This window comes from Helianthus annuus, chromosome 16 (genome assembly GCF_002127325.2).
Source record: "Helianthus annuus cultivar XRQ/B chromosome 16, HanXRQr2.0-SUNRISE, whole genome shotgun sequence".
In the NCBI taxonomy this organism is placed as follows: Eukaryota; Viridiplantae; Streptophyta; class Magnoliopsida; order Asterales; family Asteraceae; genus Helianthus; species Helianthus annuus.
Genome location: NC_035448.2, coordinates 190,003,042 through 190,073,617, shown reverse-complemented (window position 1 = coordinate 190,073,617; position 70,576 = coordinate 190,003,042). Strand labels below are relative to the sequence as shown.

The following is a 70,576-nucleotide window of genomic DNA, read 5'->3' as shown; positions in this document are numbered from 1 at the left end:
ATTAAAAACTTTTAGAAAAATAAACATAAAAAACCGAACACGAACGGACATAAACGAACGAACACGAACGAACATATTACCGAACGTTCACGAACGCAGTCGAACGAACGAGACCTTTGTTCGTGTTCGTTCGTTAAGCTTATCGAACGAAATTCTTTGTTCGTGTTCGTTCGTTAAGCTTATCGAACGAACATAAACGAACTTCCCGCCGAACGGTTCACGAACTGTTCGCTGAACATTCGGTTCGTTTACAACCCTAGCCCTATATATTGTATATACATGTATATTGTTTGCATTTAAAAGTAGCTATTCTTGCAGAAAACCGACTCAGTTCCAATACCAGAAGAGTATAACACAACGGGGCTTCGCAGGGTGGTGTTTGAATGTTTGGAAGGTTCGGAGAATGAAGTGTATTTGATAAAGTATTTGCTTCTGTGTTCTCCTTTCCTAGAAAAAGTTGTTATTCGTGGGGGGGAATGGTTTATGTCCCGCAAAAGGTTGAAGTTTGCTAGGAAGGTTTTGAAGCTACATCGAGCCTCTACTGTAGCTGAAATTGATTTTAAATAATTATAGTTGTTTTGAACTTCTGTTGAAGATATGTTTGTTAGTTTAGCATGAACTAAGGTGACGTTTGGTTTCTTACTTTGGAATCCCACAATACCTAGACTGTTTAAACCGGGAATGGTTAATGCAACCGGTTTGGTTTGATTGTGATGAAATAAAGTAGTTTTTTTTTTTGAACGATTAATTTCTTTAATCACTGTCGTCTGTGGGACTTGAACCCAAGACCTTCCCCTTCCCAACCTAGGTGTTTTAAAGGCTTTGCCTTTGCCAATAGACCACCACCCTATTGGTGATGAAATAAAGTAGTTGATCTTGAGTAAGCGGTTCAATTTAGGGCTTTATCGGTACTTGAATGGTAAACAGGTTATAATGTCTTATGATTGTGTATAATGGATTCAATCTCATATTGGTTTGCTTAATGTAGCTAAATGTTTCAACATCAACCTCCTTCCCAATTCAATATATGTAAATTTAAGGCAGTTATAATTAGGTAAAATGCTATAACTATCATTTTTTGAAAGTGGATATACTATTTAGGGAAAAGTTAAAATCAGGGGTGTTAAACTAATCAAATTTCGAATATTCAAATTGATTAAAACAAAGTATTCGAGTTTTATAATTTTAAAACTGGATTCGAAAATTGATCACTAAAATCGTATCGAATTCGAATCTAAGAATGCGAATTTGGAGTTTTTCAAATTTGATTCGAATATTAAAGCTCAATCGAGCCTCCCCCATAGTGGATATGGATTATACTAGTTTTAGGTAGTGTTTGGTATGCAGGAATGAGAGGTGGAATGAAATGGATGATTACGAGGGAATGAAGAAAAAGGTTGTTTGGTTGGTCAATGGAATGGAATCACCCATTCCAAAATGCATTCCATTCCCTCAAAATCATTCCTTCCACCCCTCATGTTTTTTTTTTCCATTTCATCCCCTCTTGCACCATCCATCAACAACACCACAACCCACCACCATTGCCACAACCCACCACCACCACCACCCACCACCGACGCCATTGCCGCCACCCGCCACCACCTCACCCCGACAGCCACCGCCGCCACCGCCACCCACTCGCCACCGTTATCACCCGCAGCTGCGATTAACCGCTAACTACACTCGTCGCCGCCACCGCCGCCCACCACCACCATCGTCAACGCCACCACCACCGCCACCACCAACCGCCGCTGCCGCCACCAACCGCCACCTCTACTGCCACCCACCACCAACGACCACCTTGCCACCACCACCACTCGTCGTCGCCGCCGCACCGCCACTCGCCGCCACCACCACCCATCGCCGCCGCCACCCACCACCGCCACCTATAACCACCCAAAATCATTACCACCGACCATCACCACCACCACCACCACCACTCACCGCTGATTTATTACTTCGTTTTTCTTGCCTACCGAACAATACACAATAATAACTCATTCCATTCACATATGGTAACCAAACAAGACATGGAATGGTAATGATCTATTGCATTCCCTCGTCCATTCCATTACCTCGTCCATTCCATTCGTTCGTCCATGCACGGAGTGTGAAGTTTAACTAAGCTCAACCTTTACACTGTGTTCCAGAGTTTAGTAATGGAAGGAAAGAAAAAGAAACAAAAAGAAAGTAAAAATATTATTGTGTTCCAGAGTTTCATTTAAGAAAGGAAAATAAAGGAAAATAAAACATGCCGTGTTCCCGAGTTTCATTTAAGGAAGGAAAGGAAAGGAAAGGAAAGGAAATGAAAGGAAAACTAGGCTACATTCTTTAATTTTTTTGTCCTTCCAATTTGGAAAGAAAATGGGGGGAGAAACATCTTTTTTTTTCCTTTCTCATTCTTTCCTTTCTCACTTTTATTTTTTTTTCTTTTCTTACGTTAAGTTAACTCGGGACCAGAGCGTTAATTTTCTTTTGTAATAGTTTTTATTAACCAAAGGCCCACGTAATAGAAGCCCAAGCATTGATAACCTAAATAATAAACCCACACGAGTCGAAAGACGAACTATATTCCCATTTGATCGGCCATTTTGATCATCCCTCCTTCGTAAGTTTTCACTTCTCTCGATGATTCTACTTTTTTATGCAGATTTCCATTACTATATTCATATGTATAATCAAATTCAAGGATGAAATTTATGGCTATCATTAAGCTTTTACCAAAAAAAAAAAAAAAAAAAAAAAAACTACAAGGGTGACATCAACATGATACAATTCATATATAAAACCCGAGACCAGTACAAGCTTAATTTTCAGTCTGATTGAGTGATTTGTGCATTATATTAAAATATGAATATCCAATACGATTACAAACTAATGGTAGGTAGACGAGCAACAAGCTGCGCCGCTACCCCTTTCTGAATAGCAAACCCTACTAGTGATTTCGACCAGGGCCGAGTTTGCTCGGCTAGTGAACAACCCTAATTAAATCCGTTTGGAGTTTTTTTTTTTTTTTTAATTTGATGACTTCAATTTTTCATCACTGATTTTAATGTGTGCGATCTTGGAGCCCGAGACCATCTCAGATGTCGATTACTGTCGAAGAGAACCAGCAATTATTCCACCTTTTATGCTAATTATATATTGTGTGATTCTAGCACCTCTGGTATTTCATTTGTAAAAGGACTTCTAAATCTTTTGTAGTTGTATTGTTATGCATCATTTGTTTCTGATCTTTAGAATTTTTTTAATAAAATAATAAATATGGAATTTATGGAAAGGAAATGTGTTTATGTATGTGCATATATATGGTTTATGCATGTCATGACTATTTATTCCATCCGTTTATGTAACGATTAATATATGTCTTCTTGTTAGAACAATGGCACGTCAAGCATCTGAGTTTACACCAGAAGATTTTATTAGCATTATGCCGGATAACGTGGTAACTAACATTCTAGATCGATTGCCATTACAAGTTGCGGTGAGGACTGGTATTTTGTCAAAACACTGGAGGTTTAAATGGACTATGCTTAGCCAACTTTCAATTGATGAGGAGTTCTTTAAGTATTTAATACTAGAAAAAGGCGTAAATAATTTTGGGGAAATAATAAGTAAGCTTATTTTTCATCTTAATGGTACCATAACAAAGTGTTTCCTTTTCCTCTACGAAATGGATGTTGAAGATATTAATCGCTGGATTTCAATCTTGTCCAAGAAAAAAGTTATCGATCTCGCTATTAAAAATTGGTCTAAAACACAACTTGACTTGTCTACACATCTTTTCTCTTGTTTAGAGTTGAAACATTTGAAACTTCACAAGTCTATTTTCAATCCTCCATCTAGATTTCATGGTTTTCCGAACCTATTGAGCTTAGAGTTGCGTATGGTACAGTTTGGAATTAGCGACTTTGGTGAGTTTTTTACTCGGTGTCCCTTACTTGAGATTTTGAACGTCGATCATTCTGTTTCTAAAGGTAACATAAAATTAGTAGAGATTGCAAAGCTTAAAAATCTCAAAGTATTATCTTTGTCATTGTGTGATCTTGACACTCCGACGATCATAAGTTCCCACAATATCTTTGAGCTTGTGGGCTTTCTTCCAAAACTTCAAGAGCTTGGTTTGGATTTTCAAGACTACAAGGTAACGCTAAGTTGCGTGTTTGAAGTTTACTTCACAAAACCAGTCTCATTTTTTTCATAATCTAATAACTAACGATTGTATACTATATATGTTTTTTTACCACTTTCGTACAGTTGGCAGACGGTGCTCTAATGGAGTTCCCCACCGCCTTTCCTCGCCTCAAGGCTCTTAAACTATCAAGAATATATTTAGGCAATGGTATTATGTTATCATGTGCTTTTGAAATGATCAAACACTTCCCAAATCTGCAGACCCTCGACCTTGAGAACACAGCAATTCAACGTGTATGTATGGATCATACTGTTTCTCTTATAATATCTTATTTACATAGTTTTGCATTTGAATACTAGTTATTCTTGCAGGATGCTGACCCAATTCCAGAGGTAGATTACCGCCACACATTGGGGCTTCGGGGTGTGGTGTTTAGATCCTTTGAAGGTTCAGAGAGTGAAGTGTGTTTGATAAATTATATACTCGCTTGTTCGCCTTTTCTAAAAGAGATTGCTATTCATCCCCGGGTGGATCTAGAACACACTAAACAGATGATGTTTGCTAGGAAGTTGTTGAAGCTCCCTCGAGCCTCCCCGTTAGCTGAAATCGATTTCTACCCTTTTTAGTTGTTTTGAACTTTTCTTTTAAACGGAGTGCATTCTCTTGGATTTAAATCGTCTTGTTCAGGTTTCTAGTTTTGTTAAGATCCACGGGTTGAAAATTTGATGGATATGGAAATGAATCAAACCAAGTTGGACCTTTCGTGTTTAGCCTAAAAGCGAATGAGTTCTATATCTAAACCCCGAACTTGCTCGTATGTTGGTTTACAAATTTGATATTTAGTTCTACTTGTTTATTATTTACTTATTGTAGTTTTCTTTATGTGTGTATATATAACCTTAGTTTAAAAAAGTGTGCCTAAGTCGCAAAGGGATGTGCTTCAGGTGAGGCACATTTTTTTGGCAAAAATTTGGCCTGGGGTGCCTTTTTCGTGCAGCAGGATGTTGGCTTTTTAAGTTGTACATGTAGGTAAACATAGAGCTTATTTGTAGCAATATTTTTGATAGGTGAATATATGATGCTAAAAACCTATGAAACATATAAAAAATGTTATATAATCACTTTGCGCCTTGCGTGTGAAAAGTGTACAGAGTTTGCGCTTTGCGGCTCTATTTTAGACCTTGTCGCCTCGGTGAGCTTCTCACTTTTTAAATTAATTTAATAAGAAAATTATTTTAAATAACAAATTAGAGGTGGGTAAAAATGATATTTAGAATGTATCTGGTACTTGAGCCTGGTAACTTGGGTCTTTGCTGTAGGTATTTTATGTAATGTAACAACACTATGGTGGTATTTAGGTCAGTTCTTGGACATGGTAGTTTTTTAGTGGTATTTTGGTCATGGTGTAGTCTGTCTAATCAATTTGGTTATTTGGTAACGATATTTGGAAATGTTTGGACATGGTAGTTTTAGTATGTTGAAATAATATGATAGGATACGATATGATATACCTTGTTAATCGATTTTTTCTTAATTTAGGTCAAACAAACCTAAGAAAATTTGAGGCTGGATATATACTCTTACCAAGAAATAAAATTGTCTCCTAGGGTTCGTAGCGAGTTGAGGTGGGCGAGCCGCAGGGACAAATCACCATTGCTGGAGCTTGGGATCAAAGTCTAGTAGTGTTGATCAGGTTGGTGTAGGAAATGATGTCATTTATTTCAAAAGGATTTGGGTTTAATATCCTAAAAAGAATGAAATGTCCTTCACGCGGGAGACACTTGGTTTATATCAGATGGTGAAAGATTGAAAGTGGATGGTGTTAAAGGCCATGATGATTTTGGCAAGATTTGGAAAGTACATATTGCCTCACCCAAAGTAGAAAAAATGTTCAAACTACCAATTTAAGGGTCGTATTATTGGCACACCTTGGGGATTAAATCGACACCCTCAATACGCATCGTATAGGTCTATACGATGCGTATTGAGGTGGGTTCAAACTTCTATGCCTGTCAAAGGCTGCCATTGTCCCCTACCAAAAAGTAATATGCATCGTATAGGCTTATACGATGCGTATTGAGGGTGTCGATTTCATTTTTTAATTTTTGCAAGGTAGCTTCCTGTCACGCGGTAGCTTTCCGTCACGCGAACGAAGAAGTAACACTTTGGACATTTGTTGGTCTTCAAACATCTAGGAAAACATTATTTGAGAATACCCCTTAATTTATCGAAGCTGACGAATGAGAATACCCCTTAATTTATCGAAGCTGACGAATGAGATCCTCCATTGTTGGGTTATCATCTTTCAACCCCATTTTCCCTAAATTTATCAATTATATTTTTCAACAGGGATGTAATGCAATGATTCCTCTCAATTGAATAGGCCGACACTTGCTTCATAGGACTCACTTGAATCGTCTCGGATGTAATAACAATATGTTTAGCATCCGTGCCTGCTTGAATTGTAGAAAGCAAAGGGTAACGAAGATGAACATTGTATTTATCACGAAAGTACTGAACAACCGAGATAACAGCTCCGATTTCATCAACTGCAATTGGAATTGATCTTGGAACAACATACTCTTGTTACCATCAATAATCTTGGAATTGATCTTGGAACAACATACTCTTGTTAACAACGGTTCTCCAATTCCAAATCAATAAAGGTTGCGGTTTGCAGATTCAATCTTCATTGCTTCATTAAAATTAACAAGGCGGTCTCTTTGCTTCGTCCACTAGAACTATTTGTGTATGCATTCTTAGGGTTTTTATTATTTGATCAATGGAAGTTGAAATCGGCTTTGAAACCGGACGGAATCTACGAAGAAACTGTTCGATTTCACGGTTTGTCTGAGAACCTGATTCAGATACACAACGGTCTCTTTGCTTCGTCCACTAGAACTATTTGTGTATGCATTCTTTTGGTAGTGAACAACGCTGATGGTACTGAACAACACCTCCGGTTTCATTTGCTTCGTCCACTAGAACTATTTGTGTATGCATTCTATTGGTACTGAACAACAAAATCAGGTTCTCAAAATAAGGATCATTCTAATAGATTAAAGAGAACTATTTCAGTTATTTCTGTTGATCCACAAATTACAACAAATTGTGTCTAATGCAAGGATCTTCGAATGTGGTGTGTACGTTAAATACCGTCCACCGCTTGTTTAGTTGCTTCTCCTGTTAAGTTTCTGAACCAACCGAAATCCACAAATTCAAACAGTTTCTCTGTCGCTAATTTCTCCACTCACCGTGAAATCGAACAGTTTCTTTGTAGATTCTGTCCGGTTTCAAAGCCGGTTGAGGATTACGAGTGATCTAGACTCGTTCAAGGCATGCAATGTTTCCTCTCAATTGAATAGACCGACACTTGCTTCATAGGACTCACTAGCAGAAGAACCCGACACGTCTTCTATGATGATTCAGAGGTCGGTCTCGGGTGGGCATAAGATCCGTGGGCCCAATACACGAGCTCACCCTTGTTATGGATGATTACTGGGAAGATTACAATTGTTTTGAGTTTTGTCAGATAATACTTCATTTGTCGAGAAACCATACTGTCAAGAAACTAACATCTTTTAATACTTCATTTGTCGAGAAACCATACTGTAAAGATCTCTACATAAACTCTTCTACATCTTTTAACCAATTGTCCATCACTTAAGACCTTGAAAGATTTGTTGAAATCGAATTTGTGTATCTGAATCAGGTTCTCTGCCTTAGATCGGTCATTCCTTGTGATACATGAACATTTGATTTGAATTTTGAAAGTGACAAATTGATGGATAACGCAACAAAGAGACCGCCTTGTTAATTTTAGAGTATTTTTATCTTTTGTTGATGGATAACGCAAACAAGTTCTCCACAGTTAGTTATTCAGATCTCTATTCGGTCATCTTTACAAACTGCAACACACGATAAGTTCTCCAAAAAGAATGTATACACAAATAGTTGGAGCATAAAGAAACGAAACCCTAACAACTGATTCAGATTTAAACAACTTATTTATGTATGCATTCTTTTGGTAGTTAATGATATCGATTGCTATAACAGGATGGATATGACACACACATATAGATAAGCTGTCACAGTTGTCAAGACTGTTTTTCGGGTTTCCAATGCTCACACAGGGTGATAAACAACGCTGATACGAACACATGTGTTTTGAAAATAGGCTTTGTTCTTGGCTTAATGAAGTTATACGTAACATCTAGTTATATTCATATTTAAACAATGCACGCCTCAATTGAGATAACGGACATCCATCAAGCTCAAAAAGAAAACTTGTGTTTCCCATAGTCACAAACGATTGCGGTTTGTATTTCGCATAGCCACCGTTTCTGTAGTCAAAAACAGTTGCGGTACTATTTGTTGAAATCGAATAAAAGAGTAAAAAAGATGAATTGAGGCGTACATTAGGAACAAGAAGTCCAACAATCCGTTCATTACCTGTTATTGTCTAAAATACGTTACAATACGTTAAAATACACTAAAATACGTTACAATACGTGAAAATACCCTAAAATACGTTAAAATATGCTAAAATACGTTAAACTACGCTAAAATACGTTAAAATACGCTAAAATACGTTAAAATACCCTAAAATACGCTAAAATACGATAAAATACACTAAAATACGTAAAAATACGATAAAATACGTTAAAATACTATTAAATACGCAACAATATGTTAGAATACGTCAAAATACGCAAAAATACGTCAAAGTACGTGACTAACGATATTTCCACACACGTATACATATAATATGGCACTATGGAGTTCAAGTGGATTTCAAACAAAACTGTACGTAATCATAGAATAAGATATTCGCACGCAACCGAACGGCACCGAAACGACTTATGTTTAAGGTATACGTAATAAAACGACAAAATATGCGAAAGTTCGGCAAAAAACGAGACGTATACGCGTCGAACCGAGGGAAACACGATAACACTAAATTTGAAATAATGCCATATACGATCGTATAGGCCTATGTTGTATCGTATATCCGCTTAATACGAATCGTATAGGCCTATACGATCCGTATTAAAGTTGGAATTTTCTCAAAAATACCCCTGAATTTATCAAAAAACCAGGGGTATTTCAGTAAAATCATCGATTAATACGCATCGTATAGGGCTATACGATGCGTATTGAAATATAAATTTCTCAAAAATGTTTTTTCAAATCAAGGGTTCCATCATTACAACCACTTGTTTTCAACGGAGAAGTAATGCAATGATTCATCTCAATTGAATAGACCAACACTTGCTTCATAAGACTCACTTGGATCGTCTCGGATGTAATAACAGTACGTTTAGCATCCGTGCCTACTTGAATTGCAGAAAGCAAAGGATAACGAAGATGAACATTGTATTTAGCACGAAAGTACTGAACAACCAAGATAACAACTCCGGTTTCATTTGCTTCGTCCACTAGAACTATTTGTGTATGCATTCTGTTGGTACTGAAAAACAGAATCAGGTTCTCAAAACAAGGATCGTTCTAATAGATTAAAGAGAACTATTTCAGTTATTTCTGTTGATCCACAAATTACAACAAATTGTGTCTAATGCAAGGATCTTCGAATGCGGTGTGTACGTTAAATACCGTTCACCGCTTTTTTTACTTGCTTCTCTTGTTAAGTTTCTGACCCAACCGAAATCCACAAATTCAAACAGTTTCTCCGTCGCTAATTTCTCGACTCACCGTGAAATCGAACAGTTTCTTCGTAGATTCCGTCCGGTTTCAAAGCCCGGTTGAGGATTACGAGTGTTCTAGACTCGTTCAAGACATGCAATGTTTCCTCTCAATTGAATAGACCGACACTGGTTTCATAGGACTCACTTGAATCGTCTCGGAAGTGGATTTAGGTTGGTTCATATCTCTTTGGGTACATTCGAAACCAACTAAAATACGTTGAAGTACTGAATCAACAGAAATAACTGAAATAACTTGAATCGTCTCGGAAGTACTGAACAACAGAAGGATGAGATATCGGCGGTTAGCTCGAAGAAGTTTCTCCCAAACAGGTGTTCCATTAGATTTCCCCTTTTATTATGTGTCATACGTTACGAGATTCTTCGAGAATTAGAAAAGGAGAAAATACGGAACGACAAGGGTAGTATGAGTCTGAGTCCATTGTGGTTCGTGTCAGGTTTGTATTTCCCATAGCCACCGTTTCTGTAGTAAAAAACGGTTGTGGTTTTGCACATTCAATCTTCATTGCTTCATTATAATTAATAACGCGGTCTCGATTGAAGATGTAATTGCAAGACTGTTTGTCGGATTATTGTACCAAGAAAGTCATAAGACTGCCGCAGATGAAGTCAAATGTGATCAAACTTGGACATCAGTCGTAAATCTTAAAGAAACGGAACATAATCCCAGATTGTCTAAAGAAGCGCTTTTATCATGTGTGATCCAGAGGTCGATCTCGGGTGGGCATAAGATCCGTGGGCCCTATTGTCGGATATGTGACTCAAGAAAGTCATTAGACTGCCGCAGATGAAGTCAAATGTGATCAAACTTGGACATCAGTCGTAAATCTTGAAGAAACGGAACATAATCCCAGATTGTTTAAAGAAGCGCTTTTATCATGTGTGATCCAGAGGTCGGTCTCAGGTGGGCATAAGATCCGTGGGCCCTATTGTCGGATATGTGACTCAAGAAAGTCATTGGACTGCCGCAGATGAAGTCAAATGTGATCAAACTTGGACATCAGACGTAAATCATGAAGAAACAGAACATAATCCCAGATTGTCTAAAGAAGTGCGTTTATCATGTGTGATCCAAAGAAGACGTATCGGGTGTGTTGTAGTTTGGAAAGATGACCGAATGCGGTGTGTACGTTAAATACCGTTCACCACTTTTTTAGTTGCTTCTCTTGTTAAGTTTCGGAACCAACCGAAATCCACAAATACAAACAGTTTCTCCGTCGCTAATTTCTCCACTCACCGTGAAATCGAACAGTTTCTTCGTAGATTTCAACAAAGTTAATATTCACTGTGGTGGATGCAACCATAAAGTTAGAAACCGGTGGTATTGAACCAACATTTCCTTCAAACATTCTAAACACTACAAGGATGTTGGGAATTAAACACATGTACGTGACAAAACAAAGATCGTTCTAATAGATTAAAAGAGAATAAACCAAGTACAAAATCATCTGCTTTCTGAATCTGAATCTGAATGTTAACTTTGACTCATAAACCCTTGAATCCCAACGCTTCTATGATGATATCAGCGTTGTTTATCACCTTGTGTGAGCATTGGAAGCCCGACCACTAGCAGAAGAACCCGACACGTCTTCTATGATGATTCAGAGGTCGGTCTTGGTGGGCATAAGATCCGTGGGCCCTATTGTCGGATATGTGACTCAAGAAAGTCATTGGACTGCCGTCGATGAAGTCAAATGTGATCAAACTTGGACATCAGACGTAAATCTTGAAGAAACAGAACATAATCCCAGATTGTCTAAAGAAGCGCTTTTATCATGTGTGATCCAAAGAAGATGTATCGGGTGAGTTGTGGTTGATTTATAGGAGGAGGTTATGAAACGAATATATGTTTATGCGAATTTAAAGAACAATACGGACAGAGGTGCTGGTCTTTTCTCTCACTGTGCAAACTTAAAAAAACTCACCATAACAGATCTAATATGACACATGATAAAAGTGCTTCTTTTATCAATCATATCATCGACCAACTGCTCGAAATCCCTTTCGTTTCTCGGGTTCGCATTCGACACAACACCACAAAAAATAAATTCAAAAAAACAGCGGCCTATACGATGCGTATCAGGCCCGCCGCCAGACATAACCTGCACATGTCAGTCTGCCATGTTTTTTACTTTAATTCAATACGCATCGTGCCTATACGATGCGTATTGAATTGAAAAAGTGTGTAGATAGACATAGGGGTGTGCCATTAGAAAATCCCTAATTTAAAGTAAAAGGTAAACCACACGCACTAAAAGTGAATTTACTTATAATATTACTCTTATTTAGGTTTATAACTTTTTTTTAATGGTAAATTTTGGATCACTGACGGATCATTGGTGACGGATTATTGGAGTATCATCGTGACATAAGCGGAACCACCCGATCATATCCATCTCCACTAGGCTATAATGCCTACACACTAATTTAGGAGGAAAGCCAATAAATTTGAGAAAAAGAACCCGCTGTGGAAATCAAACCCAAGATCTTATGGTTCCTAAACCTTATCCCACCCTAAGATGTCACTAGACTATAATATGATAGGTAAGTTTGTAACTTATAATGATGAAATCTTTAACCATGATCACAACTTCAATAAAATGACTGCAGTTGGCTACTAAAACCAAATATTGAAAGGCAAACGGCCGTCGTTTCTTCCAGTGTGGGTCAGGTCTCATAAATTCATAATCGTTCAGTTTTCTCGGATAGGCTGTTTTTGCGTTAAATGTGGACGTGAAGGGAATGAGAAATGGAGAATGTTGACTTGAACATTTTTGTCATGGGCTAATTTTTGTTGGGCTGGTGTGCCATTTGTTGGGCTAAACAATCGGCTCGTAATGCTATTCAAAAAGGGTAGCGGCGCAACTTGTTGCCCGTTTACCAACTATCTCGATGTAAATTATTTACAATTTAATTAAAGAAAAAATATAAAAAGGTCTTAATAAATTACAATTTACAAATACACAAAAGTAAATTTTGGGAAATGCTACTAAACAAGTGGGATTACGCTGCTTTGTTACGCATGTTACGCGAGAATTTGGTCGGTAGCAGTTTAGCTTATTAGGGTGCCGCATTTGTTAAAAAGTAAAAGAGAAAATCCAAGAAAAGGTTGTGATACGCTTAAAAGGATATCGACACGTATTTTACACGATTGAAAGCCAAAAAATGAATACCGGTTCCGATACTACCGATACCAATATCCATGTTGTTTAGTCGGAATTGTTTCACTTCATCATGACCAAAAAATACTTTATTTTGAATACAATTCCATTTTCAACAAAAGCTATATCAATACATTGAGAAAAAAATAAACACGGTTGTGTAATCAACGTTTTTTAAAATGTTAATGAACACAAATTACTAGGGAAAAATCAAAGTAAATTAGAAAATTTTGGGGACACTCGGGATTGGGATCATATATATAAAAAAAATCACAGGAGGCAGTTGCATTTGCACCCTATCCGTCCAACCTAGGTCTGCCTATAAACTCAATTTAAAGCTTATATAGCAGTTTTTAGTTAGCAACTGAGTTTTACTACAAAGTCCAAAGCCCTAATTTATAACTTCATGGCCCCTCTTTCTCCAAATCTGATTTTCGAATATCAGCTCCTATTTTCTGATGACCTGTTTTGAACCACCATCAGGCTTTTGGTCTACCAGTCCCCCAGGCCCAATGCATAGTCACATGATCAGCTCCATATTGCAAACTAAGGTTAAGCCCACTAGTTTTGATTTGAGTTAATTGCACATATAGCCTATGTGTTTTGATCATATTGCATGTTTGGCATCAGGAATGAAAATATTCAAACTTAGTCCAAACATTTGTGAGAGGGTTGCATGTTTTGCCCCAACATTGATGCCCGTCAAATTTAAAGAAAAATTACCTCATCTACCATGCATGCCCTTGAGGTTTATATATTTTAAATTTCATTAATGTTGTTTTATAGTAGCATGTACTTAGTTTTTAAATTTACTAGGGAGAATGCCCGTGCGATGCACGGCATGCATAATAGCTATTGTTTTTTCGTGGTAAGACGTCTGACACGGCCGGTGCATAACATGTAAGACAACACGCCTACAAAGGGGCGTGCTTAAACTTTATTAAACCATGGACCATAAGTTGTTTCCTTGGTAAAACTTGCCGGCCAAAAAGAAGTGAAAAAAGATGTCTTCCAAGAAAAAAAAATGAAACAGAAAAAGGAAAAACGCATAAACTCTCGCACGCCTTCCTATCTTATTGGATAACACATAGACCAAACTTTTGCTAACGCATGTCACCGTCATCCCCAATCCCATCACCAACCAACTGACTGCAGTGAAATAACGAAAATAAAACTATTAAAAATGGTATACTATGTTTACGTATATATGCATCGAAAAGTTGTAAAAAACTACCTTTATGTCAGTGATAATATAGTCGGTGCTCATGTACCTGCCGTTAACACTTGTCACGTCCCATTTGCTACAAACGATTATCATGATAGGTCCGGTGCTCCCTTCACGGAGTTCACTAAGGAACATATGACTGCTTGTACTACCGTCGGATGTTTGCAAACTAAGGGGGCTGGCCATGGCAATAGAGGAGGAAAGGGAACTATGAACCTACAAACATAACAAAACCAGCAATCTTATAGCATAACCAAAGACCGTTCAACTGTCCACAAATTAATCATATCCTAATGAATGATATTAAATGACAGGGATATTCAAAGAGGCACAATAAAACAATGCAATTTAATTAATTTTAAAGCGACTTTTAGTATCCTAGGTTGTAGTTAGAGTTTCTTGAATTGGTTTTTATATAATGTTAGACTTTATAAAATAGAACAATTTATTAAGAAATACTTAACACTTGTACACTATTAATTATGAATGTGATGGTTCATTTATATGGCTTTGGACACCACATGATTTATAAAAAGTTTAATTCTTTTAATTTGATTTAAATACATATTTTAGAGTTGTGTGGCTAACCTAAATATAGTATCATCAATGAACCTTAAAAAACCATTACCTATTTTTCCTCGTAACTAACAATTTAAAAAAGAACAAATTAATCAAATTTGCATGTGATATTGTGATTGAAAATTTCTTTTTAATTAAGAAGACTTCTCAGACTAAGCTATGATCGAAGCAACAAATATATCCGCAAAAATTAAATCAAGGTTAAAAAAGTTAATTTGTTTGAAAAGGGTAAAACCGTCATAAACTAAAAGTTCATTTAAAAGGGGTATATATGATATTTTAAGTTTATACTGGGTATATATCACATTCATGTCATAAAATAAAAAATTCATCAAAATTTTAGAAAAATGAGGAAAAAGAATAAATACCGAGATAGTCCTTGAGCTCAAGGTAACCAATATCCAATAAAGGAAACAGACGTGTTGCCCCTGAAATAAAAAAAAATAATCAAGTTAAAGTCTAATAAACATAAATAAAATCCACACATCCAAAAAAATATAAGACCACCGAGATGTTTAATTGTAAGCATTTAACATACCGAACGATATGATGGCAAACGAAATCAGAGTACCAACAACTCCAAATGAAGTAATGGTCGTAAAATTGCGGAAAAATTGCTTATTTTTCACTTGAAACCTATTGAAAAAATATAAATGTAATTATAAAATATTAAAAAATATTAAAAATCTATGAAGAGTGAAGAACTAACGCATATACGTGCTTCAAACTGTATGATCTATGCAGACTGTTTATGAAATAACACCAATACTCCATATATCTGCTTCCAAACTGTATGCTCTATGCAGAACTTCTGGTGCGACATAATATGCACTTCCAACTATATCATTAAGCCTTTCTTCAGCAATATTAAAATAATAATAATACTCAAAAGCCCTAGGATGAACATCTAATAACCAACAAACCTGAGCAGCAATAGTATGTGACCGAGTTAGAAAGAGGTTGCTGATGCAAGCAGTATTGAATCCAGGCTCAGATAGCCTATAGCAGCTCTAAGTCCAGCACATCCTGCCCCAACTACCACCGCATCATACGTATGATCAACAACAATATATCTAAAATCAAGGGACTTAATAGAAAGGAATTTTAGAAGTGTTAGGATGTCATATGTAATTTGGTTGGAAGTTCTAGTTGTGATAAGCAAGAGATATGAGCTCTTGAACCTGGAGGATTAACCAGTCACCAGATATCAGCGCATTGGCTCGCTGGCGCCTTGCTGATGGTAGGTCAAAGCGAGCATGATTTTGTCCAACTGCATCTGGTACATGACTCGAGCACCTGGTTTTAGAAAAGATACATAGCTTAAACCGATCCTAATACATTGCAACTTATTTAGTTTTGCATAAGGTAGAGAACAAAACTACAGATACGTATAAAGAAGTTAAAAACAAAGCATAAACGTGTTCTGTAACATAGGCATAAAGATTAATGGTTTTTAGGTTAGATTTGTGCAAATGAAAACAATCTATTGGTTTCGTTCCAAGTTTCCCAATCGCGATAGAAATCGTAGTTAAATTCAGTTTCCGAAGAACATAGTGAATGTACTGTGCAATTAATCTCTTCTGGTAGTTGTTTTGCTAGGGATTCATACACGAACACTCATTTTAGGTGTAAAAAGCTGTTTGTATTTTCGATTTTGGTTGTTGATGAAGTAGTTTCGTATCCAGTTATGTGAAATGCGGTTTTAATTTAACATCGCATTGATTAATTGTTTCGTTTCATGCCCTAGCTTTGCTTCAATTGAGAATTTGCAGATTAAACATTTAACATTCAAAAGTAATCTTTATTATATAGAGAGAGATCGATAACCTGTATTGAAGATTGAAGGTCGATTGAGAACAATGGACATCAATAACCTGTATTGAAGATTGCAAAACTTATCTTGGTAAGGATTTGTTGCCCCATCGATTGCCATAATAGAGAAGAAAGAAGACCGATTCGTGCTTCCATGGAGGGCCTGTTCAATTTCACGGACGAAAGGGAAGAACATTTTAGGGTGTGAGAAACAGGAAAGGGGGAATTAGAAACGGGTCAAATTTTGTTTATTTCTGGTCCCTTGTTAATAGGCAATTACAACTTGAAAGACACGAATGTATTTAAGAGGCTCAAAATGAAGGTTGTAATAGTCACCTGGTTTCGTGGCGGAACAGTGGTGGTAAGTGGTTACTAACCAAGTTGCGTCGAATGGTGATTCACGGCGGTGGCTGTTCTGGTTCATAGCGGTAGTTGGTTGGTGACAACGGCGAAGGTGTGACGCGGTGGGATTGATTCAGCATCGTATATTAGTGTTGTACGTGTGAAACTTGCAATACTATCTTGAACGGTTAAATAGTATCCGAGCAACAAATGTTGATCGGTTTAAGAATGTTAATTGTCTAAACCAATTAATGCTCAACGATTCCAATTACAATCCAAGAAAGGACTATATCAGTTTTAGAATGTTAATCATGTGATTCAATTTATGCTCAACTGTTCGTATTATTTTCTTTAATGTTTTATAGTTTATTAAATAATCATTTAATCCAATTTATGCTTAATCATTCCAATTTATGAACAACGGTTTCAATTATTTTCTTTAGTGTATTTATGTTGTTTATAATATATTAATATATTAATGTATTATAGATATTATGGTTATTACAATACATTTATTAGAGGATGGTGCCAAAAAGGCGATTTTACCCCTAAACTAACCTCATTTAGTATTGTAATGTAAGCATAAAAACTTGTATTTACTACAAATGTATTTAAGAGGCTCATAACGAAGGTTGTAAAAAAGTTGATATAACTAAATCGATGAAGATCTTCAATTAGGGAGAAGTTAATTATGGATTGGAGAGCATATATTGAGAGGCGAAGGATGAGTATCACGGACTCCAAAGTCCCCACAAACGCCAGTTAAACAACCCTTTCACTTCCGGAAGTCCTCTTCTCGCCGTTGCATCCGTCTCCGGCGACTCCTCCACTACCTCATGTTCTTCCTTTGCACATTCTTCAACTAATGAGATGTCGTACGGAGGCGAAACCGAAACCTCTGGCGGAGGATTTAAAGCTTTTCCGGCGAACCTCCGATGACTCGCCTTCTCTTTCTTCTGGTTAGGTTTACGGCCGCGACAGTTAACCTGTTCACTACTGGTAAAGTTTTCTTCAATAGCTTCAATTACTTGATGAATTAGCTCTCGGTTAACAGACGTGTCCCACCGGAACCAGTAGTTCGTGTAATAATCGAAGCAATCGCAGTCGAATACCGGAGATTTGTGTGCGGCCGGAGCTTTCTTCTTATTGTTATTATCAGATGATCTAGGGTTTGTGGAATTGTTTTTGTGGAATTATTTTTGACACAAATGATTAAAGTAATGTAACTTGTGATTATTAAACTGGAATTGTTTTTGACCCAAATGATTAAAGTAATGTAACTTGTGATTATTAAGTAAATTAAATGAAATTAATAGGATTCTTATAGGCTGGTGCATTTAAAAGGAATTTTTACATATATCCCCTTATTAAAAGCCCTTATTACATATTTGTCCAATCTTTAAAATCAATTACATATTTCCCCCTTTCTTTATGAAATTACCCTTTTACCCTTTTTCTTAATTTCTTATCTCTTAACTTCAAAATCAATCTAGTCAATACTCTATATGTTGTAATAAAATCTTTAAAATATTTCTTTGAAAAAAAAACATGACTCGAGCACCTGGTTTTAGAAAAGATACATAGCTTAAACCGATCCTAATACATTGCAACTTATTTAGTTTTGCATAAGGTAGAGAACAAAACTACAGATACGTATAAAGAAGTTAAAAACAAAGCATAAACGTGTTTTGTAACATAGGCATAAAGATTAATGGTTTTTAGGTTAGATTTGTGCAAATGAAAACAATCTATTGGTTTCGTTCCAAGTTTCCCAATCGCGATAGAAATCGTAGTTAAATTCAGTTTCCGAAGAACATAGTGAATGTACTGTGCAATTAATCTCTTCTGGTAGTTGTTTTGCTAGGGATTCATACACGAACACTCATTTTAGGTGTAAAAAGCTGTTTGTATTTTCGATTTTGGTTGTTGATGAAGTAGTTTCGTATCCAGTTATGTGAAATGCGGTTTTAATTTAACATCGCATTGATTAATTGTTTCGTTTCATGCCCTAGCTTTGCTTCAATTGAGAATTTGCAGATTAAACATTTAACATTCAAAAGTAATCTTTATTATATAGAGAGAGATCGATAACCTGTATTGAAGATTGAAGGTCGATTGAGAACAATGGTGTAACGCCCTGCGTTTTCAAACATCCTACATTTAGAAACCTTACGTGAAATTCTATCTTTGGAAATCTTGTGTTCTTATAACCATTCTTTCATCGTAATCGTTGTAAAATACGGAACTTGCTTCGTAAATAAAACTTGTACATTACACTTTTTACCTAGTTAAATCATGTTTTATTTCATATTTCACCTTGTTACAAGTTAGGGGAAACATTGTTGCATATTATTACACAACTTAACTAATAAAATTACTCATTATAATGTTTTAAAAAAATAAAAAACTAAAGAAACATGGCAGCCCAAATTCAGCAAAATTCAGCCCCATATAGTTGGGTTTTGTGGGCTAGTTTCAAGGTGTAACCCCTTCTAAACACTTCCAAAGCCCAACCCATTGAAACCCTAATCCTTCCCCCTATAAATACCACTTATAACCAGCCTCCCTACCACTTTTGCAACACTAAAAACTCTCAAAACATCCTCCAAACCGTAGCTGAAAGCAAAGGTTCGAGTAGATTGACACCCCTTCACGAAAATGAGCATAACTCACTCAATTCTTATCCGATTCACTCGATTCTTTTTCCTACTTGCTTGTATAATCATGGGGTTCGATTCCTAGACTTCTCCTTGGAGAAATTAGACCTGGAAATGCCCCGAAATAGTCCATAAACTTTCTGTTTGTTTTTATGTTCATCAAAAACTTGTTTAAATCTATGCAACTTGTGTCCAACACATCTCATACCTATGTCCTAATGCTTACAACTTATCCCATGGTTGGTTAAGCTTAAAAACAAGGTTGAGACATCTAAATCAGAGGTTAAAACCTCATAAACTTTCTGTTTTTAATTAGGGTTTTACCCACAAGTAATGTTCAAGTGTGAAACTTGTTGAATGTGTGATGGTTGGATTAGCTTGGGCTATCCTTCATAAGAATCCACTCATTACTTGATGTTTTGCTATAGATTAGTTGTTGTTAATACCTTGATACTTGTATGTTCATGACCCTCCTTGTTGTTTATAACAACAAGTGTAGTGGTGAACAATAGAGGTGCCTAAATGGAAGCTTGTTCTTCCTACCTCATGTATGTATTCTATGACACAAAGAGGTACCTAAATGGAGACATTAATCTCCTACCTCATGCTTGAATCATAAGACTTGTAAACTATATAATATCTAAGTTATTCTATATGTATACATCTAAGTAACTAAGACTTGATGATGACTTAATAGTTATTTGTTAAGTGGACGTTACATCATCTATGACCATGCCCTTGTTACGACTCTAATGGATCTTAGAATCCATGAAATCATACCAACTCTTTTGAGTTTCAATAGTGTCAAGAACAAGAGTTATGCGTACAAGATGATTATTTTCACCTATGTTACTTTCTATATATTAAAAACTCCGAATCTATAATCTTCCGTTATACGCCAAACTCACACACCTACGTTTCCTTGTGTAGAAGGACAAGGTGCTCCGAACTAATTCATCTACAAACTTGCTCTCGGAATTTCAAGTCACCACTTGTAAACCGTGAGTATACTCGTATTTCCCCCTTTTTACTTTTACCACTTTTGGGGTGTAACATGTTTACCTATTAACTTACACATGAACACTTTGTTAAACACATGAACGTTCCTATAACATGCTTGTATACGTGATGACTTGATACTTTAAACTTGGGTTATTCTTATGTGTTGAACTTATCATTAACTTCGTACGAGCCAAACCTTGACATATGTAGCGCTATAGGATTAACGACCCGCCCGTAAACTTGAGGTTATGTCTTGAGCATATTGCGTTTTCTTGGTTTGATATGTTAGACACATGCCATATTTAAGGTTTATCTTGAATCATATGCTTGCCATGAGGAATTGATCACACTTTTTAACTTATGCTATGTACGTACCAAACTTGTATACTCGCCTTTGCTTTTGCATTGAATTGTATTTTTAAACATGTTACAGGTTGATGATGATGAAATGAAAACGGATAGCAAAGATGCCTAAATACTCACTTAGACGTTTAGGTTTAAAGTGTTGTATCAATTTTGTTTATGTTATGTTGAACAATGTTGTTATTTGCTTTTCTTGTAATGTTTTGACATTTATTTTGGAAATGAAATTTGGATTATTAAATTATTGTCACAAATAGCGTTATGATGTCTCGAGCAATCTTCACACTTCGTCTCATCCCGATGTTTCCGCCATTGGTTGGGGTGTGACAGATTGGTATCAGAGCCATAACTATAGGGAATTAGGAAAAGTAGGAATGCTTTAGCCTAGTCTATAGTTTTAGAACCTTATTCGTATGCTTTGCTTGGACTACTACATGATACTTTATTTGTTACTTATTTATGCTCTTTTAAACATGTATGTTACTCATGTGTAATATTCGACATGTTATTCTTACGCATTAATGCTTGTTTTATTATGTGTTAACACTTGTTTCGTTGTTCGATTCTTTATGTGTTATTCTTGACATATTTCTCTATGTGTTAATACTTGTTTTATTTCATTATTTAAGTATCATCCTTGATATGCTTTCTTATGTGTTTATACTTGTTTGTGTATCTCCTTCGACATACACTTCCCTCATGCATTTTACTCGATTATTCTAAATCCGACAACACTCATATTGTACAAATGAGACGAATTCACCAAAATAGGCGTGAAACCCACAATTTGGTGAACGACTCTCAATCTACCCATTCTTTTTTTTTTACACGAGATATCGCGATTAAGCTAGGAGTGAAATCCACATCTTAATGGTAAATCTCAAATTTCAAGTTCTAGTGGACCCTCGTCAACACGTCGAAATTAAGTTTTGACCCGACGAGTACCAACCACACTTAGGATACGAAATCGTCAAGTTAGGGGTGAAACCCGCACCTTGTCGACTAGTTCCACTCCTTGGCATTTTTTCATAAATCCCGCCAAGTCTCGAAATTTCGATTGATTTGGGACATGTAGTAACTGGAAGGGTAAATACCGTTAACCGACTTGTCGGCGAGAGTATTTTACCTATTAGGCCAAAACATGCTCCTCAAATTCAAAAGACTTTTCGACCACTTTGGTTAGTCAAAGTTCCGTTTTGGAACACTCCAAACTTTGGTCAAACATGTGTTTCTATTGTTCATTTTATACGATGCAATCTTTCAACCTCGAGTTTACCTTTGATTTCTCTTTTCACACGCACAACATATCGAACCTTTTCGATACACTTATATACGCATGATTTTCATATAATTTAAATTCATATTCCTTGTAACAACTAGTGGAGATGTATCATCGAGATTGGAGTGACTTCCTTACCTTGACGATTGACTCCACCCCTCTTCCCTTAAAACGACTTCACCAACGAGTTAGGGGTGATTCCCTTACTTAGGTGACCGTTACCCAAAACTTATCTTTCAAAATATTTTATTATGCAAACCCGATCATGTTTTATACCTAAATCATTTATCATTATTCAAAATACCTACTTATACCGATTTCAAAATACATTGTTTATCAAACGTACTTCTTATTCTACCATCCATTTTCACTCAAATCATATACACGAGATTCTTAATCATGTCTTTACCGTTTTACTACACGAATTTCCAAACCTTACGAAATGCTACCTATCAATTTAATCGGTCTAATGAATCTCTTGCCCATGAACTTCACATCTGATTTATTAACTGAAACACGTTCACATTATATCATCATACTAGAGACTTCCACTCTTAATCGAAATCAAACTAACCTTTCTCAATTACTTATAAGACCTCATAGATGTTATATGACCGTTTACCAAATACCCTTTCCAACATCAATAAATCCTTTGTTAAAATTATTTTTAAACAATCACTAAGTTCTTTTACTAAATTTCTTTTCTAAGGGTCGACGTTTTCACAAGAACTTTCAAAGTCCAAATTTTCATGTTTTGATGCAAATGAAACAAACCCGTTATTTAAAAAAAAAAAAAAAAAAACCTTCTCTACAACGCTTAACTCGTCATCCAAATTTCAAAACACGTGGGCTAGAAGACTTCATGGGGACCGACAATTTTTAACATACGTGAACTCCTTTTTTTTAAACAAAAGTAGCATTTCAATCATTACAAAATACGTTAAGCATGACCAATGAGTACTTTATGTTCCTTTACATATACAAACTATATTCTACCTTTCAAACCAAGCTCAATCTAATTTTGATTCGACAAACTCAACGTTTTGTTTAAACAACTATACATGCACATCATCATACACATTTTAGTCGATATCTCGCGATAACATCATTTATATCGTTCGTATCTACATACTTAACCTTTTTTTTTCTCTACAATGTCTCAACGTACACCATATACGTAATATTTATTTTTCATACCTACACCTATGTTCATACGTTTTATGCTTGTACTCATACACATACTACTTATACGTTTTACGCTTCTGCTTGTACACATACTACTTACACGTTTTATGTTTATGCTCATACATACATGCGTATTCATACTTAAACTTATGCTCATACTTTCATCCTTACTCATGATTCGTACATTCGTACCTATACGCGAGCGTAATCCGAGGGATTCGCTTACGTGGGTCCCATACATGCTTAAACATAAACATGCTTACATACGACATTCTTCTACGTACACATTCTTATTTTCAAATTCATGTATACCTTGATTCATACATAACTAGTACAAGCTATGTGGATCATGCGACAATCAGTATAATCGCGGGTGCACACGGGATTATAGTGATAGGCGTATGAGAACCATAGAGTGTACTACTGTGTATGGTAAGACACGGAACGTAACATGACCCCAAGTAACGAAACGGACGTAATGTGGTTAAAACATGGTGGATACGCCGCTGGTACTTCCTATATATAAGTGTTTTCACCATGTTACCAAACTTTCGTAAAACGTGCCATGAGAAATTCAGTGTGTTGCAGACCTTTTGGACCTAATACAACTTCAGGCAACTCACAAACGCATTATATCCGATTATTCATGACGAGACTTCATCCTTAACACACTACGTTCATCTATCCAACACTTATGCTATTCACATACTTGTACTCTTTAAGAGTCATTCGTTCATTCTATAGTCGTATTATTTTATACAAAACTCGTTCGCAATCCAGCTTGTTTAAACATTTGAGTCCTAACTTACCTCGTTACCTATAAAATAGCCTCCCTATTCTTGATTCTTGTGAAACTATACTTAGTATACCTCTATTGCTTTATTTAAAGTAACAAACCTTTTCGTTCCTCTCAATAAACAGGTTTTACGAAAGTATGATTTTTTTTATACTATCCTTAAAAACTTCCCCTTGCAAATCTACCTTGACGTTCTCCAAAATTTGGTACTTTTCAAAACTTTCAAACTTCCCAAGTTTCAATTCTTAATGATCACCTTTATGCCAAAAACTCTTTCAAGCCTTCCTCTTGAATAAATTTCGGGACGAAATTTCCTAAAGGAGGGGAGACTGTAACGCCCTGCGTTTTCAAACATCCTACATTTAGAAACCTTACGTGAAATTCTATCTTTGGAAATCTTGTGTTCTTATAACCATTCTTTCATCGTAATCGTTGTAAAATACGGAACTTGCTTCGTAAATAAAACTTGTACATTACACTTTTTACCTAGTTAAATCATGTTTTATTTCATATTTCACCTTGTTACAAGTTAGGGGAAACATTGTTGCATATTATTACACAACTTAACTAATAAAATTACTCATTATAATGTTTTAAAAAAATAAAAAACTAAAGAAACATGGCAGCCCAAATTCAGCAAAATTCAGCCCCATATAGTTGGGTTTTGTGGGCTAGTTTCAAGGTGTAACCCCTTCTAAACACTTCCAAAGCCCAACCCATTGAAACCCTAATCCTTCCCCCTATAAATACCACTTATAACCAGCCTCCCTACCACTTTTGCAACACTAAAAACTCTCAAAACATCCTCCAAACCGTAGCTGAAAGCAAAGGTTCAAGTAGATTGACACCCCTTCACGAAAATGAGCATAACTCACTCAATTCTTATCCGATTCACTCGATTCTTTTTCCTACTTGCTTGTATAATCATGGGGTTCGATTCCTAGACTTCTCCTTGGAGAAATTAGACCTGGAAATGCCCCGAAATAGTCCATAAACTTTCTGTTTGTTTTTATGTTCATCAAAAACTTGTTTAAATCTATGCAACTTGTGTCCAACACATCTCATACCTATGTCCTAATGCTTACAACTTATCCCATGGTTGGTTAAGCTTAAAAACAAGGTTGAGACATCTAAATCAGAGGTTAAAACCTCATAAACTTTCTGTTTTTAATTAGGGTTTTACCCACAAGTAATGTTCAAGTGTGAAACTTGTTGAATGTGTGATGGTTGGATTAGCTTGGGCTATCCTTCATAAGAATCCACTCATTACTTGATGTTTTGCTATAGATTAGTTGTTGTTAATACCTTGATACTTGTATGTTCATGACCCTCCTTGTTGTTTATAACAACAAGTGTAGTGGTGAACAATAGAGGTGCCTAAATGGAAGCTTGTTCTTCCTACCTCATGTATGTATTCTATGACACAAAGAGGTACCTAAATGGAGACATTAATCTCCTACCTCATGCTTGAATCATAAGACTTGTAAACTATATAATATCTAAGTTATTCTATATGTATACATCTAAGTAACTAAGACTTGATGATGACTTAATAGTTATTTGTTAAGTGGACGTTACATCATCTATGACCATGCCCTTGTTACGACTCTAATGGATCTTAGAATCCATGAAATCATACCAACTCTTTTGAGTTTCAATAGTGTCAAGAACAAGAGTTATGCGTACAAGATGATTATTTTCACCTATGTTACTTTCTATATATTAAAAACTCCGAATCTATAATCTTCCGTTATACGCCAAACTCACACACCTACGTTTCCTTGTGTAGAAGGACAAGGTGCTCCGAACTAATTCATCTACAAACTTGCTCTCGGAATTTCAAGTCACCACTTGTAAACCGTGAGTATACTCGTATTTCCCCCTTTTTACTTTTACCACTTTTGGGGTGTAACATGTTTACCTATTAACTTACACATGAACACTTTGTTAAACACATGAACGTTCCTATAACATGCTTGTATACGTGATGACTTGATACTTTAAACTTGGGTTATTCTTATGTGTTGAACTTATCATTAACTTCGTACGAGCCAAACCTTGACATATGTAGCGCTATAGGATTAACGACCCGCCCGTAAACTTGAGGTTATGTCTTGAGCATATTGCGTTTTCTTGGTTTGATATGTTAGACACATGCCATATTTAAGGTTTATCTTGAATCATATGCTTGCCATGAGGAATTGATCACACTTTTTAACTTATGCTATGTACGTACCAAACTTGTATACTCGCCTTTGCTTTTGCATTGAATTGTATTTTTAAACATGTTACAGGTTGATGATGATGAAATGAAAACGGATAGCAAAGATGCCTAAATACTCACTTAGACGTTTAGGTTTAAAGTGTTGTATCAATTTTGTTTATGTTATGTTGAACAATGTTGTTAATTGCTTTTCTTGTAATGTTTTGACATTTATTTTGGAAATGAAATTTGGATTATTAAATTATTGTCACAAATAGCGTTATGATGTCTCGAGCAATCTTCACACTTCGTCTCATCCCGATGTTTCCGCCATTGGTTGGGGTGTGACAAATGGACATCAATAACCTGTATTGAAGATTGCAAAACTTATCTTGGTAAGGATTTGTTGCCCCATCGATTGCCATAATAGAGAAGAAAGAAGACCGATTCGTGCTTCCATGGAGGGCCTGTTCAATTTCACGGACGAAAGGGAAGAACATTTTAGGGTGTGAGAAACAGGAAAGGGGGAATTAGAAACGGGTCAAATTTTGTTTATTTCTGGTCCCTTGTTAATAGGCAATTACAACTTGAAAGACACGAATGTATTTAAGAGGCTCAAAATGAAGGTTGTAATAGTCACCTGGTTTCGTGGCGGAACAGTGGTGGTAAGTGGTTACTAACCAAGTTGCGTCGAATGGTGATTCACGGCGGTGGCTGTTCTGGTTCATAGCGGTAGTTGATTGGTGACAACGGCGAAGGTGTGACGCGGTGGGATTGATTCAGTGATGTGTGTAAAATGCAACATATAAATCACATCAATTAAGGCATAAAACTAACCCTTTTTAAGTACTAATGTTGGAAAAAGAGTGTTTTTGTCTTCCTTTTGTATTTTCAGGATGAAATGAGCTCAAAATCACAAAAGAAGCAAAAAGACAGCTAATTCTACCATAAATACAAGAAAAGGAACAAAAGTGAACTGCCCGGACCTTCAACGGCATCTCCCAAGGCAAAAGAGAAGAAACAGAGTCTGAACACGCCCCGTGTCCAGCGAACACGGGGGCGTGCCCAGGAAGCAGCAGAAAAGACAAACCAGTAGAAGCTTCCATTGCCCACCACGGGGCCGTGTCCAGCGAGCACGGGGGCGTGGTGAAAGTACAGCAGGCGCATTAATTGTAATTTGCAATTACAATTAATGAGGAGAGAGAGTGTCAGGCGGGCACGGGGCCGTGTCCAGCGGACACGGGGCCGTGTCCAGCCTTCTGTTCAGCCTATAAATAGAGGAGCTTGGCTTCATTCTCTCTCATCCCTTGGCACACCACCTCTCTCACACCTCATCCACCACCCACCACCACCATAACACCATCATCCACCACCATCATCCATTGTCTATCGTAGAGTGTGTGAGTCGTCTCGGGATCCAAGATTGATCGTAAGAGTTCTTGACAATCAAGGCCATGTTTGCCTAAGTCTCTTACATCACTTGGTGAAGACAAGTGTTTAGTATAATACTTTTTATTTTTAATCTTTTGCACTTTTTATTTGGTTTTGTATTAATGACTTTAATAACTAGTTACTTATGTTGAAGGTGATCTTTCCTTATCGTTTGTCCGTGGTGTCTTGGCGTTATTTTACTGTCTATATAAAATAAAAGATTTTCACCATTCATATCTCCACGGTCTATATGGAGGTATGTTGGCTACCTGGTCGGGGGTTAAGGGAACGGTTTGGTAAGGGTCTTGCCCTTGTTCAGCGTTTAGAGGTCCTGCTTGGGACCTGGGTCAAATTTAGTAGGATCTCCTTCAATGCCCATAGGTATTGGATGGCGGGGATCCAAACTCTTTGACCCCCTCATAAGTTAACTACTATTAATACTATAACCCGGCTATTTAGGACTGTATCCCTGCTGACTCAGACTACTTAGCCGAGGGTAACGTCACCGCCAAAAGCGGGGCCTACCATAATTTGCATTAATAACTTAATTCATTATCTTTCAATAATCCGACCCTTTAGGATTGTATCCTTGCTGACTCAAACTACTGGGTTGAGGGTAACGTCGCCTTCAAAAGAGGGGCCTACTACAATAACTAAGATAATCTCTTAAACAAGTGCAAAAGTGCGAAAATAATCAAAGGTTATACTAATACACGTGTCGGATCCAAGTGATTCATCTTGTCTATCTGTTTTTACTTTATTTTTATTTTCAGCATTTAGTTAGTTTTTATTTTTCTTAGTTTAAAACATTTTTCTAACCTTTTTGATTTGATTAGACGTTGAGGATAAACCGGTATTAAAAGCTCTTGTGTCCTTGGACGACCTCGGTATCTTACCAACACTATACTACGTCCACGATGGGTGCACTTGCCCATATGTGTGTTTAGTGTTAGTGAATATCGTGTTTTATAAATTTAAAACTTGGCTAAAAGTGTAAAAAGGGCTTAAATATATATCTAAAAATATATACACACTCACGCACATCATTCAGCATCGTATATAAGTGTTGTACGTGTGAAACTTGCAATACTATCTTGAACGGTTAAATAGTATCCGAGCAACAAATGTTGATCGGTTTAAGAATGTTAATGGTCTAAACCAATTAATGCTCAACGATTCCAATTACAATCCAAGAAAGGACTATATCAGTTTTAGAATGTTAATCATGTGATTCAATTTATGCTCAACTGTTCGTATTATTTTCTTTAATGTTTTATAGTTTATTAAATAATCATTTAATCCAATTTATGCTTAATCATTCCAATTTATGAACAACGGTTTCAATTATTTTCTTTAGTGTATTTATGTTGTTTATAATATATTAATATATTAATGTATTATAGATATTATGGTTATTACAATACATTTATTAGAGGATGGTGCCAAAAATGCGATTTTACCCCTAAACTAACCTCATTTAGTATTGTAATGTAAGCATAAAAACTTGTATTTACTACAAATGTATTTAAGAGGCTCATAACGAAGGTTGTAAAAAAGTTGATATAACTAAATTTTTAAGTATATATAGATATAGATAATTTAATGGTATACATTTATTAACACACAAGTAGATATACGCATTTATATAGTATTGTAATCAGATGGTCTATGTGGTCTATTAAAACTTTGGTTTTGGTCCCTAATGGTTCCGAACCATGCAATAACGTGTTCACCCCTTTGCGTATATAAATTTAAGTGGGGCCCACCACTACTGTTTAAGTATAAAATTAACCCTCTTCCATTTCTTCTTCTATTTTCCAAACCACTGTCGACCACCTCCTTCCACCATCGATCCATCACCACCACCTTCTGCCACCTCCAACCTCTGTAATCACCCTCCACCATTTGTCTATCTGTTTAAAACCATAAAAACCATATTATCTATCTTACAAACCCTAAAAACAAACCCATTATTCTCTTTGCCTCCTCTTGTCTCCCACTCACCACCACCCGAAAAACCGCCGAAAATCACAGTCACCTAAAACCAGCTAGCCAACCGTAGTCACTTGATCTAATAATCTTCATCCTCAATCACAACCAAGTCAGTGCTTAAGAAATACCTCCGCACAACATGGATAACACGAACAACACCAGACCACCACTCGCTATCATGATAATGCTCAAGAAGTGCCTCCAAAATTGTCAACGCCTAACTGGCTGTTGATTGCAACGTTCGTTTTTTCTAGAGATAACTGTGTCTCATATTTGTAGCAGCGTCTCATATTTTTAAATGATTAATTAACTTTTAAGTGTTTTTTAATAGTAAGGGTAATTTAGCCATTTCACACCAAATTAACTGAAAAACTAACACACATCTAGTCAGGAGACTATCGAGTAGCAACTAAGCAAACCATAGAACATTGATGTAATTTAAAAAAAAGTAGAGATTAAGGGCATGTTTGGCTAAGCTTTTCAAAACAACTTATTGGCTTATTGACTTATCAAAAAGCCAATAAGTTGTTTTTGTGTTTGGCTAAGCCAAAAGTCCTTTTAGAAATGACTTTTTACAAAGAAGAAAAAGGAGGTTTCAAGAAGTCACAATATTGTGACTTTTTGGCCAGCTTTTAACTTTTCAAACTATAAATTACCAATATACCCCTTCTTTACCCCCTTATATCTAAAAGAATACCCATTTTAGTCATTTTACATCAATAAGTTAATTCAAACACTTTTTTTAAAAAATTCCTTTTCAAAAAGTCTTTTTCGCAAAAGTACTTTTCCAAAAGTTCTTTTTAACTATAATAAACTTAGCCAAACATCCCTAAAAGTGAAATATTGATCAACCAAATGGGCTATCTAAGCATTTTACTCTCTAAAATAAATCCAAAATATATGGTAAATAGTCTAGAAAAATATAAAAAGGATTTGGGGTTAAGAGCGGTAAAAAGAAAAGGTTAGGGTTTGGCTTCTTCTCAACCACCGCACCCTCCGTGATTTTCCGGCAACGTCAAATTGGCCACCTAACAACGCCGGAACCGATCGGTGACATCAACCACCATCAGGTAACCGAAACCCCTTAAAGTACTTCCATATAAAATATGTTGTATTGATAGTTCTGCTGCACAAAATCCAAATATATTATTAGGTTAAACATACCAACTAATTCTCATTCGTTTGTTTGTTTTTTAATATCATCAGTAGTTTATAAATGCCCTGTAGATTAAAGAATATAATCATATTGAAGGGTTGTTTTAGAAAAGAATAACTGCCATTGATTGTCAAAAACTAGGGCTGGCATATCGTGTATACCCGTACACGACACGATACACGAACACGACACGATATAAACGAAAATTACCTGTTAATACCTGTTAACACGACTGTTCGACTGCTATACACGAAAATCACCTCTTAATACCTGTTAACACGAACAAAATTACGAACATGACATGCTATATGAAAGTTACAGAGGGAGTTTAGGGTTTTATTTTTATTTTTTGAATTGAATGAGGAATGAAAATAGAAAGGAATTAAGGAACCCACACGCACATGGCTGATGAATTTTATTTAATTTAATTTCTTATCGTGTACTAACGGGTATTAACAGGTAAACAGGTATTTAACCTTTTTATACACGAAAATCAACAGGTAATCTCGTGTCTACCTGTTTGGTACACGATACCTGTTAAGGCCATACACGATATCTGTTAACTTCGTGTAGGTTCGTGTCGTGTATTCGTGTAAAATTGCCAGCCCAACAAAAACATTTGAATAAATGATTGCTAAATATTAGATAAATGATTGATATCTTTCTTTTTGATAGACCAATGGAACTAATTACACATAAAGCATCCAACTTTGCACCACAAGATGTTATCAGCAAGATGCCAGATAATGTGGTAACTCATATTCTCGATCGATTGCCGTTACAAGATGCGGTGAGGACTAGTATCTTGTCGAGAAACTGGAGGCTTAAGTGGACTACGCTTAGCCAGCTCGTATTCGATAAGAACTTCTTTGAGTATTTATTAAAAACGAAAAGCGAAAACAACTATGAGAAAATTATAAGTAGGATTCTTCTTAATATTAGAGGTGTCATTACAAAGTTTGTCCTCTACATAGAAGAGCAAAGTTACGCCATATTGGATGATGAAGACGTTAACCATTGGATGTTGTGCTTGTCTAGAAAAGGAGTTAAAGATATCAGTCTTTGTAAGGAGAATGGACCACGGCTTTGGTTGCCTACCCATCTTTTCTCTTGTTTGGAGTTGAAACATTTGAAGCTTAATTACTGTGATTTTGATCCTCCTTCGAGTTTTAATGGTTTTCCAAATTTACTGAGCTTAGAGTTGCATATCGTACGGTTTGAAAGTGGGAAATTTGTGGAGTTTTTTACTCAATGTCCCGTACTTGAGACTTTGACTATGGGTTTTAGTATAGCCAGCAATGTGAAACTAGCTGAGATTGCAAAACTTGCAAATCTCAAAAAGTTATCGTTTTGTTTTGGTAATTTAGACAAAAGGTTGATAATAAGTTCCGGTGTTGTCTTTGAGCTCGTGGGCAGTCTTCCAAAACTTGAAGAGCTAGAAATGGAATTTCTATGGTGCGAGGTAAGGCTAAGGTTGGCCTTTGAAGTTTTTATTATGTTTACGGATATAAAGATTATTTTTTTAGAGTAAAAACAAACCTTTGGACGAAAGTCGAAAACTAGCCAAACCTCGGGGGAGGGGCAAAAATGACATTTTACTTTTTTATTCTATAATATGATATAATTTAAAAGAGTAAATTACAAAAGTCGTCCTTTATGTATGTCACTTATTGCAAACTGTGTCCTTTGTCTTTAATAATTACAGAAAACGTACTCGATGTTTGCAAAACCTTGCAATTTCTAACTCAGTTAACTTTTGTGGTTAAATCTGACCAAATGGACCCCACATGAGGGTATTATTGTGGTAAATCTGACCAAATGGACCCCACATGAGAGTAAAATGACCAAAATACCCTCATGTGGGGTCCATTTGGTCAGATTTAACCAAAAAAAAATAACTGAGTTAGGGCTAAAGGACATAACTTGCAAGGATTTGCAAACATCGAGTACGTTTTCTGTAATTATTGAAGATAAAGGACACAGTTTGCAATTGCAATAAGTGACATACATAAAGGACGATTTTTGTAATTTACTCAATTTAAAATTATTGTCGTGAAACTTTATGGCTATTTTACTGCAACATATTCATTATATTGTAACAAGGCTTTATGAATTCTCTAACCACTCTTCATACAGTTCATAAAAGACGATGCTAAAAAGAGGTGCCCTACCACGTTTCCGTGCCTCAAAACTCTTGAAATATCAACAATGGATTTAGAAAACGGTGGTATGCTATCATGTGCTTTTGAAATCATTAGGAGCTCACCGAATCTGCAGACTCTTAAGATCATACCAAGTTTTGGGGTATGCGTCATACTGCTCGTCTTATAATCTCATATATGGTTTTGCATTTAAATTCTAGTGATTCTTGCAGGATGAGGGTATCCCGACACCTTCTGTTTGTTCTCTAGAAGACTACAAAACGACGAGGCTGTTGCAGCTTCGAAGTGTGGAGTTTACACATTCGTGTACAGAGAACGAACTACGTTTGATTGAGTATTTACTTGCGTGTTCTCCTTTCCTTGAAAAGATTGTTATTCATCCCTTTTGCGCTTTACAGCCGGATGATGAGTTGAGGTTTGCTACGGAGTTGTTAAAGCTTCATCGAGCCTCCCCTGTTGTTGACATCGATCTAAACTAGTTTTATTTTATTTGAACTGTTTTTTTTTTTTTCTTTTCCCCTGCATATTTGTTTGAATTTATGGCCTTGTGTAACATTTGGTGACGGTCTTGTTTAAATTTGTATATGATCTTGGTACAACTCTTAGCTTTTACTTATGTAATCTAAGTGGTAAGTTAAGAAATGGTTATTTGCATTAATACTTTGTATTCTTTGCATTAAATTTTTATCCGCTTTAACCCACAATCAACAGGCTTATCTCTTTTTTTTTAACGGTAAATTTGGACCACTAACGGAACACTGGAGTATCATCGTGCTATCATTGAAACCACCTGATCATATCCATCTTCACTAGTGCATAATGCCTATACACCAATTCATAAGAAAACCCAATAAATATGTAAAAAAAAAACCCTTGTGGGAGTCGAACCCAGGAGCTATTGGTCCCAAAGCCTTATCCCACACACAAGAGGTCACTAGGCTATAAAGCCATGGGCAACAGGCTTATCTGATCATAATAAAACCAAAACGGTTGCATAAGTCATTCCCGGTTTAAACAGTTTGGGTTTGAAAAAGACAAATGAAAGGTTTGTCCAGGTTGGGCCACTTGATCTGTTTACAAAGTTGGTTACCCCAGTACAAGTGAGGAGGCAAACATGTCAAAACCGATACAACTTGCTCCGGTATTCTCAAAACCTGACAATTAGGGGCGGATCCAGCTCACAAATGTGGGTTTCCAGAAACCTAATGCATTTGGAAAAAAATAGTGAGAGCCCTATAGAATTTAGAAAAAAAAATAGTAAGAAATAAAGACAATTTACTAAAAGAAACCCATTCGAATAAGATCATAATCCGCAACTACTGACAATTTAGTTTAAGCGGTCAATTTGCTCATAGCTAAACCACCAACGAGCAAGACAGTGTGGTTTTAGAAAATTGTAACACCTTTGCTCCCTAAAAATCTACAATTAGTAATACATATTTATAAGAGTAGGTTTGGTTCGTGACACGTTCGTTTAACTCATTTAAATTGAAGTACAAATTATACACATACACATGTATACATATATATATTATATTATACTATATATACATTTCCAAGTTGAGGGAATAGTGCCAGGCAGCTTGTCTGACACTTCCCTATTATACCAACCCATTTTTAATTAAATTTTATTCCTAGTTTAAAATTACGATTTCGTCCTTTGTTTAAAATTATGTTTTCGCCCCTAATTCAAAATAAAATTATATTTTTGCCCTGGCTCAAAATTTACGCTTTTGCCCTCCGTTCAAAAACCCACTTCTAATTCTATTCCCAGTTTAAATTTACGGTTTTGCCCTCCTTCTAAAATTATGCTTTTTGCCCCCCCCCCTTTCAAAATAAAAATATGTTTTTGCCCCTAGTTCAAAATTATGATTTTGCCTCCAACTCAAATTTACGTTTTTGCCCACAATTCAAAATAAAATTATGTTTTTCCCCATAGCTCAAAATTATGATTTTGCCATCAGTTTAAAATTATGATTATGTCCCATTTAAAAAATTACGATTTCTCCCCCAGTTAAAAATTATGATCTTGCCATCGTTTTACTTTTTTTTTCTTACAAAACAATAGTACTGTTTTATTTTGTTTGGTTGACTCAATGTAACTTTTATTGTGTTAAGCAGTTGTCTAACACTTGCTCATTTGTCCTGACAAATTAGTATATTACCCCCAGCTCAAAATTACAGACCTGTTATTGTTTTAATTTTTTTAGCAAAACTATGGTAGTATTTTAGTTTAATTGGTTGCGTCGATGTATTTTTTTAGATCGTGTTATAAGTAGTATGTACAAGTAACCTAAATACATGCATATATGTTATGAAACTAAGAAATATTTGATTTAACGGCCCGCAACGCGGGCAGGCATAGATGTAATTTTTATTCGTCCAGGCATGTCTGGTACATGCTCATTTGTCCTGAAAAATTGTAATTTTGCTCCCGATTTAAAATTATAGTCTTTCCATCGTTTTAGTTTTTTTTTGTAAAAGTATGGTTGTGTTTTTGTTTTAATTGGTTGACTCGATGTAATTTTTTTAGATCATGTTATAAGTAGTATGTACACGTAACCGAAACACATAGATACATGTAATGAGAGGGAAATATTCGGTTTATTGCCCCGCAACGCGGGCGGGGCAAAAAAGTAGTTATATATAAAATCTAAAATTCCAATATATTTTTTAGTAATGGTTTTAAGCTACTTGCGCTACACACTAGAGTGTCTCTTGGGGGGATAACTGATAAGTCCAGGACGTTCCCAGCAAATAGGAGGTATTTGGTGTATTTTCTTGAGGAAAGATTAGCCATTCAAAAAAAATTATGATTTTAATTAGTAAATATTGTTCTAGACTTCTAGTAGCCTAAATTTGGTTTTACTTTTTTTATTTTATGGGGGTATATATATCAGTTTGTTATAAAAATATAAAAATTATATATTTTTTTATCAGGCCCGAGCCTAACATTTCAGTTTGTTAAAAAAACCAGGTTGGCTGAGTTTTTAAATAAAGTGAGCCCTAACCCACCCTAACTTGACTTGACTCGTTTACAATCCTTTACAAATTTAAATTTAAAGATTAAAAAAAGGATAAAGATAAAAAGGAAAATAAAGAGGGCCCCTCGTCAAATTGATTCATCCCCAACGTGAGAGTTAACCACAGAAGTTCAAACATATTCCGTCGTGAGCAACTAGGGTTTCTACAAATTTGCATCTTTACTCGATACCGAATCGTTAGGTTTGTGATTCTAGGGTTTTATTTCATTAATTTGCTTCTTCACTATATGTTAACATCTGTATATGAATGTCATGGCTATTTCTTTCATTAATTTAGGATCAATATGTACCTTTTTGTTAGAATAATGGGACTGATTCAGGGGACACACAAAGCACCCAAGCTTGCACCACAAGATTTTATTAGCAGCATGCCTGATATTGTCATAAATAATATTCTGGACCGATTGCCGTTTCGAAATGCTGTGAGGACCAGTGTCTTGTCGAGTAACTGGAGGTTTAAGTGGACTATGCTTACCCAACTCGTATTGGATGTCGACTTCTTTGATTCATTAGAAGCAGTTGACGAAGACGAAGAAGACGAAGAAGAAGATGAAGACGAAGAAGACGAAGAAGAAGATGAAGACGAAGAAGATGAAGAAGAAGTTGATGATGACGAAAGTAATAATGAGAGCATTGTAAGTAAGCTTCTTCTTCAACTTAGAGGTCCCATTACAAAGTTTGAACTCTCCGTGGATGATATATCGGATGCTGATGATATGGATAACTGGATTTTGTTCTTGTCTAGAAGAGGACTTAAGGACCTCACTCTTAACAATTGGGGTCCAACACCACTTAACTTGCCTACCCATCTTTTCTCTTGTGTAGAGTTGAAACATTTGAAACTTCGTAACTGTTCTTTCAGTCTTCCACCTACTTTTCATGGTTTTCCAAACCTGTTGAGCTTATACTTGCGTGTGGAGTTTGAAGATAATATTCAACTTGGGGAATTTTTTACTCGGTGTCCCTTGCTTGAGAAGTTGACCATGGATGACCTATTTGAAATGGACAAAGTAAATATAGTTGAGATTGCAAAACAAGAAAATCTCAAAATATTATCTTTGAAATTTCATGATTCTCATGACGAGACGACAACCGCAAGCTCTAGTAATATCTTTGAGCTTGTGGGTTCTCTTCCGAAACTTCAAGAGCTTCATTTGGATTTTGAAGAGTGTCGGGTAAGGCTAAGTTGTGTGTTTGAAGTTTACTTTACAAAGGCATAGTCTCATTTTCCATAACCTAATAACTTATAAGTAATAATATTTAGCATAATAACAAGACTTTATGATTTTTCTAACCAGTAACCCGCTTATTTTGTAGTTGATAGAAGGTGGTGGTAAAAAGAGTTTCTTTACTGTCTTTCCCTGCCTCAAGGTTCTTAAATTATCAGATATATGTTTAGACAATGGTATTATGTTTTCATTTGCTTTTGAATTGATAAGAAGCTCCCCGAATCTGCAGACTCTTGAAATCACACCAAGTAACTGGGTATGTATCATGCTGCTTATCTTATATAGCTCATGTATAATTTACCATTTGAATACTAGTGTATGTGTATATTCTTGCAGAGTGCTAATTCGCCTCCACAAGTAGACTGCAGTACAACGAGACTGTTGCAGCTTCAAAGTGTGATGTTTGACTGTTTGAAAGGTTCGGAGAATGAAATACGGTTGATAAAGTATTTACTTGCGTGTTCCCCTTCCCTAAAAAGGATGCATATTTTTTCCTGTCATTTCTCATCGTCTGAACAAAAGTTGGTGTTTGTTAGGAAGTTGTTGAAGCTCTATCGAGCCTCCCCTGTAGTTGAACTCGAACTCTTTTGGCATTAGTTGTTTTGAACTTCTCTTATATTTGATCCATATTTATTTGCGTGGATTTATGGCCTCGTGTAATACGCTACAGGGGTATTCTTCGGGTTTATAAATCGGATAGAGCGGGTCGGGCTATTTAGGTTTGTAGTGTTTCATAGTTTAACCAATAACTGACCTGTATGTTTGTTGGGTAGATTGTGACCTTAAGGTCACAAAATGAGTAGCAGTTTTTTAAGAACAGATACACAGATGTAATGCAACAGAAAGCAAAAACAATCCATAAAAAGGTATAACACACACTGAATGAGAAACTGATCTTGTTCCAGTTGATTGGTATAACATATTATTATATATATCAAATACTATAGCATGTTTGCTACAGTATCTTTTTTTCCTTTGCTTTTCTTTTAATTTATTGTCCTTTTGTTTGTTTTTTTTTTTAATTTTAATCACACTTTTATATTTCAAATCACTTGTGTTCATTTACTTTATAAATTCTTGGTATTGTAAAGGTAACGAAATGAATCGCATCGATACCGACTGAACAACATCGGTACTTGTATTTGGTTTTTATTGTTTCCGATGATGTAAAACATGCGTCGAAATCCTTCTGCTCATATCACAAGTTCAGTACGGTCGATGTATTCATTTTTATTGTTCTCGATAAAAGTAAAACACGTGTCGATATCCTTTTAGTAATATAATGACTTTATCTTTTGCCTCTTTTTTGGCTGTTATAACAAGTTTTGATACCATAACAAACCGAACAAATAGTGATTGGATTCACACCATTCACGTTATCATTGCGTCTATGTTTCTAATTAAAATTTGTTAAAAGTCGAGTCGCCCTGCCGCGGAGCGCGGGTGCAACCAACTGCTAGTTAAAACCAAAAAGGAACCGCAATCGAACACGTTGGATATAGCAAACCTTTGAATGACTCTTGAGCGGTGAGCAAACGTTAGACGGCAATAAGAGAAGGGTTAGACGGCAAAAAACACCTTTTTTGTAAATATTTTTCAAATAACCCATTTTGGTAAATAAGTTTTCCACCTACGTTAGTTTAGGAAAAAAACTCGGAATCAGCTCTACTTGGACAACAATGATGATGATTCAAAAATTGACCTTGGTGGGTGGGGGTTGGATTCTTTTATTGATTTTATTCAAGTTAAAAAATAGTTATTTGCATTAATACTTTGTATTCTTTGCATCAATTTTTTATCCGCTTTAACCCACAATCAAGGGGCTTATCTTTTTTTTTTTCTAGAATGACAAATTTAGATCAGTAACGAACCACTGGAGTATAATCGTGCCATCAGCAGAACCACCTGATCATATCTATCTCCACTAGACGTAATGCCTAGACACCAATTATGAGAAAAACCCACCTTGTGGGAATCGAACCCAGACCTATTGGTCCTGAAGACTTATCTCACCCCAAGATGACACTAGACTATAAAGTCATGGGCAACAGGCTTATCTGATCATAATAAAACCAAAACGGTTGCATCAGCCATTTCCGGATTAAACAATTTGGGTTTGAAACTTGGCTAGCCCGATACAAGTGAGGAGGCAAACATGTCAAAACCCATACAACTTGCTCCGGTATTCTCAAAAGCTGACAATCAAGGGCGGATCCAGCTCACAAATGTGAGTTTCCAGAAACTCTGTACGTTTGGAAAAAATGTAAAAAAAATTAGTGAGAACCTTATAGAATTTAGAAAAAAATGGTGAGAATTAAAGAGAATTTACCAAAATGACAATTTAGTTTGACCGGTCATGATTCGAATAAAATCATGATCCGCAACTACTGACAATTTAGTTTTACCGGTTAATTTGCTCATAGCTAAACCACCAACTAGCAAGACAGAGCGGTTTTAGAAAATTGTAACACCTTTAGTCCTTAAAAATATACAATTATTAATGCATATTTATAAGAGTAGCTTTGGTTCATGGCACGCTTGTTTGACTTGTTTAAATTAAAGTACAAATTATACAGATGCACACATTATATATAAAATCTAAAATTCTAATTTATTTTTAAGTAATGGTTTTAAGCCACTTGCGCTACACACTAGAGTGTCTCTTGGGGGATAAGTCCAGGATCACTCCCAGCCAAAAAGGAGGTATTTGGTGTATTTTCTTGAGGAAATATTAGCCGTTCAAAAAAAGTTATGGTTTTAAATTAGTAAATACTAAGTTAGAACCCCGTGTATTACACGAGTTAAATAAATGTAATTTTATATAATAAATAATAAAAAGTTATATCTTTAGGAAACTCGTATATTGTACGGGTTAAATAAATGTAATTTTATATATCAAATAATAAAAAAATATATCTTTAAAAATCATGTGTATTACACAGACTAAATAAATGTGATTTTGTATACTAAATACTAAAAACGTCGTATCGTTAAAAAACCCGTGTATAATCGGGTTAATAAATCTACCAAATGATAAAAAATTACACCCTTAAAAACCCCGTATATTACATGTGTTGAATAGATCTAAAAAAGAGTTATATCTTTAAAAACCATGTGTATTCACAGATTAAATAAATGTAATTTTGTATATTAAATACTAAAAACGTCGTATCTTTAAAAAATCCGTGTATAGTCGAGTTGAAAAATCTACCAAATAATTAAAAAAATATATATCCTTAAAAACCTCGTGTATTACACGTGTTGAATAAATCTAATTTTACATAACAAATGATAAAAAGTTATATTTTTAATAAACTTCGTGTATTACACGGGTTATATAAATGTAACTTTGTATAGTAAATAATAACAAAAAGTTAAATTTTTAAAACTCCGCGTTTTACACGAGCTGAATAAATAAAAATTTTGTATTCAAATAATAAAAAAAGTTATATTTTTAATAAATTAGGATACGAGTTGAATAAATAAAATTTTGTATACCAAATAATAAAAAGTTATATTTTTAATAAATTAGGATAACATTTAATATTAATTTATCATTTATATATTTAATATAAGATAAGTAGGAAAGAGAGTATTTGTTTAAAAAATATATTAAATTAACAATTTAGATTTGAGGATAATATTTTATTAAAGTATGATAAAATTTAATATTAATTTATTATTTATTTATTTAGTTAATATAAGATGAATATATATTTGAGGATGTCTTTAATGAATGACACGTGTCCAAAATTTGGTTTCTTTTATTATAGTAGATAGATATAAGATAAGTAGATAAGAGAGGTATTTGTTTTAAAAATATATTAAATTAACAATTTAGATTTAAGGATAATATTTTATTATAGTATGATAAGATTTAATATTAATTTATTATTTATTTATTTAGATAAATATAAATTTGAGGATATCTTGAATGAATGACACGTGTCCAATAGTTGTTTTCTTTTATTATAGTAGTTAGATTAGATTGTTCTAGGAGCCTAAATTTGTTTTTACTTTTTTTAGGGGATGTATCTATATCATTATGTGTAAAAATTATAAAAATATATATTTTTAAATAAATGAGTTGGCTCAGACTTTTAACGAGTCAAGCCCGAGCCTAACATTTCAGTTTGTTAAACGAGCTAGCTTGGCTGAGTATTTAAATAAGCCAAGCCCGAACCCACCCTAGCTTGGCTTGACTCGTTTACAAGCCTTTAAATTTAAAGATAAAGGGTATGTTGCAAAAGGAGCTGGTGGCTGGAAGTTAGTAGCTGGTAGTTGTAGCTGGTAGGTAGTAGTTGTAGCTTTTTAGATATATTTGGTGTTTGGTAGAGTAGCTGGAGCTTTTAATAAAATGATCAAAATGAAGATAACTAAAAATTTAAAAAGTTTGTGGATTAAAAAGTTTATTATCTTTAGAGGTTAACGATAATGAACTTTTCTGGCGACTCCTTTGTGTCAGAACCACCGAGCTTTTTAGGCTTGTTACGTATCAAATTATTGAGCGAATTATAGAGAAGAAGAAGACCAAAAGAGAGGAGGAAGTTATCTCAAATCATCGCTGCCCTTCTCATTCATCTACTGATTACTTAAGTACAACTAGACATGTTCACAATAACCCCCTATACTACTCTACAATTACACTTCAAGTCCCTCTATTATTTAACACCTAACAATACTCCCCCCATAAAAGATTTTTGTCCCCAAAAATCAAAAAGAAAAAAAATTGCTAATCGAAGCTATCAAAACCAAACTTGAAAAATTCTTCATCTGCATGAAAATAAGCAACAAGGTTGGAGCATGTTGATTTTGTTGATCTGGCACTGCTTAATAGAAATGCATGAAGCTTTTGAGCAAATTCAAAGGATGTTGCAGCCTTTTTGACACAATTAAAACAATCTTTAATATGTGATTCTTGTTGTAGCTGAGAAATCGATATATCAAGATCACCAAAAGCAACACCAGTAGCAACAAACACAATAAACTTTCCTTGTCTAAATCCATTCAATGTTGTATCCCTTTGATGTTGAGATATGTCACCATGTAATGCCTCAGTTACATCTCTTTTTATCTTCCTCTTGGTTGATCTTTGTTGTCCATCTTTAACATGATTCAGCAAAGTCCCAACATACCCGTCCAACCAGCCCAACTTTTGGCCAGAAGCACTCGAACTAGAAACACTAGCTTGATTAGAAGAAACATTCTTGACCACTATGCTCTTTTTACCGACAACTTGAAAACAATCATCATTTATTAATATGCCACAAGCACCATATTTATTATATTTATTTGAATCTTCTTTAATTTTCTTCCATTTAACTAAACAGAGATGCCAACCTGGTTTCCATTCAAAATTTTTAACCATCAATTCCTTGCCAATTTCCCTTAGTCTTGATCACGCCAATTTCTTTATCTTTTCTAACAATTTGTAGCACAATTTCATGGTCTCTAGTCAGATTATATCCATAACAACCTTGATACCCTTGAACATTAGCATACCATTGATATTGAGACCACATATCCCAGGCTGTCATAATAGGCAAATAATAGTTGTTTGGACAACACACATGAAAACAATAGCACGACAAACTTTGTAAAGTGCCTTTTGAAGTTATTTTGGACCACCATAATTTGAATTTCCATTTATGCCATACACGATCCACTTCCACATTTACTTCACTTTTAACTTTGTCAGAAAATGCAAACTCAACTTCAGAAATTCCTTCAGGCATTTCACCAAATACCTTAAGGGCATACTCATCTTTTACAAAATTTAGAGAACCAATTTCATTTTGTGCCGTAAGTCCTATGTTTTCATCATAAGGTATCATAGGGACTGTTGTGTTGTTGTCCATATTAACCCTTTCAAATTCAACACTCACATCTCTCTTTAAAGACTCACTACCATGTAAATCCTTAGAAAAATCAGTTCCGAAAAACTCATTATCACCCAGTTCTTGGACGGAAATAATAGACTCATCACAAATCTCCTTATCTTTACAGCTTTTATGAACAAAAAAAGTAGATTCATCAATTACTTTTTCGACAATCGTTTCTTGAACAATATCAACTTCTTGAATCTTCCCATTCTCAAAACATTCATTACCTTCCATTAATTCCCAAAGACTTTTCTTAAAATCGAACTCTAATCCTTCCATGTAAAAAGAAGATTCGGGGTCGAATGGAGAGAAAGAATCATTCAGATTATTGATATCTATTTTCAAAGCCAAAGATATGACATCTTCCACTTTAAAACAACTATATTGATGCCATTTGACAAAGATGCTCCTAATTCTTGGTTTTAAACCACATATAAACAGGTAGATAGCATAGAAATCGGTCAATTCTTCACAATTTCTAACCTGATTGAACAAGAACATGAATGAATCACAATAATCTTGGACAGTACCTTCTTGTGTACAAGCCATAATCTGCTCCTTTGCAAATTCCATGTCGATTTGCTGCTGACTTTGAAACCCCCAACTGATTTATACTCCAATAGTAGTTTCTGCTGTTATGAACGTGACTCTAAAATCAAACTCAAATGCGAACTCCGAAGCCGATTGTCTGGTTAACCGATTGTTGTTGTTGGTTGTTGCTTGCAAAAATTCTTCAAAACACTCGATTGTTGCCCTAATTCGAAGTCACCCACATCTGATCGTTGAACCCTAATTCGATTGCTGCAGTAGAACACCGTTGTTACCCTAATCTTAACCCACGGTCGAGAGGAAAGATTGCTCTGATACCATTGTTACGTATCAAATTATTGAGCGAATTATAGAGAAGAAGAAGACCAAAAGAGAGGAGGAAGTTATCTCAAATCATCGCTGCCCTTCTCATTCATCTACTGATTACTTAAGTACAACTAGACATGTTCACAATAACCCCCTATACTACTCTACAATTACACTTCAAGTCCCTCTATTATTTAACACCTAACAAGGCTTCACGCTCACAGAGGCTCCCTTGCTTCAGATCCGGCGAGTTCACGTCGACGACCTCCCTTACTTCACAACCAGGGAGCTCTTACCGCCCTTGCTTTCAGATCTTCGGTAACAGGAGCTTTCCGGCAACGTTACGCGACATATATCCAGGTGCACTTGATTCAATATATAACTATACATATACCTACTTTACATATACATATATTGAAAGGATAAGCCATCTAATTATTATATTGATCTCCACAGTATTCAAGACATATATTTCCGAAACACAAGCAAAGTGGATATTATATGAATGTACACATAACAGATTATTAAATACACATATCTAGTTAGTGCAAATTTTTATTATATAGAAAACATACTTGAAAGGAGAAAAAATATAAGATATATCTTTTGATATAAAGTAAATGCAAATTTAGAGAAAGAAGCTAGCCGGACATACAACATTGTTATTTAAAGCAAGTTTATTCCTGTTACACATCTACTTAAGATACATCTTTTCATATAGAGTTTATTACTGATCCTTAAATTAACACAATCCTTAAAGACTATTGGGTGTACACAGTGTGGGTTAATAGATAATTAGATATACCTTAAAGACTATTGGGTGCTTCTTGTTAATCTGTGTACGTGTTGGATTGTGATTGCGTGTTAGAGATGTTTTTAGGGCTCGTGTGTTTCATTTCTCTTTCAGGTGAGTTGTTACAATCATAGACAATAGGAGTCATTACTTTTCCTTGAGATCGTGTCCAAGGACGAGAGGTGCAAGCAAGGGAAAGGATAGGGGTTATACTTTGTGTGTTGCCTCTTGGAATGTAGGAACTCTTAGTAGTAAATTGTTGGAGGTGGTAGATGCACTTAAAAGACGTAGGATAGGGATAGCATGCCTTCAAGAGACTAGGTGGAAGGGGCACAAAGGGGAGGTGAGAAATGGGTACAAGTTATTGTACTCAGGGACGAATGGGGCAAAGAATGGGGCAGGTTTTCTAGTGGCTTTGGAACTGTACAAAAATTTGGTTGAGGTGATACGACACAACGATAGGATTATGGTGTTGAGGTTAGTACTAGGAGGAGAGGTAGTGGCAGTGGTTTGTGCTTACGCACCACAAGTTGGACTAGGGGTCCAGGAGAAGATGGACTTTTGGGATAGTTTAGATGCAGTTGTGAGGGTCATACCAAGGGGTGAAAGATTATGTATAGGATGCGATGTTAATGGTCACATTGGTAAAGGTAGTGATGGCTTCCAGTCAGTGCATGAGGGTTTTGGTTTTGGTGATAGGAACGACCCTGGTAGGGATCTTCAAGACTTTGCAGTAGCTCACGACCTAGGTATTATAAACTCATTTTTTAAGAAGCGAGATTCGCATTTGATTACTTATAGTAGTGGAGGACGTAACACACAGATTGACTATCTTTTAATGAGGCGATGTGATCTACGATGGTGCAGGGATTGCAAGGTTATACCAGGGGAGACAGTGGTGGCTCAACACCGTTTACTTGTCGCTGATATAGTCATGAGAGAAATTTTGACTAAGGGGAAGGGGAATACGCGACCTAGGATACGATGGGGTAATTTGAAAGGCGACAAGATTGCACTGTTCAGAGATAAGGTCATCTCAACAGCATCGGCCCGCCTGGATGGGGACTCAAACCGGGTGTGGGAGGCTATGGCGACCACCATTACTTATGTGGCAAAGGAGACTCTAGGGGTAACAATAGGAAAGACAGATGGGCGTAAGGAGTCTTGGTGGTGGACTGATGAAGTACAAACCAAAATAAAGGATAAGCAAGAGAGCATTAAGGATCTTTTGAGATGTACGGATGACGTTGAGCGTGTGAGATTGAGGGAGAGATACACAAAGGCTAAAAGGGATGCGAAAAAAGCAGTGACTGAAGCAAAGAACACAGCCTATAAGAAGATGTATGAACGCCTAGAAACAAAGGAGGGGGAAAATGACATGTTCAAGATTGCCAAAGCTAGGGAGCGCAGGAGGCAAGATCTAGGGGTAGTTAAGTTTATAAAGGGAGAGGATGGGCGTGTGTTAATCAAGGAACACGACATAAATTTGAGATGGCAAACTTACTTCCACAAGCTTTTCAACGGCGATGGGGCTTACCAACAACAAAGCGACAACTCGATTACACAGAGACAACAACGAAATAACTGCTATTGTAGGCGTATCACACAGGGAGAGGTGATGACAGCACTTAAAAAGATGGGAAGGGCTAAGGCAGTGGGTCCGGACAACATACCAATTGAGGTGTGGAAGTGCTTGGGACATGCTGGAGTTCAGTGGCTAACTAATTTGTTCAATCTCATTTTCAGATCTGGAAGAATGCCAGACCAGTGGAGTCTGATTCAGCAAAGGAAAGAAGCCTTGATCCCAAGACTAGCTGCGTCTAGTGCCTTTATATAAGAACAAAGGAGACGCCCAATGTTGTGGTAGTTCTAGAGGGATTAAGTTGCTAAGCCATACTATAAAGTTATGGGAGAGGGTGATTGAGACTAGACTTAGAAGAGAAGCCCAGGTTACGGTAAACCAATTTGGTTTCATGCCAGGGCGGTCAACTACAAAAGCGATACACATTTTAAGGAGATTGATGGAAAAATATGGAGAGAAAAATCGTGATCTACATATGGTGTTCATTGATTTAGAAAAAGGCGTATGACAGTGTGCCACGTGGATTGATATGGGACAGTTTAGAGGATAGAGGGGTACCTAGTAAGTATATAGACTTAATTAAGGATATGTATGTTAAGACTAACACTAGTGTTCGTGCACCGGTAGGGGATACTGATTTCTTTCCTGTGAAAGTAGGACTCCACCAAGGGTTAGCGTTGAGCCCTTTTCTATTTGCGATTGTCCTAGATGAGTTGTCAAAGTCGATTCAGGAGTCAGTTCCGTGGTGCTTGCTTTTTGCAGACGATATTATGTTGATTGAAGAAAGTAAACAGAGCTTGAATGCGAGGTTAGAAGATTGGCGGGTAGCCTTATAATGCAAAGGTTTGAGGATAAGTCGCTCTAAGTCTGAATACCTTTACTGTAATTTTAGTGGAGCAGGCAACGAGCAAGACACCCAGATCACCATTGAGGGCCAGGTGGTTCCACAGGCAACTAAGTTCAAGTATCTAGGATCGTTTGTTCAGAGCAATGGAGAGATAGACAGTGACGTAGCTCACCGTATCCAGGCTGGATGGTGTAGGTGGAGAGCAGCCACATGGGTGTTGTGCGACAAGAGGTTCCCTGTTAAATTAAAAGGGAAATTTTATAGGGTTGCAATTAGACCCTCTATGTTATACGGAACAGATTGTTGGGCCATCAAGAAAATTCATGCTCGAAAGCTAGAGGTAGCAGAGATGAGGATGCTAAGAAGGATGTGTGGGCACACTAGGTTGGACAAGATAAGAAATGAGGTTTTTAGAGAAAGATTAGGAGTTGCAAGTATTTCAGACAAGATAAGGGAGGGGAGACTGAGATGGTTTGGGCATGTCAGGAGGAGGCAGACGACAGACCCGGTTAGAATAGTTGAAACACTCGCGGTAGATGGAAGGAGGAGTAGAGGCAGACCGAAAATGACGTGGGATGAGCGGATTAGACAAGATTTGCTAGATTTGCACCTCTTTGAGGACATGGTCGAGGACAGATCTTCGTGGAGACGTAGGATTAAGGTTAAAGATTTTTAGGAGTTTGGCATGGTTTTTTAGCTTAGGTTCCTATCTTATGAGTTTATTTTTTCAGTTTCTATGAGGTGTGATATATATATATATATATATATATATATATATATATAGGACAAAGATCCGTTAGGAACCACCCTTTATTGCGAGAACCGCGAGAACTAGTGTGAACACAAACAGTAATACCTAAAAAAATCTAAAAAGCACCCAAAATTTTTTTTTTATTTTTTTACTATTTTTTATATAAAAATTGCTACTTTTAGTATCCAAAATTTTTTTTTTTATTTAAAAAATTTTTTTTTTGCTACTAAAAGTAGCGATTTGAACATAAAAAATAGTAAAAAAATAAAAAAAAAAATTTAGATTCTTTTTTTATTTTTTTAGATTTTTTAGGTTTTTTGGGGGTTTAGTTTTTAGCATTTTAGCTTTTTTTTGGGGGGGGGGGGGTTAGGTTTTTTTTTTTTTTTTTTGGGGGGGGGGGGGTTGGCGGGGTTTAGGTTTTTGGGGGGTGGGGGTTAGGTTTTTTTTAGGTTTTTTGAGGGTTTTAGTTTTTAGCAATTTAGCTTGGGGGGGGGGTAGGTTTTGGGGGGGGGGGTTAGGTTTTGAGGGGGGGGGTTAGGTTTTTTTTAGGGGGGGGTTAGGTTTTTGGGGGGTGGGGGTTAGGTTTTTTTAGGGTTTTTTTAGTTTTTTTTTAACTATTTTAGGTTGTGTTCACATTGGTTCTCGCGGTTCTCGCAATAAAGGTGGTTCTCGCATGAACCTTACCCTATATATATATATATATATATATATATATATATATATATATATATAGAGAGAGAGAGAGAGAGAGAGAGAAAGTATAATGTACTTCACGCCTTAACGTACTTCACAATATATATATATAGGGGATGGTTCAAATGAAAACCACTTTTATTGTGAAAACTCGAAAACTAATTAAAAAAGCCTAAAAACACACAATTTTTTTTTCATTTTTTTTATAAAAATCGCTGGTTTTTATATATATAAAAAAAACTTTTTTTCAAAAAAAAAAAAAAATCGTGTAGTGCACATGTGTAATAATACACATGTGTAGTATTACACATGTGAACTACACATTTTTTTTTTGAATTTTTTTTATATAAAAAACCTGTGAAATTTGGTTTGCAAAAAAAAAATTGTGTGTTTTTTAGGCTTTTTTTAATTAGTTTTCGAGTTTTCACAATAAAAAGTTTTGTGACACTTGTCATTCTTTCGTTTAATTGATTAAAATTATTAATAATACTAATAATAATAATTGTAGACAAATATTCTTTAGTTTAAATTATTATTCATTTAAGCTAGTATTTATTTTTATGTTTTCCCATCTCTATCTCCTACTTAATTTTAAATATCTATATATTTTTAATTAAAGATATTCATTTTTAAGCTTATCTAAATGAATACGTTGATTTATTTTTTTTGTTTTATATGAATAAATCTACATAAAAAGAACACAAATTTGATTTATTTTTGTTTTATATGAATAAATCTACATCAAAAGAACACAAATTAGAATTTCTTACGTGCTTCAATATTATATTAATATCAAAAATCTTTTTACACAAAAATCTAAAAAATAATATATATATCAATCTATATACTTCCCTTAAAAATAATAAATTAAAATAAAGCTAGGGGAAACACATATCATTCATTAAAACTATCTATTTTTATGTTTTCCCGTCTCTGTCTTCTACTTAATTATAAATACCCTACATAAAATTATCTTCAAATTATATAAATAAAATATTAAATACATTTGTTTTTCATTATTCCAGGCATATGTTAAATAAAATTTTATTTACATGACATATATTATTCCTGCATACTTTCGTATGTTCTTTTAGCTAAGAAACATATAAATGATCATGTATCTCTTTATTTATGCGTATCAAAATAGATTAGATATTTGTTGATATAGAACATATTCATATAATAAATATAAATGAATCGTTTTGGTTATATAGTAGAACTAATACATATTGTTTTATTTATTAATATTAATTTAAATGATTATTGCTATATAATTATTATTTTTTTGCTCATCTCTTATTTATTGATTCAACTACGTAGAATACACAAGTTTCTAACCTATTAATAAATAAATAAAAACAATGTAAAATGTTATAGCTTTTGTAATACACAAGTTTCTAACCTAATAATAAATTAAAAAAAACAAAGTAAAATATTATAAAATTATATAGTATATCAAAGTTCATTTTTTCAAAAAAAAACATATATTAACGACTATGTGTGTTAAATGATTACATCATATGTATTTAAATCGTGTAATACATGTATATGTTCAATTAGTGCAATAGACGGTTTTTAAAGATACATTTTTTTATTTAGTATATAAAATTATATTTATTCAGCCCGTGTAATACACGGGGTTCTAACCTAGTATATGTTTTTTTAGAAGCTTATGTCTTGGTTATGGTTTTTGGAGCCGGGGGTCTCACTGGAAGCAGCCTCTCTATCCACTGGGATAGAGGTAAGGCGTGCCTACATCCTACCCTCCCAAACCCTATCAATAGCTTTGCTATATGTGGGATTATACTGGGTATGATTGTTGTTGTTGTTGTATTATCTTTAGAGGTTAAAAGAGTCATTTTTAAAAGCTTGTAGTTCCTTATAAACCTACGAGCGTTCAACCAAAAGGTTCAAGCTTCTAACATAACAGTTTCAAGCTTTTCAACCAAACGATATTTTTTTATTAAGTAGAGTTTTTTTCTTAAAAGCTTAGGGCATGTTTGGCTAAGCTTTTTGAAACAACTGACTTATTGACTTTTTGAAAAGTCATAAACTTCAAAAAATCTGTTTAAGATTATGTATGAGGGGAAAAATGACTTTTCCAAAAAATCACTCCATCCTACTTTTCCAAAAATTCATAAATCACTCTGAAAAGGTAAACCAAACATGGCCTTAAGCTACAAGCTCATAAATTCCATGACAAACATACCCAAAAAGGAAAGTAAAGAGGGCCCCTCGTCAAATTGATTCATCTCCAACGTGAGAGTTAACCACCGAAGTTCAAACATATTCCGTCGTGAGCAACTAGGGTTTCTGCTTTTCAAGGTTCGAATGTATTTTCATCACTTACTTAATTGTTTATTTCTACAAATTTGCATCTTTACTCGATACTGAATCGTTAGGTTTCTGATTCTAGGGTTTTGTAACTGTCCATTTCTTTCTGTCGATAATTATCCCACTTTTTTATGGTTCACTATATGTTAACATCTGTATATGGATGTCATACCTATTTATTTCATTAATCTATGGTTAATATGCGCCTTTTTGTTAGAATAATGGAACTGATTCAGGGGACACATAAAGCACCCAAGTTTGCACCACAAGATTTTATTAGCAGCATGCCTGATATTGTCATAAATAATATTCTGGACCGATTGCCGTTTCAAAATGCTGTGAGGACCAGTGTCTTGTCGAGTAACTGGAGGTTTAAGTGGACTATGCTTACCCAACTCGTATTGGATGTCGACTTCTTTGATTCATTAGAAACAGAAGAAGAAGAAGTTGATGATGACGAAAGTAATAATGAGAGCATTGTAAGTAAGCTTCTTCTTCAACTTAGAGGTCCCATTACAAAGTTTGAACTCTCCGTAGATGATATATCGGATGCTGATGATATGGATAACTGGATTTTGTTCTTGTCGAGAAGAGGACTTAAGGACCTCACTCTTACGAGTTGGAATGCGGATCCACTCGATTTGCCTACCCGTCTTTTCTCTTGTGTAGAGTTGAAACATTTGAAACTTCGTAACTGTTTTTTCTGTCTTCCACCTACTTTTCATGGATTTCCAAACCTGTTGAGCTTAGACCTGTGTGTGGAATTTGAAGATGATATTCAACTTGGGGAATTTTTTACTCGGTGTCCCTTGCTTGAGAAGTTGACCATGGATGACCAATTTGAAATGGAGAGAGTAAATATAGTTGAGATTGCAAAACAAGAAAATCTCAAAATATTATCTTTGAAATTTCATGATTCTGATGACGAATTCACAATCACAAACTCCAGTGATATTTTTGAGCTTGTGGGTTCTCTTCCAAAACTTCAAGAGCTTCATTTGGATTTTGAAGACTCTGATGTAAGGCTAAGTTGTGTCTGTGATACAATTTTATGGTTTTTAGCATAATAACAAGACTTAATGATTTTTCTAACCAGTAACCCACTTCTATTGTAGTTGATAGAAGGTGGTCCTAGAAAGAGCTTCTTTACTGCCTTTCCCTGCCTCAAGGTTCTTAATTTATCAGATATATGTTTAGACGATGGTATTATGTTCTCATTTGCTTTTGAATTGATCAGAAGCTCCCCAAATCTGCAGACTCTTGAAATCACACAAAGTTACGGGGTATGTATCATGCTGCTTGTCTTATATAGCTCATGTATATTGTATATTTTAGCATTTGAATACTAGTGTATATTCTTGCAGAATGCTGATTCACCTCTACAAGGAGACTACAGTACAACGAGACTGTTGCAGCTTCAAAGTGTGATGTTTGACTGTTTGAAAGGTTCGGAGAATGAAATACGGTTGATAAAGTATTTACTTGCGTGTTCCCCTTCCCTAAAAAGGATGCATATTTTTTCCTGTCATTTCTCATCGTCTGAAGAAAAGTTGGTGTTTGTTAGGAAGTTGTTGAAGCTCTATCGAGCCTCCCCTGTAGTTGAACTCGAACTCTTTTGGCATTAGTTATTTTGAACTTCTCTTATATTTGATCCATATTTATTTGTGTGGATTTATGGCCTCGTTGTGTAATTCGCTACAGGGGTATTCTTCGGGTTTATAAATCGGATAGAGCGGGTCGGGCTATTTAGGTTTGTAGTGTTTCATAGTTTAACCTTAAGGTCACAAAATGAGTAGCAGTTTTCTTAAGAACAGATGCACAGATGTAGTGCAACAGAAAGCAAAAAGAATCCATAAAAAGGTATAACACACACTGAATGAGAAACTGATCTTGTTCCAATTGATTGGTATAACATATTAAAACCAAAAAGGAACCGCAATCGAACACGTTGGATATAGCAAACCTTTGAATGACTGTTGAGCGGTGAGCAAACGTTAGACGGCAATAAGACAAGGGTTATGATCGACGGTAGTAGAAGCGTAAAGAAAGATTGGGGTCAACGACAGTGGGGTTATGATTTGTGTAAACGAATGATTTGCTTCAGTTAATGAACGATTTTTGATAAAGTATTTACTTCCGTGTTCTCCTTTCCTAGGAAAAAATGTTATTCGTCCCCACTGCGTTCTATCACCGGATGAAGAGTTGATTTTTGCTACGGAATCGTTAAAGCTCCATCGAGCCTCCCACGATGTTGACATCCATATATACTGGTTTTATTTTTGAATTTGTTGTCCTTGCTTATTTGTATGAATTTATGGGCTTGCAGTGTAATATGCTTTAAATAGAGAAAGGAGAAATGAAGACTGTGTCTGCTAGTCTAGTATGAATCAAGGTGACATTCGGTGATGGTACCTGTATATATCGAATTTCACATTGTTTTTGTTTAAATGTGTATATGCTCTTGGTAGGTACCACTCTTAGCTTACTTATGTAATCCAAGTGGAACTTATGTTTTAGATATGGATATGGTGATGGTACACGTGCGTTAGACCGTGGGGTATGGTGGGGCTTGGGTTGGGCATTGGTTGACACGTGGAATTGGAGCCCCCCCACCGTCTGGTTACGTGTCCGCGGGGTATGGCGGGGCGTGAGTTGGGCTTGGGTTGGGTGCAGCGGTGGCAGAATATTAAAAAAAATACAAAAAATTTATAAAAAATCACACAACATTTATAAAAAAAACCTACAACTTTATTAGAATTTAAAATTACACAATTCTAAAAATTACATAATTTCAAAAAATTACAAAATAAACCTAGAGCGTTAAATAAATTTCAAAAAAGTCGATCTTGTCGAACGTCTTTCGCTCCTTGCCTCGAAACTCTATGTTCGCCACCGCCACCCGGTCCTCGTGGCTCAACTCGCCGCTCGGAACTGCTTCGTAGTAAGCCTTGAAACGGTCGAGCTTGGGCCGTAGCTCGCGCCATTTATGTTGGCACGCGTTGAGGTTGTGGCGGTCGTTACCGACGTTATGTCGGTAGGCCGCGAATGCTTCCACCCAATATTTTGTTTGGCCCGGTGGCCGTCCCTTCATAGCGTCGACGACGCTAGTGACGAGTGTCATTTCTTCTTCATGGGTCCAGGATGCCATAGCGGGGGGGGGGGGGGGGGGGGACAGTGGGTTAGCCGATGGGGTTGGGTTCGTGGGATGGGGGGACCAGTGGGTTAGCGGTTTCGCGATAAGTGGGTAGCCGGTGGGGTTGGGTTCGTGGGATGGGGGGACTAGTGGGTTGGGGTTACAATATATAGGGGGTGGTTGGGTGACCGGGTGGCGGTTTCGTGTCCCCAAACCGTTTGAATTTTAAATTCAAATTTTGAATCTGCTATGACGTGGCGGGTGAGCGAATGGGAGGCAGCCAGCTAGCATGGCCATACCGCCCCACGCCCGGCTTGAAAGCCAAGCCCCAAGGGCCACGCCCCAACCCAAGCCCACCCGGAATGGTGGCTTGGACGTTTTCCCCCAACCCACGCCCCAACCCAAGTCTCATACCCCATGGCCTTAATACTTTGTACTCTTTGCATTAAAGCATCGTTATCTTTGTTAAAAGGCCTAAATTAACGTTCAGTTTTACCTAAAAATAAACATTACGTAATTCAACATAAAAATTAGTTAAAAGGCCTAAATTAGTTCAGTTTTACCTAAAAAAAGGGCTAAAAATTATATATAATTTGAGAAGTTGTTAGCTCCAGTGAAAACTGTATTGACATGTAGGTGATTCAAAAACACAAACATATCCAACCATGTGGAATGTGATGTCATTTTATAAATTTATGCATATTTTACATGAAAAATCTAAAGAATTAATTACTGTTTTCGTCCCTATGGTTTGTCAAAAATCACTATTTCAGCCATTAGTTTAAATTGCGATTTTAATCCCTGTGGTTTCATTTTCGTAACCATTTATGTTAACTAATGGACTGCAATAGTGATTTTTGACAAACCACATGAACAAAAATAGTAATTAACTCAAATCTAAATTAATATTCTTGTAATTTTCATAACTTATGTTTTTATTTAACTAATTTTAATTTTTAAGGTAACATCCTTATTATAATTATAAACATATAAATTAGTAACTTCTTTGTGCATATATGTCTTGTACTTTTAGCTTTGGGAGTATTTCAAAAAAAAATTGGTATTTTCCCTTTCTAACCCTAAAGTATCACTCTTTCACAATTTTAGTTTAATGTTTTAATCTTTGGTAATTTAACCCCCTTGATTAATTTAATTTTTCATTTCTACTTCAAAAGTTTCCATCTTATACAGTCTAACCCCTTTAATTAATTTGGACCCTCACTTTTAATTCAAAATTTTTCATTTTTTACGATTTAACCACTTTGATTTTTTTTTTTACTTTTAACTTAAAGCTTTTCAACTTTTGCAACTTTGACCCCATATACATTTCATCTATCGCAAGTTTTGTGTTTAACGTTTCGTTCTAGATTTTCCGAGTTAACATGCCACAACGTGCGTGTGGAGTTCAACATTTTTTCATCTACTTTATCCTGTTTGACAAGCTCGTCACAACGCGTCTATTTTCTCCGTTTGATAGGTCTGTTGCAATGCGCGGGTCATAGATCGGCTCAGTTATTATTTTCTATATTTTACACACAGGCTCGCGGTCATTTAAGAAACATTTGCCTTTCATCTAATATGATATATAAATAACGCATCCCCGCCGCATTGCGGCGGGTGGTAATTCTAGTTATATAATTAAAATGAATAATAAATAGAATTAATGTTTATGAAGTTATATGAGTTTAGTATTCGTGTCGTGTGTACATTGATTAAAATTCTATTATTAATTGAAAATTTCGATTTGAAATAGTCCATAAAATCTAAGTATGATTAACAAATACAAATTTGTGGTAAGATGTAGGTTCGATCACATTAACACACCATGAGATTTGACTACAACTGATTTCTCAAACAACTTTGGAATTATCTAAAGGGTTAGAAATGTAACCGCTAATTATTTTCTTCCAAATAAAATTACAAAAAAAATCCATACACTCAAATTGCATTAAAAAACCACCCCGCAACGCGGGAAATCAATTTTTGTTCAGATGAAACATTAGATCTAAACGTAACTAAAAAACACATAATTAAACAAAAATAAACAGAAAATACATAATTAAACAAACATCCTTATAACTTGCCACACTGAGACGTGTTTAAAGTCACTGCCATACATATGTTTGTATTCGACGAGTGCCACTTGAATCACGTCATCTTCCGTTAGCTCACCTTCGGCATTTTCCACATTTTTGACGAGCAAATCAAATCTTGCACTTTTCCCATAGATTACCTGAAACATAAAGAAAGTTTATCCTCATTTCGGTTGGTCTCACCAATTAAAATATAAAATTGTTGAAAAGCCCTGTTCCAAAACGAAGTCGTTGCATCATGCAATGCTTTTCATTAGGGGTCTGTTTGATATGAGGTAATGGAATAAACGAAAGAATAGAATAAACGAGTTAATAGAATGGACAAAGGAATCAGAAAAACAATATCTTTTTCTTGTGTCAATTTATTTCACAAAATGAATACATGTCTGAATGGTTTATCAACTACATTTCAAAACAAAGAAGCATCTTTCTTTAACTAAATTATGTGTATAGCCTGTTGGGTCAATAGGGGCAAATGGATCGGGTTAACGGGAGTGGACTGTAATAGTTATGAAAGTGAAACCATAGGGACAGTTTTGGCAATTTTTAAACAAATGGACTGACATATTGATTTTTGATAAACCACGTATACGAAAACCGTAATTAACTCTTTTATTTAGAGTAAACCTCAATTTCCATCCCTGTGGTTTGCTGATTTTAACACTTTCAATGCAATAGTTTAAAATTTACATTTATCATCCATTAGTTTACTGATTTTAACATTTTTAGTCCACATTAGTGTTAGATTTTAACAGTTTCAGTCCACACCTGTGTTAATAGTGTGGACTAAACCTGTTAAAATGAGCAAACTAATGGACTAAAACTATTAAAATTAGCAAACTAATGAACAATAAATGCAATTTTTAAAGTATTGGAGTAAAAGATACGGACGAAAATTAAGGTTTACTCCTTTTATTTATTTTTTACCTTCATCTACCCTTCTTCCTTTTTAGTTTATTCGTATGTGGGTTTCATTAACCGTCGCTGCTCCCTCAGATTCCGACCAAACGCCGCCGCTCTTGTCTACCGATTGACGCCGCCCTTCCGGTCCTACCTCTGGCAGCCATAACCGTCCGGCTCTTTTGAAAAGGGTTCTAAGGTGATCAACCGGTTACTCCAGGTATGTGAATTTAGGGTTTAAGTATTTCAAATATAAAAAAATTAAGTATTTCTTTTGTAAATTGAATTTATATCGCTTATATTTTGACCCATTTTAAGGCCTTAAATAAAAAAAAAATATATGAAATTTAAGGTTACATCACAGATTGGATTGTCATTTTGTATACTTACACTTGGGGGGGTCTAATTGTACAAATATAATAGTTGAGGGTTTGATTGTCAAGATTAGCCAACAGATTTGTATGTTGATTAGGGTTGCTAATGAGAATACAGTTAGGTTCTAGGCACGTACATTGTGGCGGCGTCGAAACTTAATGCAACTTGAATTTATATCGTGTAATGAAAACGTAGTATATTTGACCTCACTGGTTTCCGAACAAAATTTACATCAAAACGTAGAACAACCGAAAACGTATTATATTTGATTTGACTTATTTCTGAAAAAAATTACGATGAAACGTAAATGAATTTGAAATTATACCGACACACACATGAAAATAAGCACGTAAGACGTGAGAGGGTCAAAATGATATTTTATAAGGTTTTAAAGAGTTGAGGGGGTGTAAGTGCCAATTTTCAAAACTGAGGGGTTAGATACATATCAGACAAAAGAAAAACTAACCCCTTACTGACATCCAGTATTTCTTTTGTAAAATGAATTTTAATTGTCTTGTATGGTTATGTAACATCTGTTTTTGGTCCATTGTAATATGTTTTAAGAATAAGGAAAATATTGAGTATATGCATATAGATGGTTATGTTTATGATTAATACATGTCTTCTTATATTAGAATAATGGAACTCATTCATGGGACACATAAAGCATCCAAGTTTACACCACAAGATTTTATTACCAACATGCCTGATAATGTGGTAACAAACATCCTGGATCGTTTGCCGTTACGAGATGCAGTGAGGACGAGTATCTTGGCGAGAAACTGGAGGTTTAGGTGGACTATGCTTAGCCAACTTGTAATTGATGCTCGCTTCTTTATGTATTTATCACAAACAAGATACAGAAATGATCATGTGAGAGTTTTAAGTAGGATTCTTCTTCATCTTAGAGGTGCGGTTACAAAGTTTTCTCTTTCCATAGACGAGGTAATTGATGATGAAGATATTAATAACTGGATTTTGTTCTTGTCGAGTAAAGGAATTAAGGACCTCACTCTTGGGAATTGGTATGAAACACCGCTCAAGTTGCATACCCATCTTTTCTCTTGTTTAGAGTTAAAACATTTGAAACTTTCTAACTGTTATTTCAATCCGCCACCTACTTTTCATGGTTTTCCAAATCTGTTGAGCTTAAAGTTATCTGTGGTATTTGAAGAAAACATCGACCTTGCCTCGTTTTTTACTGGGTGTCCCTTGCTTGAGAGTTTGACCATCAAAGACCGCGGTAAAGTAGGCAAAGTGAAACTAGTTGATATTGCAAAACTTGACAATCTCAAAATATTATCTTTGCGATTATATGATCTTGACATGAAGATGATCAAAAGTTCGAGTACTATCTTTGAGCTTCTGGGTTCTCTTCCAAAACTTCAAGAGCTTGATTTGGATTTTAAAGACTGCCAAGTAAGGCTAAAATGACCGCGTTACAAGTTTATCTCTTTTACATCATATGCAGTGGCGGATCTTGCCCGTTGAACGTGCCATGGCCGAAAGACACGGGCACTAAAAAAAGTCCGGGCAAGCCCGGGCCAAACATAGTATATATAAAAAAATTCGATCGAAATGCGGAAAGTTAGCACTATGCCCGAAAAACTTGCCCGGGCCGTGGCCCTACCTTAGCTCTTCTAAGAACCGCCAATGATCATATGCATTATGTTGCAACAAGGCTTTAAAATTTTTCTTAACTGTTTTCTTGCAGTTGACAGAAACCGATGCTAATAAGAGGTTCTCTACCTCCTTTCCCTGCGTGAAGACTCTTACATTATCAGACATATGTTTAGACGATGGTATGGAGTTATCATGTGCTTTTGATATGATTAGGAGCTTCCCGAATCTGCAGAATCTTGTAATTAGAGCATGTGACCAGGTGTGTATCATACTGCTTGTACTATAATCTCATATGTCGTTTGGCGTTTGAATACTAGTGATTCTTGCAGTATGCTGGTCCACCTCCACCTACAGACTACGATACAACGGGGCTGTTGCAGCTTCGCAGTGTGATGTTTGGATATTTGAAAGGTTCAGAGAATGAATTATGTTTGATAAAGTATCTACTGGCGTGTTCCCCTTTTCTAAAAAGGTTTGTTGTTTGTCGTTGGGCGTTTGTTTCGTTGGTTGAAAAGTTGAAGTTTGCTAGGAAGTTGTTGATGCTCCATCGAGCCTCCCCCGTAGCTGAAATCGAGTTCTTATAGTTTTAGTTGTTTTGAACTTTCTATATGTTTGATGCTCTAAATAGCGGCAATGAGAGATGAAAGACGTTTTTGTTATTCTGCTATGAATTATGGTGACTTTTGGATTCTTACTTTGGAATGGATCAGAATGAAGATGAGATTTACAGTAAAGTTGTAAAGGTTTCGGTCAGGCGAACGGCAACTGTATGTATACAATAAGAATGTTACTAATGAAAATTGACAAATAAGCTATCACTCAAAACTTATAAATTAAACAATGTAAAGTATGCACTGTTACAACCTAAGTAGCACTGGAACGGGTACGGGATCGGGGTACGGGGACAATACGGGAATGAGGAACGGCAAAACTCAAAATTCCAAGATACGGGTACGGCAATGAAAAATATAAAAAAATAAAAATACATTAAACAAATTCCAAAAATACTACATCTTCCAAAGATAATTAATTATCAATAATCAAATCATTTTCAAATTCCAGTTCATCTAGTGAGAGATCGGCAATCGATAGAGAATTAGAGATGATGAGACTTGAGAGTTTAGAGATTAGAGAAGCCAAATATGATAGGTCTATTTATTTAATGGCCGGTTGTGGAATTTGGAAGGGTAAAAATCCTAAAAATAAATGGAAACAGGCTGGATACTTCTACCAGATACGTCCCCGACATTGGAAACGTTTAGGAAACGTCCCCGACGAGTACCCATGGTGTTTCCGTCCCCGACAAGTACCCGAGACGGGTACGACCACATAAATGGAGTCCCCGTGCTACATAGGTTACAACAGTTGTCATCTGTAACACTCAATGAAAAACAAACAAATAAGTAACATATATGTATAACGGCTGTCAAAACCGGGCCCAAGCTAACACATGTATAAAAGTTTCACAAAAAATGGGTGCCTTGGGAAGGTTAGGGACCAAAGCAAAGCAAAGACAGTTGGAGTGTCTTTAGGATGGTTGAGATGACACCGAGGTGGCAAGGCGGTACTACACGAATGAAAAATTGATGTTTGTTAAGAAGTTGTTGATACCGATTTATTCTAATTTTAGATGTTTGAACCTCGCTTAGAATTAACGTGATGCTTAGAAAAAAAAATTCAAAAAGAGTTAATTACTGTTTTCGTTCCTGTGGTTTGTCAAAAATCACTATTTCAGTCCATTAGTTTAAAAATTGCGATTTCAGTCCATGTGGTTTCACTTTCGTAACCATTACAGTTCACCTCGTAACCATTTCAGTCCTTGTACTAACAAAATAAATGGATTGAAATGGTTACGAAAGTGAAACCACAGGGACTGAAATGGTTACGAAAGTGAAACCACGGGGACTGAAATCGCAATTTTAAACTAATGGACTGAAATTGTGATTTTTGACAAACCATAGTGACGAACAGTAATTAACTCAAAAAAAAAAAAATAATAAATAAATAAAGGAGTTACGGTTAGGGGCTGAAAGGTTATAAAATTAAATGTTAGGGTGTGATGTGTCAAAAGATTTACTTTTGAACTTGAAATGGTTAAAGTACTCAAACCACAAGGGCCAAAGCATAATTTACTCTAAAATATATAAGAAAATAAAGATAAATACACGAAAAGAAAAACAAAAAGAGGAGGGAGGGTTTCTGCAGCATTAAGGGTAGAAGGTATTTTTGTTAGTTGCTTGATTATTTATCCCTACGTATTTGTATATTTACACGGATCGTTAGGTTTGTAAATTTAGGGTTTTGGAATTGTCCAGTTGTATGCCTCAATATATGTTGTCTAGTTCTACAGCCCTATGTAACATATGTATATGAATGTAATGGCTATTTATATTTATGATTTACATGTGTGTTAGGATAATGGAACTCATTCAGGGGACACATAAAGCACCCAAGTTTGCACTACAAGATTTTATTACCAACATGCCTGATATTGTGATAAATAATATTCTGGACCGATTGCCGTTCCAAGATGCAGTGAGGACCTGTGTCTTGTCAAGAAACTGGAGGTTTAAGTGGACTATGCTTACCCAACTCGTGTTGGATGTCGACTTCTTTGATTCAATAGAAACAGAAGAAGAAGAAGAAGAAGACGACGACGAAAGTAATAACGAGAGCATTGTAAGTAAGCTTCTTCTTCAACTTAGAGGTCCCATTACAAAGTTTGAACTGGACATAGAACACCTATCGGATGCTGAAGATATTAATAACTGGATTTTGTTATTGTCGAGAAAAGGACTTACGGACTTCACTCTTGAAAATTCGGATTATACACCACTCACGTTGCCTACCAATCTTTTCTCTTGTGTAGAGTTGAAACATTTGAAACTTCGTAACTGTTATTTCAATCCCCCGCCTACTTTTCATGGTTTTCCAAACCTGTTGAGCTTAGACTTGTGTGTGGAGTTTGAAGATAATATTCAACTTGGGGAGTTTTTTACTCGGTGTCCTTTGCTTGAGAAGTTGACCATGGATGATCTATTTGAGTTTAGCAAAGTAAATATAATTGAGATTGCAAAACAAGAAAATCTCAAAATATTATCTTTGAAGTTTAATGATTTTGATGAAGAAACGGCGGCCACAAGTTCCAGTAATATCTTTGAGCTTGTGGGTTCTCTTCCAAAACTTCAAGAGCTTCATTTGGATTTTGAAGAGTGTCGGGTAAGGCTAAGTTGTGTGTTTGAAGTTTACTTTACAAAGGCATAGTCTCATTTTCCATAACCTAATAACTTATAAGTAATAATATTTAGCATAATAACAAGACTTTACGATTTTTCTAACGAGTAACCCACTTATTTTGTAGTTGATAGAAGGTGTTGGTAAAAAGAGTTTCTTTACTGCCTTTCCCTGCCTAAAGGTTCTAAAATTATCAGATATATGTTTAGACAATGGTATTATGTTTTCATTTGCTTTTGAATTGATAAGAAGCTCCCCGAATCTGCAGACTCTTGAAATCACACCAAGTAACTGGGTATGTATCATGCTGCTTGTCTTATATAGCTCATGTATATTATAGCATTTGAATATTAGTGTATATTCTTGCAGAATGCGGATTCGCCTCCACAAGTAGACTACAGTACAACGAGGCTGTTGCAGCTTCAAAGTGTGATGTTTGACTGTTTGAAAGGTTCAGAGAATGAATTACGGTTGATGAAGTATTTACTTGCGTGTTCCCCTTCCCTAAAAAGGATGCATATCTTTTCCCGTTTTTTCTCATCGGCTGAAGAAAAGTTGGTGTTTGTTAGGAAGTTGTTGAAGCTCTATCGAGCCTCCCCCGTAGTTGAAGTCGAACTCTTTTGGTATTAGTTGTTTTGAACAATTTGATTCATATTTATTTGAATGAATTTATGGCCTAATTGTGTAATATGCTCCAGGGATTATAGATCGGTTGGGTTATTCAGGTTTGTTGTGTTTCATAGTTTAACCAATAACTGATAAGTGTGTTTGTTGGGTAGATCGGCCGGGTTGTTTGGGTCACCAAATGCTGATACACCATAACAAAATGAGTAGCAGTTTTTTTAAGAACAAATACAGAAAGCAGAAACAAAACAATCCACAAAAAGTTATAACACACACCGAATGAAAAACCGATCTTGTTCAAATTGATTGGTATCACAAAAACCAACTCGACTTGGTTTTTAACGTGAGCCCATCTGGCTTGGCTTGGCTGGAATCAACCCTAGCTAAAAGGGTTATAGAATTTAAATGGTAGGGTGTGATACGTCAAAATATTATGTTTTGGATTAAAATGGTCAAACACGGAACCAAAAGCGTAATTTAAGCCAATGAGGTGGTGGTAGAGTGGTAAGGGAGAGACTTGGTGTTGTAAGGGACTCAAGTTCGATTCGTGCCCTACCCATTATTTTCTGCGGCACCTGGTGATGATGGGAGACTAGGCGGATAGGTGGAGATCGCTGGTTCGATCCTTGAACTGAGCAGGTTTTATCTCACCACACTGTCGTGCCTTCGGGTGGTGTTCACGGGCTTCGGCCATAGGTGAGGATTTTTCCTGGTTCGAAGGCGAGTGTATCCCGATGTGGTGAATTTCGCCAGCCCATTTGAAGGATTCGTGAGCCCTAAAAACGTAATTTAATAAAGATATATAAATATACTTAGAGCATCTACAATAAGGCCCATTAAAAACACCTAAAAATATGTCCAGTCAGCTGACACATCAGAAAAACACTCACCCTTCAAAAATATCAAAAACCCACCCAATAAGAAAACACAAAAACAATTAAAAACATTACCACATCATCACCACCTTTTTAATTTTTAACCACACATTTACACCACTTATTCTCTATCTATATATTATATATATTAAAAGTACATGGGTCCCACCATTTTGTTGTTTTTAGTCGTTTTTGCAGACAAACATATCTAAAAAATGAGGTACAAAAACAAGGTCCACAATAAGAAAAAATGGATGATATGGAAAAATGAGTAAAAACAACACCCAAAAATGTATTATTATGGATGCTCTTACACTATGTTTTTAACACGGGGAGGGGAGGGGAAAGAAAATTTTTTCTCATAATCTCTCCAATTGGGAGGATGAATATATGGTTGGTTATATTTGGTTATATTTTCTTCCCTTTTCCTTCCCCTCCCCCTCCCCCTCCCCCTGTCAAATAAAGCTCGGGAACATGGTTTTTCATATTTTTATCTCTTTTCCCTCCCCTCACCTTACCTGTTAAAAATGAGTCTCGGGCAGAGTGTTAGTAAAGGGAAAACAAACAGGGTCCGTCAAATTAATCATCCCCAAACCTTGTGTTAACCGCCAGAGTTCAAATTCATTCCGCTAGGGTTTCTTTCTGCTTTCAAGGTTAGAATGCATTTTCTTCAGTTGCTTATTATTCATTTCTACAAATTTGCATCTTTACGAACCCTTCGGTTTGTGAATCTAGGGTTTCTGTTTGCCTCACTATATGTTTTTACTTCTACAACCTATCTTCATTATGTTAATTGAACTCTATGTAACATCAGTATATGTAAACTGAACTCTAAATCCTATGTAACATCAGTATATGAATGTCATGGCAATTTATTTCATTAATGTATGATTAATATGTGCCTTCTTCTTGTTAGAATAATGGAACTGATTCAGGGGACACATAAAGCACCACAAGATTTTATTAGCAACATGCCTGATATTGTCATAAATAATATTCTGGACCGATTGCCGTTCGGAGATGTAGTGAGGACCAGTGTCTTGTCAAGAACCTGGAGGTTTAAGTGGACTATGATTAACCAACTCGTATTGGATGTCGACTTCTTTGATTCAATAGAAACAGAAGAAGAAGACGAAGACGAAGAAGAAGAAGAAGAAGAAGAAGAAGAAGATGACGACGAAGACGAAGGTAATAAGGAGAGCATTGTAAGTAAGATTCTTCGTCAACTTAGAGGTCCCATTACAAAGTTTGAACTCTCCGTAGATGATATATCGGATGCTGATGATATGGATAATTGGATTTTGTTCTTGTCGAGAAGAGGACTTAAGGACCTCACTCTTATGAGTTGGGATGCGAATCCACTCGAGTTGCCTACCCATCTTTTCTCTTGTGTAGAGTTGAAACATTTGAAACTTCGTAACTGTTCTTTCAGTCTTCCACCTACTTTTCGTGGTTTTCCAAACCTATTGAGCTTAGACTTGTGTGTGGAGTTTGAAGATAATACTCAACTTGGGGAGTTTTTTACTCGGTGTCCTTTGCTTGAGAAGTTGACCATGGATGACCTATTTGAAATGGACAAAGTAAATATAGTTGAGATTGCAAAACAAGAAAATCTGAAAATATTATCATTGAAATTTCATGATTCTGATGATGAGACGGCCACTAGTTCCTGTAATATCTTTGAGCTTGTGGGTTCTCTTCCAAAACTTCAAGAGCTTCATTTGGATTTTGAAGAGTGTCAGGTAAGGCTATGTTGTGTGTTTGAAGTAGGGGCGGCAATTCTTGACACGACCCGCTAACCCGACCCCAACCTGACACGAAAAAAACATGTTTGGGTTGACTAACACGACCTGGTTAAAAATGGGTTGGGTTCGGGTTGACCTGTATTAAAGCAGGCCGGGTTCGGGTTGACCCGTATAAAAACGGGTCGACTCATTAACCTGTTTTAACAATTTAGAAAAAAAAAACTTATATATATTTGTTTTTGCCTTTTCCATTTGAATTTTACATGGCTAATTATAATAATGTTAGTTTTGACACATTATATTATCTATTTGTCACACTCATACTCATCATTAAACATGTTATTGATAACCTGCTGAAAATCCAACAACTCGCTTATAAATCGTCAACTTGTATGACTCATTTAAAAATACTGGTTAAACGGGCCGGGTTCGGGTTGACCCGAATTTATATGGGTCGGGTTATGGTTGCAATCTTTGACCCGAATATTAATATGGGTCGGGTTTGGGTTGAACACATCTAAGTTTACTTTGCAGATACATATAGTCTCATTTTCCATAACCTAATAACTTATAGAGTAAATTGCCATTTTAGTCCCTGAGGTTTGTCCTAAATTGCAATTTTAGTCCAAATAGTTTTTTTCCTCCTATGGTCCCTGAGTTTTTCATTTTTTTTGCCATTTTGATCACATTGCCTAAGTTTAAAAACCTGATTATAACCAAGGGTATTTTTGGCATTAACAAAAAAAGGTTTCTAAGTTGCCATTTTTATCCAAAACCCTTTTACATTTATTTTCTGAATTATGTATCATATATCTACACACACTTATAACCAACATTCACCACCACAACCATAAACACCTGCCACCACCGCCACACCCCCACCTGCCACAAAACCACCATCACCACCATTGCCAGATCTGAAACCCCACCCAACCTTAGAAATATCCGGCACGCCACACCAGCCATCACCAACACCCCATCTCTCACTGTCTCTGCAAATCACCACAACCACAACCACCCCACCATTACCACCCCACCCCACCCCACCCCATTATCACTCGAGTCATCAAATACAGAATAAAGAGTCGAAGATAACATTCAATTTACAGCATAAACCTCCTAAACCCAGGTCAAACCGCCTCAGTGAGAGTGACTGCGATGGAGATTTGTCAGGCGACGACGTATTGGAGAGGTATGTGAGGAACAGAGCGAAGGAGTCTTGAGTGAGAGTGACTGCGATGGACTCCAGCTTCGTTGTGGCGACGGAGAGTGTGTCGCGATCCGAGAGTTTGTTGAGGCAGGTGATTACACGGTGTTTGAGAACTTGTTGTGGTTGTGATGATGATTGTGGAGGTAAGGAAACGCGTTTTGAAAGAGACATTGTTTTGTTCCGGTGAGGAATGTACAGTGGATGGAGGTGGTGCCACCGGTGTGCGGCGGTGGAGTGGTGGTTTGTAGACGGTGGAATTGGATTGGTTGATTGTAAAATGGAGAGAAGGATGACGTCATATTATATATTATTCAGAAAATAAATGTAAAAGGGTTTTGGATGAAAATGGCAATTTAGAAACCTTTATTTGTTAATGCCAAAAATACCCTTGGTTATAACCAGGTTTATAAACTAAGTTAGGCATTGTGATCAAAATGGCAAAAAAAATGAAAAACTCAGGACCCAGAGGAGAAAAAAACTATTAGGACTAAAATGGCAATTTGGAACAAACCTCAGGGACTAAAATGGCAATTTACTCTAACTTATAAGTAATAATATTTAGCATAATAACAAGACTTTATGATTTTTCTAACGAGTAACCCACTTATTTTGTAGTTGATAGAAGGTGGTGATAAAAAGAGTTTCTTTACTGCCTTTCCCTGCCTCAAGGTTCTTAAATTATCAGATATATGTTTGGACAATGGTATTATGTTTTCATTTGCTTTTGAGTTGATCAGAAGCTCCCCAAATCTGCAGACTCTTGAAATCACACCAAGTAACTGGGTATGTATCATGCTGCTTGTCTTATATAGCTCATGTATATTATAGCATTTGAATATTAGTGATTGTTGCAGAATGCGGATTCGCCTCCACAAGTAGACTACAGTACAACGAGGCTGTTGCAGCTTCAAAGTGTGATGTTTGACTGTTTGAAAGGTTCAGAGAATGAATTACGGTTGATGAAGTATCTACTTGCGTGTTCCCCTTCCCTAAAAAGGATGCATATTTTTTCCCGTTTTTTCTCATCGGCTGAAGAAAAGGTGGTGTTTATTAAGAAGTTGTTGAAGCTCTATCGAGCCTCCCCCGTAGTTGAAATCGAACTCTTTTGGTATTAGTTGTTTTGAACTATTTTCTAAATTAGATTCATATTTATTTGTATGAATTTATGGCCTGATTGTGTAATATGCTCCAGGGGGTTTATAAATCGGGTCGGTTATTCAGGTTTGTCGTGTTTCATAGTTTAACCAATAACAGATACGTGTGTTTGTTGGGTAGATCGGGCCGGGTTGTTTGGGTCACAAAACCGATCTTGTGCAATGCTTATTTTTTAATACATAACTTTTTTTTTATTATTAGTTATACAACATTACATTTATCAAATACATACAATCCACCAAATTCTAACCTATTAAAAGTTAAACTAAATACATACAATACACCAAATTCCAACCTATTAAAAGATAAATATATGCAAAGGGAAAATACTCAGGGGGAGAGGGAGGCTCCATCAAATTAATCATCCCAACGTTGGTGTTAACCTCCATATTGTTTTACTTATTGTTTTCTTTTTGTTTTATGTATGTTGTTATATGTAAAAGATTATATATCTGTTAAAATAAATAAGGACCAAACCTTCGTGCGTTTGTTTGTGTTTGATTAAATACAATCACCAGGTGCTTTTCTTTGTTCAAGGTGTTTGTTAGGTTTGATTTACGTAAAAATTTCACCTGATTTGAGGGAGGATCGGTGGATTAGTGAATGAGCTTGAAATGTTTGAAGCTTCAGCATTGAATTGAAGCATACTAAAGTACATCTCAATCATTTGAGAATTAATATGGAAGACAAATTGATTTGTTTGTTAATTGTTATTTATCATGTGCAGAGGTTCTTGTTTGGAATTACAGTTTTGATTTTATGGTTTAGTAAAACATAAAAGGGTAAAATAGTCATTTTTAATTTGTTTTTAATAAAAATGAGTATATATATATGATATTTTTAGGTTTTAGGAAGAGAAAATATGTAATATAATTTTTAGGTAGGGTAAATATGTAATTTATTAAGTTTATAGGGGAATATATGTAATTGCCCATAAATATAAGGAAAAATTACAAGTTTTGTTCCTTTATCTTTATACCACTTTTCAGGCGGTGTCCTTTTAACGAATGTTAACAGGTGGTGTCATTTAATAGGTATTTTGTTGCAAGTTTAGTCCTTTACACCCAACCCAATTAAAAAACTCTGTTAACTGTTGGGTGTAAAGGACTAAACTTGCAACAAAATACCTAGGTAAAGGACTAAACTTGCAACAAAATACATAGTAAAGGACACCGCCTGTCAACAATTAACAGGGTTTTTTAACTGGGTTGGGTGTAAAGAACTAAATTTGCAACAAAATACCTAGTAAAAGACACCGCCTGACAACATTCGTTAAAAAGAACACTGCCTGAAAAATGGTATAAAGATAAAGGACAAAACTTGTAATTTTTCCTAAATATAAATAAGAAAATAAACATAAAATATAAGAAAAGGGAAAATAAACAGGGAACCGTCAAATTCCCCATCCCCAACCTGAGACTTAACCGCCGAGTTCAAATTCGTTCCGCCGCTCATCGGAAACGGTTTCTACTTTGAAGGTTAGAATGTATTTTTCATCAGTTGCTTAATTATTTATTTCTACAAATCTCTATCTTTCCTTAGGTTTGCAAATCTAGGGTTTCTGTCGATAATTATCCAACCTTTTATGCCTCACCATATATTTCCTGTGTAACTTTGCCCTTTAAATCCTATCTAACATCAGTATATGAATCTCATGCCTATTTACTTCATTAATTTATGATTAACATGTGTGTTCTTGTTAGAATAATGGAACTGATTCAGGGGACACATAAAGCACCACAAGATTTTATTAGCAACATGCCTGATATTGTCATAAATAATATTCTGGACCGATTGCGGTTTCAAGATGCAGTGAGGACCAGTGTCTTGTCGAGAAACTGGAGGTTTAAGTGGACTATGCTTAGCCAACTCGTATTTGATGTCGACTTCTTTGATTCATTAGAAACAGAAGAAGAAGAAGAAGACGAAGACGAAGAAGAAGAAGAAGAAGAAGAAGAAGAAGAAGAAGAAGATGACAACGAAGACAAAGGTAATAACGAGAGCATTGTAAGTAAGCTTCTTCTTCAACTTAGAGGTCCCATTACAAAGTTTGTACTGGACATAGAACACCTATCGGATGCTGAAGATATTAATAACTGGATTTTATTCTTGTCGAGAAAAGGACTTACGGACCTCACTATTATGAATTGGGATTATTCACCACTCGCGTTGCCCACCAATCTTTTCTCTTGTTTAGAGTTGAAACATTTGCAACTTCGTCATTGTTATTTTAATAATCCTCCACCTAGTTTTCATGCTTTTCCAAACCTGTTGAGCTTAGACTTGTGTGTGGAGTTTGAAGACGATATTCAACTTGGGGAATTCATTACTCGGTGTCCCGTACTTGAGAAGTTCACCAAGGATGATCTGTTTGAAATGGAGAAAGTAAACATACT

General features: G+C 35.8%; 9 protein-coding genes across 17 annotated transcripts in view; 8 read left to right on the top strand and 1 right to left on the bottom strand.

The window, feature by feature from the left end:
- Window positions 1–709, top strand: part of LOC110917345 (F-box/FBD/LRR-repeat protein At1g13570) — a 2,967-nt gene extending 2,258 nt beyond the window's left edge. Inside the window, exon 4 of the mRNA XM_022161919.2 lies at window positions 319–709. Coding sequence (XP_022017611.2) covers window positions 319–567 — 249 coding nt within the window. The 3' untranslated portion in view covers window positions 568–709. The remainder of the gene's footprint in view (window positions 1–318) is intronic.
- A 2,673-nt stretch (window positions 710–3,382) lies between these two features.
- Window positions 3,383–4,761, top strand: LOC110920223 (F-box/FBD/LRR-repeat protein At1g13570). Its single transcript, XM_022164449.1, has 3 exons — window positions 3,383–4,144; window positions 4,258–4,428; window positions 4,507–4,761. The coding sequence occupies exons 1-3, from the start codon at window positions 3,383–3,385 to the stop codon at window positions 4,759–4,761; spliced, it is 1,188 nt and encodes a 395-aa protein (XP_022020141.1).
- Window positions 4,762–17,708: 12,947 nt separating this feature from the next.
- Window positions 17,709–29,864, bottom strand: LOC110920224. The gene is made up of 3 exons (XM_022164450.1): window positions 29,861–29,864; window positions 29,686–29,806; window positions 17,709–18,141 (listed from the first exon to the last, which is right to left on the bottom strand). Exons 1-3 carry the CDS (start codon window positions 29,862–29,864, stop codon window positions 17,709–17,711), a joined length of 558 nt encoding a protein of 185 aa, XP_022020142.1.
- Window positions 29,865–30,804: 940 nt separating this feature from the next.
- Window positions 30,805–33,861, top strand: LOC110920484 (F-box/FBD/LRR-repeat protein At1g13570). The gene is made up of 4 exons (XM_022164702.2): window positions 30,805–30,955; window positions 31,717–32,503; window positions 33,178–33,345; window positions 33,416–33,861. The coding sequence occupies exons 2-4, from the start codon at window positions 31,721–31,723 to the stop codon at window positions 33,680–33,682; spliced, it is 1,218 nt and encodes a 405-aa protein (XP_022020394.1). The 5' UTR covers window positions 30,805–30,955; window positions 31,717–31,720; the 3' UTR covers window positions 33,683–33,861.
- A 2,426-nt stretch (window positions 33,862–36,287) lies between these two features.
- Window positions 36,288–52,884, top strand: LOC110920485 (F-box/FBD/LRR-repeat protein At1g13570-like). 9 transcript variants are annotated; one of them, XM_035984990.1, is made up of 5 exons: window positions 36,435–36,850; window positions 51,661–52,232; window positions 52,329–52,382; window positions 52,470–52,496; window positions 52,578–52,884. In XM_035984990.1, exons 1-5 carry the CDS (start codon window positions 36,532–36,534, stop codon window positions 52,836–52,838), a joined length of 1,233 nt encoding a protein of 410 aa, XP_035840883.1. In that variant the 5' UTR covers window positions 36,435–36,531; the 3' UTR covers window positions 52,839–52,884. The 9 variants fall into 9 exon arrangements, with proteins under 9 accessions (XP_035840881.1, XP_022020397.1, XP_022020395.1 ...); XM_035984988.1 differs by lacking the exons at window positions 51,661–52,232; window positions 52,329–52,382; window positions 52,470–52,496; window positions 52,578–52,884 and adding exons at window positions 36,288–36,428; window positions 37,565–37,732; window positions 37,813–38,119 and having other exon boundaries at window positions 36,549–37,422; XM_022164705.2 differs by lacking the exons at window positions 51,661–52,232; window positions 52,329–52,382; window positions 52,470–52,496; window positions 52,578–52,884 and adding exons at window positions 36,288–36,428; window positions 37,565–37,732; window positions 37,792–38,119 and having other exon boundaries at window positions 36,549–37,422.
- A 4,514-nt stretch (window positions 52,885–57,398) lies between these two features.
- On the top strand, window positions 57,399–60,071 carry LOC110920493 (F-box/FBD/LRR-repeat protein At1g13570-like). Its single transcript, XM_022164720.2, has 4 exons — window positions 57,399–57,559; window positions 58,350–59,133; window positions 59,429–59,596; window positions 59,667–60,071. The coding sequence occupies exons 2-4, from the start codon at window positions 58,354–58,356 to the stop codon at window positions 59,919–59,921; spliced, it is 1,203 nt and encodes a 400-aa protein (XP_022020412.1). The 5' UTR covers window positions 57,399–57,559; window positions 58,350–58,353; the 3' UTR covers window positions 59,922–60,071.
- Window positions 60,072–61,521: 1,450 nt separating this feature from the next.
- Window positions 61,522–63,299, top strand: LOC110920489 (F-box/FBD/LRR-repeat protein At1g13570-like). The gene is made up of 4 exons (XM_022164713.1): window positions 61,522–61,557; window positions 61,752–62,556; window positions 62,699–62,866; window positions 62,941–63,299. Exons 2-4 carry the CDS (start codon window positions 61,756–61,758, stop codon window positions 63,199–63,201), a joined length of 1,230 nt encoding a protein of 409 aa, XP_022020405.1. The 5' UTR covers window positions 61,522–61,557; window positions 61,752–61,755; the 3' UTR covers window positions 63,202–63,299.
- A 1,217-nt stretch (window positions 63,300–64,516) lies between these two features.
- Window positions 64,517–68,249, top strand: LOC110920487 (F-box/FBD/LRR-repeat protein At1g13570-like). The gene is made up of 4 exons (XM_022164708.2): window positions 64,517–64,723; window positions 64,987–65,812; window positions 67,641–67,808; window positions 67,880–68,249. The coding sequence occupies exons 2-4, from the start codon at window positions 64,991–64,993 to the stop codon at window positions 68,138–68,140; spliced, it is 1,251 nt and encodes a 416-aa protein (XP_022020400.1). The 5' UTR covers window positions 64,517–64,723; window positions 64,987–64,990; the 3' UTR covers window positions 68,141–68,249.
- Window positions 68,250–69,552: 1,303 nt separating this feature from the next.
- The window catches only part of LOC110920486 (F-box/FBD/LRR-repeat protein At1g13570-like), a 1,905-nt gene continuing 881 nt past the window's right edge, over window positions 69,553–70,576 (top strand). The window contains exons 1-2 of the mRNA XM_022164706.2: window positions 69,553–69,658; window positions 69,884–70,576. The exon at window positions 69,884–70,576 is cut by the window's right edge and continues 154 nt beyond it. Of these exons, the coding sequence (XP_022020398.1) occupies window positions 69,888–70,576 (689 nt within the window). The 5' untranslated portion in view covers window positions 69,553–69,658; window positions 69,884–69,887. The remainder of the gene's footprint in view (window positions 69,659–69,883) is intronic.

Bases quoted from the DNA above. Each gene is read 5' to 3' on its own strand.
- LOC110920484 (XM_022164702.2), top strand. From the start codon at position 31,721: ATGGAACTAATTACACATAAAGCATCCAACTTTGCACCACAAGATGTT. The intron at 32,504-33,177 runs GTAAGGCTAAGG...CTCTTCATACAG, and splicing joins TGGAATTTCTATGGTGCGAG to TTCATAAAAGACGATGCTAA. The intron at 33,346-33,415 runs GTATGCGTCATA...TGATTCTTGCAG, and splicing joins AGATCATACCAAGTTTTGGG to GATGAGGGTATCCCGACACC.
- LOC110920489 (XM_022164713.1), top strand. From the start codon at position 61,756: ATGGAACTCATTCAGGGGACACATAAAGCACCCAAGTTTGCACTACAA. The intron at 62,557-62,698 runs GTAAGGCTAAGT...CTTATTTTGTAG, and splicing joins TGGATTTTGAAGAGTGTCGG to TTGATAGAAGGTGTTGGTAA. The intron at 62,867-62,940 runs GTATGTATCATG...ATATTCTTGCAG, and splicing joins AAATCACACCAAGTAACTGG to AATGCGGATTCGCCTCCACA.
- LOC110920485 (XM_022164703.2), top strand. From the start codon at position 36,532: ATGTACCTTTTTGTTAGAATAATGGGACTGATTCAGGGGACACACAAA. The intron at 37,423-37,564 runs GTAAGGCTAAGT...CTTATTTTGTAG, and splicing joins TGGATTTTGAAGAGTGTCGG to TTGATAGAAGGTGGTGGTAA. The intron at 37,733-37,791 runs GTATGTATCATG...TTTGAATACTAG, and splicing joins AAATCACACCAAGTAACTGG to TGTATGTGTATATTCTTGCA.
- LOC110920493 (XM_022164720.2), top strand. From the start codon at position 58,354: ATGGAACTCATTCATGGGACACATAAAGCATCCAAGTTTACACCACAA. The intron at 59,134-59,428 runs GTAAGGCTAAAA...GTTTTCTTGCAG, and splicing joins TGGATTTTAAAGACTGCCAA to TTGACAGAAACCGATGCTAA. The intron at 59,597-59,666 runs GTGTGTATCATA...TGATTCTTGCAG, and splicing joins TAATTAGAGCATGTGACCAG to TATGCTGGTCCACCTCCACC.
- LOC110920223 (XM_022164449.1), top strand. From the start codon at position 3,383: ATGGCACGTCAAGCATCTGAGTTTACACCAGAAGATTTTATTAGCATT. The intron at 4,145-4,257 runs GTAACGCTAAGT...ACTTTCGTACAG, and splicing joins TGGATTTTCAAGACTACAAG to TTGGCAGACGGTGCTCTAAT. The intron at 4,429-4,506 runs GTATGTATGGAT...TTATTCTTGCAG, and splicing joins AGAACACAGCAATTCAACGT to GATGCTGACCCAATTCCAGA.
- LOC110920487 (XM_022164708.2), top strand. From the start codon at position 64,991: ATGGAACTGATTCAGGGGACACATAAAGCACCACAAGATTTTATTAGC. The intron at 65,813-67,640 runs GTAAGGCTATGT...CTTATTTTGTAG, and splicing joins TGGATTTTGAAGAGTGTCAG to TTGATAGAAGGTGGTGATAA. The intron at 67,809-67,879 runs GTATGTATCATG...TGATTGTTGCAG, and splicing joins AAATCACACCAAGTAACTGG to AATGCGGATTCGCCTCCACA.
- LOC110920224 (XM_022164450.1), bottom strand. The intron at 18,142-29,685 runs GTTAATTTTATA...CACAAACCCTAG, and splicing joins AGAAGAAGAAATGGAAGAGG to ATCATCTGATAATAACAATA.